A 72,089-nucleotide genomic window follows, 5' to 3' on the forward strand; every position below is an offset into this window, starting at 1 on the left:
TACAAAAGAGCCCAATCATTTCCCAGAAAGGAGGTGGGGCTGAGGTACTGGATATAAAGGCTGTCTGGAAGTCATGTGTGCAAAATCCAAGCTCTGCCTAGCTCCTCAGCCTCAATTGTGTGTATTATGGGTCATCAAGTTGCCTCTGACTTATGGCGACCCTATGAATGAAAGACCTCCAAAACGTCCTATTATTAACAGACTTGCTCAGATCTTGCAAACTTGAGGCATGGCTTCCTTTATGGAGTCAAGCCATCTCGTTTTAGGTCTTCCTCTTTTCCTATTGCCTTCCACTTTTCCTAGCATTATTGACTTTTCCACAAAATCTTGTCTTCTTATGATGTGACCAAAGTGTTGTCATTTTAGCTTCTAGGGAGAATTCAGGCTTGATTTGATCTAGTACCCACTTATTTGTCTTTTTGGCTGTCCATGGTATCCGCAAAACTCTCCTCCAGCACCACATTTCAAATGAATAATTTTTTTTCCTGTCAGTTTTCTTCACCGTCCAACTTTGACATCCATGTATAGTAATGGGAAATACCATAGTTTGGATTATCTCGATCTTGGTTCCCAGAGAGACATCTTTATCTTTAAGGATCTTCTCTAGCTTCCTCACAGCTGCTCTTCTAAGTCTCAATCTTCTTCTGCCTCAGTTAGGGTTGCTCAAACACTCGCCAGTTTGGTTGCTGTTAAATAGTGGGTTCAGACACGAGGTGATTCAATAGCTCTTTATTTAGCAGGAACACAACACACACTGACTGACTGAACAGAAGTCCTCAATATATATACAGCAGCTCCACCCCCAGAATAACTGATAGCCAATGAGAATACATATTTTAGAATACCATCATCTGCATAAACTATATACACTGTTTGAAGTAGACAGGCCACTGATTGGTCTTTATTATAGAGGACCGATTGGCTGCTGTCATGAGAAAGTAACCAGTGATATTGCAGGGATTATGGACCAATGAGAATGCAGGCTTTGGGAGCCTTGACTGAACCTCAAGCTCAACACAGTATAGTGCATTACAATCAATACAGTAACTACTTTAGAGGCCTTGCTCGGCCCAGTACACAACACCCCTCCCCCCTTAGTTTGGAATACCCTGTTGTTCGCAGATAGGCTGGGGAAGATGAGCCAGAATACATTAGAGGCCCTGAGACCAATACATCACACCCCTTCCCCCCTAGTGTGGAACTACTTGATGCCAACAGAGTCCTGGAGTGGGAATGGGGAAAGGTGAGCCTGCCAGAGCCTGCACGGTGCAGTCGCTCCAGAGTTCTTTGGGGCCGACAGCCCCGTGTTCCTTGCTGGCTTTGCTCTGGAGGTGCAGTCTCTTGTGGGAGTTTGCGAGCCACTTGAGGCCGTGGATTGCGGAGAAAAGTCCCGGTTCTGTTTCTGCTCCCATAGCGGCCAAGGCAGTTTAAGCTGATGTAATTGAGTGCAGAGTGGACCTGATGCTCCTTCCGATGGCTTGTCTTCACTGCTGGCGTGGAGACGGGCGGCCCTTTGCGGCGCCCTGATGAAACGTGCCTGGCAGGGAACTTGCTGTGTGCCGCTTTGCTTATGGATGGGCTGCCTTGTTGGACTCCGGTAACGCGGATGCCCAACGCCTTGAACCAATCAAGTCCCACCAAACTCGTGCAGTGCCCCTTAACAACGACAATAGGAAGGGGGCCGTGAAAGTCCTTGTAGCCGACCACAACTCGGCCAGCTCCAACCACTGGAACCCGACGACCCTGGAGATCCATCAGGCGTAGACTGCTGGGCTTGAGCGGCTGGTTCTTGCCCTTGGAGCACAGGCGGTTGTAGGTGTCCCTGGAGACAATTGAGAGCACTGACCCGGAGTCAACCTCCATGACACACAGTGTTCCCTCAATACAAACCGTGGTGTAGATCTTATCTTTGTTGCCTGCTTGTGTGTGCATGATGACAGTTGTGGTGTGGCATTCATTCAGCTGGCACTCTCTTCCTCCTGGCCTTTGGCAGCACGGAGTGAGGCGAGGAGACTGCTGCGGAGAGCCTCCTTTCCTGACAGTTATGCAGGCCCGAGCGATGTGGCCCTTCTTTCCGCATGCCCGGCAGTTGGCATCCCGGAACTGGCATTTCCTTCTTTCGTGGTCTCCCCCACAACTAGAACAAGGGGAACCGTAGTATGGCTGCCTCTCAGAGTGCTGGGCTTGCACTGCATGGAATCTGTGCACACCGTCTTCTTCCTCAGAGCCACTGTCAAAATCTCCATAGTGGACTGGCTCCTCGTTCAGGGGCAGATCTGGACTCCGCCAACGTCGCACCTCCCGGGTGGACTGGTCTGCTGCTTCAGCTGCTAGTGCTTCTTTGAATGCTGTTTGGAAGTCGAGGTTCTTCTGCGTGAAAAGCCGGCGCTGTAGCTTCTCATCACGAAGGCCACACACCAGGCGATCACGTAGTGCCATCTCAAGGTCAGGGAAGTTACATTGTCTGGCTGCCTGTCGGAGGGCTGTGACAAATGCCGCTATCGATTCACCTTGCGCCTGGTCTCGGCTGTAGAACGCATGTCTGCAGGCTATCTCAGATGGCTGTGGTGAGAAGTGCTCCTTGAGTCTGTTTTTTATTGTGTTGAACGCTGTAGTTTGAAGCTGGGCTGGCGCCACTAGTGCCCGTGCTATATCAAACGTGGAACGCCCACACACGCTGAAGAACGTTGCTCTCGCGAGATCTGTGTCTTCAATCTTGTTCGCCTCAAGGTAGAAGTCGAAGCGGGTAATGTAGGATTCCCAGTCCTCAGCTGTTGAGTCAAACGGTTCGAAGTGGCCCTTAGCGGCCATGTCTGCCTTCTGGACGACGCGAGCGTATGTCGGATGGTGGAGGTGACAATTCCTCACGCTTAAGATTTCAGCTTAGGTCTTGGGGCTGCCTACCCAAGCACCTTGTTAGTGATATCGCTCTGGTATTGGGGCTGCATACCCAATCAGAGATCCCATCCTCGTCGCCAGTGTTAAATAGTGGGTTCAGACACGAGGTGATTCAATAGCTCTTTATTTAGCAGGAACACAACACACACTGACTGACTGAACAGAAGTCCTCAATATATATACAGCAGCTCCACCCCCAGAATAACTGATAGCCAATGAGAATACATATTTTAGAATACCATCATCTGCATAAACTATATACACTGTTTGAAGTAGACAGGCCACTGATTGGTCTTTATTATAGAGGACCGATTGGCTGCTGTCATGAGAAAGTAACCAGTGATATTGCAGGGATTATGGACCAATGAGAATGCAGGCTTTGGGAGCCTTGACTGAACCTCAAGCTCAACACAGTATAGTGCATTACAATCAATACAGTAACTACTTTAGAGGCCTTGCTCGGCCCAGTACACAACAGTTGCCAACTGTTCGTCAGTTGTAACCATGGAGCCAGCTAGGATTGCCAACTCTGGCCTAGGAAATTCCTGGAGATTTGAGTGTGGTGCCTGTGAAGGGGAGAATCTGGGGAGGGATTTCAACTAGAATCTATAGTATACCATAGAATTTGTCCTCCGAAGCAGATATTTTCTCCAGGTAACTGATCTCTGTAGTCTGGTGATCTCTGGTAATTCCAAGGCCCCACCTGGAGGCTGGCTACTCTAGAGCCAGCTGTCCAATGAGCAGTTCCCCTCAGAGCCTTTTCGTCAGGTTATTTTTCAGATGAAGGAGTTCAGTGCCTTCTCAGAGCCCAGTGGTGGTCTTATTTTCCCTCTGGTTTTCCGCATGCTGCTCAGCAACAAATTGAGCAAATCAATAAGTCAGCCAGAAATTATAAATAATTTTTTTTTAAAGAATAAAATAGTTTGGTGTTTATTTACGTCTGTATTATTGTTGCGGTTTGCACGTGCATATTTCTGCACAGCCTTATCGGAACTGTAGTTCCCTTCTCACGTTGTTTACTTACTTGGCCTAACCATCCATGACCCTCGGTAGAATCCTTTTCCATCCAAATTCCATTTGGATGGAAAGCCCCCTGCAAGGCAAAGAAATTAAATTCCACCAAAACCACCAAATGAAAACTCCTCCACTGTAGCTACTGCACAGCTGCAAAGTTCCACAATGGCAGCTTTGCTTAACTGGACAGGGCCTTCTGGAGGTGCCACCTTGCATACGGACAAAATCAACAGATGCCCATACAAATATATTCTCTGTGGTGGCCCCACCGTATGGAACGGCCTGCCTTCAGAGGTCAGGAAGCTTCCACGCTCCAGGCTTTCTGCAAATGATGCAAAACTGATTTATTCAAGAGGGATTTTTACTCAAATAGAAGGGCTGTACTGTAGGGAAGTGGTCCCAAAGAGATGCATAAGTAAAAAGATAGGGTCTATAGACTTTACTTCTATGTATTGCCTGTTGCTGTAAATATGATCCTACAATAGTTTCTATGTTGTTTAATATGTCAGTCTTAGAATTGCTTATGCTCTGTTTGGTATTTCTTCAACTCTGTATTAGATTCCTGCTAGTTTTAAAGCTTTGTCGTTCTGTATTTATAGATCCAATTACATTGTATATTGAAATGTCTTTGAAGTTGACTTTACTGATTTACACTGTGTAATCCACTTTGAGTCTTGGTGAGAAAGGCAGATTATGAATAATGTAAACAAAATTAAAATTAAAATTAAAAAATTGCTCATTAGTTGAGCAAGGCAGTTGACCAGCAGGCAAATGGATCATTGTTCGTTTTGCAGGTGATTCAGGCTGTTGGACATGATATTGAACATGTTCACTGTGAAAGTTATCAGTCATGGGCTACCTTTTCCTGCTGAACAGATCTCCACCCTTGCTCACTGCGGGAAACAGTAGGGAAAGCGATCTCCTTCTTCTCTTTGAAATCACCCTTTGTTCTTCAGCTTGTGTGATGCTGCTTTCTCTCCCCTCTCCCTCTCCCTTTTACCACCTCTGAGGATATTTTGCTTTTTGGGTCCTTTTGGAAAAGGCAACATGTCTGTAGCAAGAGGAGCTGAGCAGATGTCAAAGACGAGCCTGACAGAAAACCCTCTGCAAATATTGGCAAACGCCTCTAGTATTGATGTTTCGGCTGTAGAAATGCTGGAAAATATCATCTGTCAACCCCGAAGGTAGAGCCAGAAATAAAGAAAGCCGTCAAAACATTTGTTCTGCGGGTTCATTCTGGAGATCTCATTCTTTAACTGACACTCCTTAAGCCATAAAGTAGTGAAATTAACATACATACATACATATATATATATATATATATATATATATATATATATATATATATATATATATATATATATATATATATATATATATACACACACACACACACACACACACACACACACCCCACAGGGATGTGAATTGAATCGCCCTGAGAAATCTCACCCGTCTTGTTAAAACTCTGTTAGGCGTGCTTCAAAAATGTCTTTGATATGCTTCACTGGGGGAAGAATCTCCAAATTCAGTTCAAATGTTGTGGTAGGTAAAACCTAAAGGAGTACAGAAATTTCACCATTTTTTTCCACAAAAGTGCCATACACACACACAAAGGAAGCTGAAGTGCATGGACAAAGTGGGATAATTCTAAAAATACACTGGAAAACAGGAGTGAAATAGAATAAAACCAATACTGTGATGACTGATTAGATCTCCAATGGCCAGTCAAAAACTGTACTAGGCCACAGCCCCGCCTGGCCCCACTCACTTTCTGAAAACACTTGATGGGCACTAGGTAAGTTGTCAGCAGGCACCAAGGTGCCCATGGGCATCACGCCAGGAACCCCCGACTTGGAGGCTGGCCCACTGTATTTTCCCCACATAGCAGAACTAGGCCGTTTAAAGACTGCACTGCACTGCACTGGCTCCAACCAGCTTTTCTGCTGGTGAAAATACCTGAAGAGAGTCTCCTTTGACCATCCAAAAGGGCTACACTGAGGGCCATGTGCAATGGGGGCTGTAGCAAGAAATAAAATTTGGACAGAGTAAGCAAAAAAAAAAATGTCTGGATCCCAAAAGGTGGCTGAATCCTAAGAAAAATTCCCTGAGACTAAGCCCCATTGAATAAAAGGGGACTTCCTTTGGAGTAGACCTGCTTAGTCTTGCTCCCGTAATTAATTACGGGCAAGCCCTCCCCCACATTCAACTCTATCACTGTCCCAGCTAGCTCAGCTGTTGCAAATTTTCTCAAAGATTTGTCAGATTTCTCAGTGGAAAATCAGGAAGATGTGGGGTTCAAGGCCTCCCTATTGGAATCCTTTCTCCAAACAAACTTCTCCTTGCTTGGTTTGTCTCATCATGAATGCATCTCACTAGACATGATTGGGCAGAATACAAATTTTGTAAATAAAGAAAATATAAGAGCTGATGTCACCAACTGTAACTCAGATACTGGGCCAGACACAAGTATACATGTCCTATGGGAAATGGACCACAGTCTGAGGAGAAGCGGTCCCTGGATCTTTGTCTGGAGAAGGGGTCATTTTGTAGAAAAAGAACTGCAGGAACTCATTAGCATAACTCATTAGCATATGCCACGCCCCTTGACATCGCTGAAAGTGCGTCATTAGCATAACTGATTTGCGTATGCCACACCCCCTAACCTCATATATCCTGGCTGTTTTGGACCCAATCCTGGCCATTCAGGGGCAAAATTGGGCCCAAAATGGCAAAAGGGCTGAAAATGGCTGAAAAGGGTCCCAAAATGGTCAGAATTGGGCTGCTGCTGAGCGGGAGAATGATCCACCACCCATAAGAGGCCTGATCCTGGCCATTTTGGGACCAATCCTGGCTGTTTTAAGCCCAATCCTGGCCATTTTGGGCCCAATCCAGGCCAAAACGGGCCCAAAATGGCCAAAAATCAGGTGGGTGGGACCACCTGATATGTGACCTCTTTGGAGAACTACCAGGACTGCGTTTCTGCATGTTCCCCCTCAAAATGAGCCCTGGTCTGGAGGAAGACCAGACTTAAGTGAGAATTTTTTTAAAAACTTTATTTATACCTCACTTTTGTCACCAATGGGAACTCAAAGTAGTTCATAATATTCTCCCATTTGCCACAGGGTCCTCACAATGACCCTGTGAGGCGGTTTAGGCTAAGGGTCTATGACTGGCCCAAGAAGATCACCCAGCAAGATTCCATGGCCGAACTGAGGACCACATTAATCCCGAGTCATTAACTGACTGGGGTAGGGACAACAAAGCACTATAGGAGCGCCTGTCTGGAGGAGAAAGAGCCGTCTCTTGAAGTCCTGTTTACTTTCCATTGAGGTTTGGGGCTTCAGGTTCTTCAGCACTCATCAGAATAACTCAACCACTGTCTGATACAAAATTATCACCTATTTTCTCAAGAAGATGACAAAGCTACGTCTGATGGACTCCTTCAAATGGTAGGTGGAGATTAACGTTACTGAAAGCTCTTCAATATGAAAACAAATCTTCACATATCGGGGAAAAGAGTAGGATGAACCCCTTCTCCCTGGCATCTATGCTTCTGTCTGCAGGGATTGTTTTTATGACATTTAGTAATGTGAGACACCATCTGCAGTCTGAAGAGGCAAAGTTGGACTACCTCAGTGTGAGAAAAATTTTTGTTTAAGAAGTTTAGACGCCACTCTTCCAAAGCATGTCTTTGATATGCTTCACTGGGGGAAGAATCTCCAAATTCAGTTCAAATGTTGTGGTAGGTAAAACCTAAAGGAGTACAGAAATTTCACCATTTTTTTCCACAAAAGTGCCATACACACACACAAAGGAAGCTGAAGTGCATGGACAAAGTGGGATAATTCTAAAAATACACTGGAAAACAGGAGTGAAATAGAATAAAACCAATACTGTGATGACTGATTAGATCTCCAATGGCCACTCAAAAACTGTACTAGGCCACAGCCCCGCCTGGCCCCACTCACTTTCTGAAAACACTTGATGGGCACTAGGTAAGTTGTCAGCAGGCACCAAGGTGCCCATGGGCATCACGCCAGGAACCCCCGACTTGGAGGCTGGCCCACTGTATTTTCCCCACATAGCAGAACTAGGCCGTTTAAAGAGCAAAAACACTGCACTGGCTCCAACCAGCTTTTCTGCAGGTGAAAATACCTGAAGAGAGTCTCCTTTGACCATCCAAAAGGGCTATACTGAGGGCCATGTGCAATGGGGGCTGTAGCAAGAAATAAAATTTGGACAGAGTAAGCAAAAAAAAAATGTCTGGATCCCAAAAGGTGGCTGAATCCTAAGAAAAATTCCCTGAGACTAAGCCCCATTGAATAAAAGGGGACTTCCTTTGGAGTAGACCTGCTTAGTCTTGCTCCCGTAATTAATTACGGGCAAGCCCTCCCCCACATTCAACTCTATCACTGTCCCAGCTGGCTCAGCTGTTGCAAATTTTCTCAAAGATTTGTCAGATTTCTCAGTGGAAAATCAGGAAGATGTGGGGTTCTAGGCCTCCCTATTGGAATCCTTTCTCCAAACAAACTTCTCCTTGCAGGGTTAGCAGTAGAGTTGCCAGCCTCCAGGTGGTGGCTGGAGATCTCCCAGAATTACAACTGATCTCCAGGCGACAAAGATCAGTCCCCCTGGAGAAAATGGCTGCTTTGAAGGGTGGACTCTAATGGAATTATACCATTCTGAGGCCCCTCCCCTCCCCAAACCCTGCCCTCTCCAGGCTCCGCCCACAAAATCTCCAGGAATTTCCCGCTTAGACCTGGCAACCCTAGTTAGCAGGGAAGTCTGGCAGGCAATAGTGGAACCCCAAATGGTCTTGAACCAGGACACCTGAAAGCTGTTTCCCCCATAGGAGGCTGTTCATTAAATAAAATCATCTGGAGGGGGGGGGCTTTTTAAGGTATCCCCGCCCTGTAAGCTTGCTGTGAATACGTTTGAGACTTTTATTCAGGGTTATGTAGAGTCTATCCCATCCTATCACTCCACTGAGCAAAGTTTAAAGCTTCTTCCAGTGTAAAGAGGAATGGTTTGGAATGGATCCACCCTGTTGTGTTGGAAGCTGCCTTGAACTTCACAGAGGAGGGGGGGGAATGTGTTTGTAATGAACGAATAAATGAGGTGCCCTGTTGTGGTGGAGGCCAAGGTGGGATCCACGGGTGGCTCCAAAGGTCAGCCATGCCTGCAAATATCAGAAAATATCTTGTGGCACAATCAGGGGTATAATATTCAGCCATTCTCAACCCTCCCTCCAACCCCTACAAAGTCAAGACTAGTTACGGTCTTTGAAAGACCACTCCTGCTAAGGTGTCACATTCTCAGATAGACTGCTTCTGCTTAGAAGTTCTTCTGCAGAAAAACCTGCCAGAGTTTGAATACGCTGTACTGTGAGCAACGATAAGCTGAGGAAAAAAGTATTGCTATATCCAAGCATAGAGGGAGGGGGGAATAGCATAGAGGGAGGGGGGAATAGATACTCTTTACTAGAGCCAGCACGCTGTAGCAGTTAGAGTGTCAGACTAGGATCTGGGAGACCCAGGTTTGAATCCTCACTCTGCCATGGAAGGTCAGTGAGTGATCTTGAGCCAGTCACACACACTCAGCCAAGCCTACCTTATAGGGTTGTTGTGAGGATAAAAGGGAGGAGGGGAGAATGATGTACACTGCTTTGTGTCCTCATGGGGGGCGGTCAGGGGATATAAATAAGTTAAATAAATAAAAACTAGGATCCAAGGGTCAGGTGGAGTAGCCCAAGCTGATGTGGTCTGGGAGTTCTGAAAAAAGAGAGAATTCTTCATTTCGGGTGTTCTGAAATCATATTTATGGGGCAGGGCTGAGTGAGCGTTGTGTTGCAGGTTTTTCCCCAGTTACAGAAAACTGATGCTTATGCCTTGCTGCCTTTCCTGATCAATCTTCTGGTTTTTCATTTGCCATCTCATGAAAACAATGTTCAGTTATTCCCTGTGGAAAAGAAAATATAACACTAACTTAAGTATTGCTTTGGGAAATGGTGGCAAACAGTTGCACTCTTTGATGCTAATTTTACACCTCTGCCCAGAATACGACCAGCTGGTCCCAGCTCCCCAACTGTCCTGAGCTAATCTCAGCCTTTAGTAAGTGGTGTTAGGATCTCCTGGGAATGACGACCGAACCGATTGACTGCCAAGCCACATAAAGATCAGGATATTGTAAAAATGAAACTTGGGTAATTTATTGTCATTTGTTCTCGGGTGTAGGATTTATAGCATTCCATAATACCAAATGCAGGCCATTGCTATGGGAGGGGATCGAGCCCCTTGCTACAAAGAGACTCAGTTATGAGAATGTGTCTCAACAATATGATACGTGCGCTCTGGGAGATGTTAAGTGCAGCTATTCTGCAAAAGCTGAAAGACTGTGCCAAAGACAATGAGAAAATCGGATTTCTTTCAGAAAGGAAGGGGAACGGAGAGGAAATGAATTGAATAGGGGGAAGGGGATCCACTGATTTACAACCCATGTCGAGCAGTTCTGTTATTAGCAGCTAGACTTAAGAAAATTCCAAAATCTGACATCCATCAACTTCCTTGACAATGTTAGGGCCGCTTTTAGAAATGTCACCAGGGACAGAGGCATAAATCCAACTGTTATCTCCCTAAAAGGGATATTGAATTACACGGCACAGTGAGGACATAAATACATAACTGCCTTGCTGGATGTGGCAGAGAAGAAAGCCCTGAAGTACCAGTTGCTCAATGGCAAAACATCGCTCCAGAAGCATAGCCGTGGCTCCTGGAAATCAAAGGTCAGGGATGAATCATACTGCAGACTCCTCGAGTTAAACTTGCAGGCGGGTTGTGCCTCCTGGAGAGGAGGGGGTGAGAGAAAGCATGGGAAAGAGGAGCTGGATGGAGTCTGAAGGCACATGGAAGTTAAGAGCGGGGAGCGGGTGGGGGGGAAGGTGGTGGTACTGAGAGCTGCCTGGAGACAGAATAACCAAAGAAAAAACAGGGGTGTGCTCTTCCCACAAGGACCAGAAACAAAAAAGGGGAAGGCAACAATAACAATACTAATCAATTAAGAAAAACATTTTTTATATATATATGCTTGTGAAAAATATATAGTAATAAGATGTAAATACAGAATAAAGAAGATGTGTGTAAAGTAATTCCACAAATTATTGCCACATATACACAATTACAAATTTAGAGACCAAAATGATACAATTACAAATATAGAGACCACAGTGCATACAGCAATATCATTGTGCTGCCGGACCGTTCCCATTGTGGCTGTAATTTTGTGCGTTGGTTTGGTACTGGATTCTAATTAATTTCTCTTTGTGTATGGCACCTGATTATCGCCCTGAGGAAGCAATGAATTGTGAAACGGGGAAATGAAAAAATATGCAGGCATAAGCCCGTTGGCGTTTGCATAGGAGTTGTTGGTGTCTAGCCATCCAGTGTACCACCCACATATGGACATTACATATGAATTGATTTATTTTCCTCTTGTATGTACTGTAGTCTAAACCAACTTATTTTGGAATTTATTGATATTGCTGTATGCACTGTGGTTTAATATCAGTTTACTTTGGAATTCATTCATATTTGGTCCTGGGCCGTTTCCAGATGGCTTACCTGCCTCTGGAACGTCACGCCATGTTGCGGGGAAAACGCGAAATATCGCGTTTTCTCGCGCGAGTTTTGCACGACATCACGCGATGTCGTGCAAAACTCGCGCAAGAAAATGCGATATTTTGCATTTTCCCCGCAACATGGCGCGACGTTCCGGAGGCAGGTAAGCCGTCTGGAAACGGCCCTGGTATCTTGTATATTATAAATTCATATTCATTGTATTCATTGTATCATTTTGGTCTCTATATTTGTAATTGTATCATTTTGGTCTCTAGATTTGTAATTGTGTATATGTGGCAATAATTTGTGGAATTACTTTACACACATCTTATTTATTCTGTATTTACATCTTATTACTATATATTTTTCACAAGCATATATATATAAAAAATGTTTTTCTTAATTGATTAGTATTGTTATTGCTGCCTTCCCTTTTTTTGGTTCTGGAGACAGAATAAAACAGGGCTGAGATCTTTGGAGGACTAGTGGAGCTGGAGTAACCTTTGGTGTCTAAAGAGCCCTGCGTGCTCCCTGCATATAGTTCAGATAACCCACTCAATGGGGCCACCCAGGACTAGGGTACTGATTTCCCCAGAGCCAGTGTGATGTAGTGGCTGGACTGACGTACTAGGATCTGGAAGACCCAGGTTCAAATCCACATTCTGCCATGGAAGTTTCCTAGGTGAATAGGGTTACCAAGTGCCCAGTTTTCGCCTGGACAATTAGGTATTTTTGTGGACTGTCAGGAGGAAATGGTCTCCAAATACCATTTCCTCCTGATTGCCCAGCACAGACACCAAGCCTCCTGAGCATCACTGTCAGCCCAGAGAATTGGCTGGGGAAGTGGCCAACCAGCCTGGGGGTTCAGCAGGAGTGGCCAGCCAGCCAGGAAGTGGGGTCGCCACGATGACATCACTTCCAGTAGTGGTGTCACGTGCTGAGACAATAGCATGTGTGCGCTCTGTGCACACGCAAATATAAAAAAATGTAAGTGCCCCACCCCTCCTCCAGTATTATTCCAGACCCGTATCTAACAACCCTATAAGTGAACCTCGGCCAGTTACTTGCTTTCAGTCTAACCTACCTCACAGGGTGGTTGCAAGAATAAAATGAGAAGAAAAGAATGTGAGCTGCTTTGGAGATATAAAAGGTGAGAGTGATAAAAAAAAAGGAGACGGAGCCTGGCTGTATTTGGCTGACCTGCAAACTTTTGCTTGAAAGACAACCTGTCTCTGCTAAATGCTCTGACTTCAATGAGATGAAAGGCTTCCTTAGTGCAGAATGAAAGGCTATCATAACGTCAGCAGACTTGGAAGCACTGCTTCACAGAACTGGTAGTTGGCTTGTGGAACTCCCTGTCACTAGATATGGCAATGGTTGCTGGCTTAAACAGATTTGGGGAGGGGGTGGAATTTATGAAGGATAGGTCTAACTTTGGCAAGTATAGCAGAATGTGGCCTCCAGAACGCGTCTGATTGTCAAACATTGGGGAGCAGACAGGGAGAGGGCAGATGTCTGCAGGCATTGCTTATATGGGTTTCCCAGGAGCAGTCAACTGGTGACTCCTGGAAACAGGATGCTCGACTGCTGGCCTGATCCAGCAGGGCTACTTTAATTTTAGCCCAGTGTGCCCCCTCTGCCCAGTTTGCATGCTTGCATACTGCAAGTCCCAGCTGCAGATTTCAACCATCAGTGCTTATTATTTAATAAATAAAAAGGATTTTTAAAAAGTGATCCTTTTTTGGGGTCTGGCGAGATGACAAATTCTGGGTCCTATGACAATGTACAGATTGAAATATGGCGGACAGATCGATCTGGGGGTGCAGTCTGCAAAGCCCCATTAAGAGAATGGGAGTAACACAAACCCTTATCTGCTCACAAAGAAGCCCACTGTGTATTGTTGTCCCAGTTTGGAAGGAAAGATTGGGAAGCTGTGGCCTGTGAGTTTTGTGACCTGTTTCATGACTTTGTATCCCTGCCTTCATACAAAGTGGCAAACCAATAATATGGCAATCGTTTTTTTAAAAAAAATACATTGTAAAACAATAAAACTAGCACCAAAATAATGCAGACGCAGCCAACAGAACAGCAAAGATTGCTGGTTAAAATTGGAGAAATCGTTTTGTTTTTTTCTATGTTTCCTGAACTGTCCTGTTCAAACTGAAGTGGAGTGAGTTAGAAGTCACATGCTCAAAAGACTGTCTATGGAAAATAAGCCCCTGCGCATGGAAAGGTGGTATGTCAAGAACCAAAGTTTGAGTCTTGCCTTCTGCCTGACACATTAGTATGGCAATCATGAAAGCACTCTCCTGAGAGTAACCCCCACTGAATAAATTGGGGCTTACTTCTGAGTAGACTTGTTTAGGCTTGCTCTCTACTTATCTAGTGGCAAGAAGTGCTCTGTAAAAAACCATGAGGGCCATTTAAAAACTAGAATCTTTACTTGTCAAGCCTAACAGATCTTTTCCCCAGCGATTTGCATGGAACTTTGAAAAATGAACCCATGAAATGTCAATAACAGAAGTTAGAAACATTCATTGAGGAGAAATAGTTGTCATTTGTTCAGCATAAATAGCCCTTATTAGGGAAAATGGTACCTTGCAGCAGGTAAATTAGTATGGAAGGGATATTAAAATGTTACGCCTTTAATAAGGTTGTTGAGTGATGACACATCATCAGTACTGTAATAATTCCTGAATAAGATAAAAGGAGGGGGGGGAGAAATCCTTTGATGTACTGCTATGACTTAGAATACTTGAAATTGATCAAATTACGCTCCATCAAAGGAAGAAGTAGTAAGAACGCTACTCTGGAGGTGGTGGTGGGGATCTCTACACTTCAAATGAGCACTCAGAATTTTTCATCTTAATAATTCACACATACTTATGCCAACCAAGCAGCAGATTCATTGAAACCTGTGAAGTGCACGAAGGAATTAAATGGACCAAACAATTTCAAACTGCTTCCTGGAAAGCTAAAAAGATGACACGGGTTTTTTGATCGTGAGTTCAAAGGCAAGTGCCCCAAAACGGAGCCTCTGGTGTGCATAGGTAGCCTCGCTTCATTTGCTTTAAAGAGAAGAAACCGCTCTGCACACGAGCAGGCTGCATACACAGAGCATGTGGAAACTCCTGCTGGAGCTCGGAGCTCAAATGGAAGCCCTGCAAAGATGGAAATGGGAGGACGGACCACAGTTGCTCTACAAGGACAGGAAGAGCATTCTGCTCTTTGTAGATGTGCCGAACTTTTGACAGTGTGTTTAGTGAATGCAAGCAGGTTCCAGTCATGAAGATAGACTAGCCAAGAAGCAGGAGATGTGGGAGACTGTCTGCTTTGCATGCAGAAGGTCCCAGGTTCAGTCCTCAGCATTTCCAACTAAAAGGATCCGGTGGGAGGTGATATGAAAGACCTCCACCTGAGACCCTGGAGACCAGTGTCAGTCAAAGTAAATAAAACTGACTTAGATCAAGATGGGTAGCCGTGTTAATCTGTCTATAGCAGTAGAAAAGAGCAAGAGTCCAGTTGCACCTATAAGACTAGCAAAATTTGTGGTAGGGTATGAGCTTTCGTGAACCACAGTTCACCTCTTCAGATACAGCTAGAATGTGAGTCCACCTGTCCTTATATCTTGGAGAGTGAGGTGACTGCAGAAGCCAAATGAAAATAGCCGGTGAATGACAATGGCAAGTGTGATTGAATAGGGTGGAGTATGCAGAGGGCCAGTGGGTGTGAAGAAATTAGCATTGGTAATGAGATGTCTTGATTCAGTCCAGGTGGATGCATTGTCTTGAGCTTCATTATCAGTTGCAATTCAGCAGTCTGACTTAGACTGACTTAGACAGATCAAAGGCTAGATTCAGTATCAGATGGTTTCCTTTAGGAAGGGCCTGTGGCTCAGTGGTGGAGCATCTGCTTTGCATGCAGGTGCAGTCCCTAGCATCTTTTGTGAAAGACATCACCCTTCCACTTCTGAAAAAGTTGAAGAAACTGGGTACTTTTAGTCTAGAGAAGAGGAGATTGAAGGGGACACAATTGTGCTTTTTAATATCTGGAGGACTGTCAGATGGAAGATGGCAAAGACTACATTTTTCTGCTGCTCTAGAAAGAGAGGCTAGATCTAGTTGGCTTAAGTTACAATAGGGTAGATGTGTCTTGATCACTAAGTGCAATTTTCTAATGGGAATCTGGCAGTGTAACCAGTTACCCAGAGAGATGGGGGCTTCTCCTTCACTTAAGGTCATCTGTCAGAGACTGGACAGGGATTCTCCAGCTCCTTCCAACTCTAGGCTCTGCCATATGTATAGATCAGGTCTTGTAAGATGTCTGCCCACCTTGCACAGAGTCCCACCTCTTTTCCAGCAACAGCAAAGAATCACACCCTTGCACATCCTGTGTTTGTTTTTTCTTCCACCTCTACCAGCCATTTCTGCTGCAGCCTCATTCATTAAAACCCGACAACGAAGCTGTCCTAATCGGGCTTGGTCTCAGATTACAATAAATTTCTTTTGACACAACCTTTAATAAATTGAAAACAGAGAGTGCCAAAAAGCACCCCGATCTACATCTCTCTGGTAAACTATATTCATCCACTCTGACATCTGCACATTCTCGTTTGCGTCAAAAGTCAATGTTTTTCAACTCAATGGGAAGCTGTGTAGCAAAGGCTCAGCAAATTCACTTTAGACGTTGCTTTGCAACCACAAGCTGCTAGTTTAAGCAATTAGGAACTTGTACGTCATAGCCAGAAGAAACCCACTTGGGGCACGATTTCCCCCCACCCAGGGCTTAGACAGACTGATACTAATACCAGCATAAGAACTTGCTTTCCCCACCTCTCACCATGAATGATTCTAAAATGAGATTCTAATTGAAATGTCAATCACCTGTCAGTTGGGAGTTGAATAGGAGTGGTCACCAGGGCTGAATCTAAAGGCTGCCCCACTGGGAATTATAAGCAATAGGTAAGGCAGAATACTGTGGGTATTTAGAGGTGAAAGGGGAGGCGGAATAATGACAGAGAAAAGGGAGAGGCAAGGAATAGAGGGGCAAACTTGAAATCTGCATCTCGTTTCCAAAATTCTTTTGCCATTGCAACAGAGAAATCCTGCCTTTGTAAAGCAATGGATAGAACAGCTTCCAGTTCTATCTGTGGCTACTGGAACCCACGGTTTGCGATTTTCAAATGGGTTGCACTAAAGCAAGCCAGATCCACGGACAGCTGAAAAGATCTGCTCACCAGGGGTGTTTGAAAACTCACCACACCCAGTTTGGGACTTGATATTTCAACATTTGGTTTGAATCTTAGTCACTCTCTTCATGGGTGTTCAGCATGTTGAAACATATGGACACACACACAGTTGCCTACATCAGGGTCAGTACTGTGTCCTCAGACTGGCAGCAGCTTTCCAGGGTCTCAGGTGGAGATCTTTCACATCACCTCCAAATTGATCCTTCTAACTGGAGAGGCCAGGATTGAACCTGGGACCTTCAGCATGCAAAGCAGAGGCTCTTCCTCTGAGCTACAGTCTCTGCCCTTCACTGTATTCTTTCTTAACCGTGCACTACAGCACAATAAACTTTTCACACATGCACACTTTGACACAACCCGCTTGAGTTCTGGCTCAGATCAAATACATGAACCTTCGCCCAAAGAAGTTTTTATGGGCAGTGCCATCCCACACTTTTGGTAGCGTCCTTCCCTCTCTTGCTGCCCATCTAGCAGATTTCCAGGACAGAAAATTGCCGGAGAGTCATGGTGCTCAAGACCTAAAGAAAAGAAGGTGGCAGAGCCTTTGATAGTAATACTTTCCTCCTTTCCCTTTTCTTTTGGGCCACAGCTATTTCAACAGTGAGAGGAACTGGAGACAGCCTAAAGAGAGTGCTCAAAAAATCTCCAACTAAATTTAGTCACTTCCTCTTGGCTGGTTAAAAATAAGGTTTCCAACTGCAAGTTGGGAAATTCCTGGAGATTTGGGGGTGGAGCCTAAGGAGGGTAGAGTTTGGGAAGGGGAAAGGCCTCAGCAAGGTATAATGGCATAGAGTCTGTGATATATTTATTGTATATTTATATGTATGTAATGGAACAGTCTACTCCTCCCCCGATATCTGTGTGATTTAGGCTGCTTCCACACACCCTTAAAGGGATAGCCCACTCACCAAACACCGGCAGCTTTTCTTCATGAATCCAGATGTCTGTTTGCAAAACAGTTGTGGGCCATCTGGCTTTCGTTTTTCAGTGTCTTTTTTGGGAATGCACTTTTTGCGGTCCCAGAAAAGGAGCCAAAAAACCAGAAGCCAAACGGCCTGCACCCATCTTGCAAATGGAGATGTCACCAGAGTTCCATTAGTGTGCCATCCTTTTAAGGGCGTGTAGAAAGGGCCTTAGTTTGGTCCTATGGGATGGAGCTCTTGTTTCAGTTTTCCAGTTTTGTGAACAGCCCCGTGGCGCAGAGTGGTAAACTGCAGGACTGTAGCCCAAGCTCTGCTCATGACCTGAGTTCGATCCTGGTGGAAGCCAGGTTCCGGATAGCCTGCTCAAGGTTGACACATCCTTCCATCCTTCCAAGGTCAGTGAAATGAGTACCCAGTTTCCAGGGGGGAGGGGGTAAAGTGTAGATGATTGGGGAAGGCAATGGCAAACCACCCCGTAAAAAGTCTGCCAAGAAAAAGTTGTGATGCGACGTCCCCTATGGGTCAGTAATGACTCAGTGCTTGCACAGGAGACTACCTTTACCTTTATGTTAGCTGATATTGTTAGTTGCTGGAGTGCTCTTTTTGCAAATAAATGGCTGATGTTTTGAACCAGCTTGTCTCTGCTGAATGGACCTGAGGACAAGTGCCTGAGTGAGTACTCTAACCTGGGAACCCACAGCCAAAGGGGCACATTACAGAGGCCATCCTCCAAAGCAGTCATTTTCTCCAAGGGAACTGCTCTCTGTAGTCTGGAGATCTGTTATAACTCTGGGAGGTCTCCAGGGCTCACCTGAAGGTTGGCAACCCTAGTTAGAGATTCAGTCCATGCAGCATTCAGTGCAACCTCTAGCCCGGACCTTTATTCTTTGCACCATCATTGTCAGATTGCAAGAAAAGAAGGCAAACAAAACTTTTCCTTCTGTAGCCAAATATGGGAAGCCTGCCCTAGCATACAAGAATGGATTAGAGCACATATATCGGACTGGGATCTGGGAAACCCTGGTCTGAATCTCTGCTCTGCCGTGGAAGCTCGCTTGGTGACCAGTCACACAATCTCAACCTACAGGGCTTTTCTGAGGATAAATAATAGTGGCTTTGGATCCCCATCAGGGAGAGAGGTGGAGGTATAAGTAATTGAATATATAATCTGAAACTTGGCTTTACTGAAAACTTGGCTAAAGTGATATCATTTTCCACATGGGAAGGCTTTGGTGATCCTAGCTCAAGAGCAAGAAATCTAAACCTCAGAATATTAATTTGTGTTCCATTTCTACCTAGTATCTTTGTCAATTTGAAAACTCCAAATCCCCAATGAAGTGGGGATGAAAGCACCATTTCTAATGGCCCATCTTCTGAACTTATTTGAATTTTTTTTCCTAGGAAAACTGTGCTGGATTTGTTCTGAGAACTTAACCAGAGCTGAAATTCCAGGGCGTGTGTGTGTGATTTCTATGGAAATGATGCCAATATGCCAGGCAAATGTAAACAACAGGTTTCTTTAAAAAAAAAAATACAAAATGTATTACAATTCCAAAGATGTCAGAAAAAAATCAGTTTTACAATAACGAAAAACAATATGACAGTAATAATCGCCTATTGCAATGAACTCTTATTCCAAAAGGAAAACAGCACTCAGAAAGGAAGATACTTCATATATTCTCAACTTCCATCTGTAATTGGATACCATAACACATCCACTTTTTTAACAACTAAAATTTTCTTTAAGGCAATAAAGTCTGATTAGGACAAACATTTCCTTTATTTTATTGTACCAGTGTTGCAATCTTAGGGAAACTTTCCTATTTCCATTGCCTGACATAAATCAGTCTAGCTGCTGTAATCAAGTTCAAAACAATAACTCAGTATCTTTGGGGGCTCATTGGAGCATAATTGAGTTATACAGTCTCTGCTCTAAATGCAAGCTTGCCAGCACTGCCTTGACAAATGCTTGGAGATTTTAGGGGCAGTGTCTCAAAAGGGTGAAGTTTGAGAAGGATGTGTCATCACTAGACATGGGCACGAATGGGGAAACCCCCCCGAACACCCTGTTCATCATTCGGTGCCATCCACGAACAATGAACAACGAACATGGACGAACATGGACTGTTCCCGGACATGTTCGTTGTATGTTGTTCATTGTTTGTGGGGGCCAACCCCCCCAACCCCCCCACTTAGCCCCCCTCCCCTCAAACCCACTTACCTGGCCCTTTAAAGATCCCATTAAACTATCAGCTGGCAGGCGGTAGGCTATCATTTTCTCTTCACAGTGGCAAAAACGGGACTCTCTGCTGGAAGTATTTTGAAGGGTTAAAGCCAGAAGGAAAGCCAGAAGGAGTTCAGACAGAGTTCAGTCCCTCCTTCCCTCCGGTTGCCAAGGGGATTGATTGCAGCAGGCGCCAGACTGTCTGGCTTGCCAAACGGCTGCCAAAGGCAAGGCTTTTAATGACCACCTGTTCATTTAGGATGGGGCCTCCCAAACAGCTTGCTCATGAACAGCAGATTGGGCTGTTCGTGGGTTTTTTCTATCTGTAATGCTGTTCGTGCCCATGTCTAGTCATCACTTCTGGGTGAAACTCTAGGAATTTCCCATAATCTCTAATGACCATAGAGACATGGGGAAATCCCTAGGCTGTTTTTACACGTTGTTAACATCATGCAACACTCACGGAATGCTAGCATCTTTATCGTGCGATTTCTGACATCATCGCGCCACAAAAATGTTATCATGACAGGGTGATGTCAGAAATCACGCCATGAAGATGCCACCATTCCGTAAGCATTGCACGATGTTAACAACGTGTGAAAACGGCCCTAGTGTCACTATGGAGTCCATTTTTTTTTCTCCTGCTCCTCATTTTCTTGAATGTGGAGGACTGGGGCTGATGTTAGCACTGTCTGGTAAGCCAGTCTGGAAGGAAACATCACTACCTGTTTGCATATAGAAAGGTTTTGTGTAGGATGGATTTTTTAGCATAGCTTGCTCCTATAACTTTAGAAATAATTAGGGCACTCAACTGATTCAAGCTTCTTCTTCTTTTGTGGGGGGGAGTGGATTAAGCATTTTTTCTATGGATGCATTGATCTGTTAATTACATTTCAATACATTTGCATACCAAAGCCTTGACCTAGTTGAGATATTGAATGAAACAGAACAATAACTTACAATGTAAGAAGCACCAGTTAATGTTCATTAGGAGGAAAATCCTTCTTTGAAAACATTTTTTCCATTTCCCTGTCTCTTGCATAATAAAGAAAGAGAAAGAAAGAACTTTTTCTCCCTCGTCCAGAATACTAGCACTCTGGATCGCACAATGAAATTCATTGATTAATTAATTCACAAACAATTTGATCTTTTAAATTGTTTTTACAATCTGCTTCTACCTTGAGGACTGTTATGGGGATCCTTAAGTTGCTAAATGGTGAACGCTGCGAGTTTTTATACGCTTCTTTAAAAACTTCATTTATAACCCGCCTTTTTCTCTGAAAATCAAGGTAGATCACACAGTGCAAGGCAATGCAAATTGCATGAGACATCCAACGAACAATGCGCTAGGACTTGGACTGGAACCAAATGGGAAGAAGTGAAAAAGAAAAAGTATCAGATGTGATATGTGATGACAGTGCAAAAAAAATGGAATTATGAAATCAGAGAACAGTGTAGTACAAGCAAGATAATGCATACAGTGGGTGGACTATAGACTACAATCTTGTTCCCTTTATTTAAAAAATGTCAGTTCCATTAAACCAGATCCCTTTACAGAAATGACATTATTTTACAGTGTTTTTTGCTTGAGTTTTTAATGGTGGAGTTTTATGTTTTTTAAAAAATGATTTTCCTCTTTTATTTTCTAAACTGCCTTGAACAGGACTCTGAAGAGGCAGCATATAAATGTTTTAAATAAACAAATAAACCAAGGATGAACAGTAGATTTAGGCATACCAAAAGTGAACCACCTCTTCACACAATGCATAATTATATATTTTTTAAAATAATAATCTTTTTCATTTCAGTTTACAAACATACAAGCATAGAAACATAAAATATAAACTATGATCATACAAACCCCAAATAAAACCTACATACATTTATATGAAACTAACTTAAACTTTTAGAATTTCACTTCTATTTAAATATGATTATTCTACCTTTACCATCTGTCTTCATATCTAATTACCATCTATCTTTATATCTAATTACATTTTTATCAACAAATAACATTTTTGTTATAAACATGTATTGCCTAATTCATGTATTGCCTAATTCTTTCCTTCTATCATTCTCAAAGTTAATTTAATTTTTGTTCTTGATTTTCAGCTGTATAATTAAAAAATATCTTGACATTCTGAAATTGATCTGTTATGTGTAAAAGAAGTTAATTTTGCCATTGTTCCATTCCTGGCCTCACCATGAAGTTATTAACCAAACTATGCCTAGCAAAATAAAGCTGTGGTGTCCAAGCTCCCCCTCCCCAAGCTCAAATAATATGCCTGCCCAGCCGCGGCACCAGGGTTTTCGGCACTCGCAGCTGGCCGGCTGGCCAGCCGGCTGCCCCCGCATGCACGTATGCACACGCACCAGCCTGCGTGATGTCACCGTGTGACATCATCATGGGATGTGTGTGTGCCACCGGCCCGATCACTGCAGTGGGTGGCTGGGACGGTGCACGGGTGGCCTCCGAGCTCTCCCGCTCAGTTGCCCTGCACCACCACAGACGCCTGCCCGTGGCTGCTGCACCCAGCCGGGGGCGTGTGCTGGCGGCGGCGGCGGTGCAGGGCGGGAGGGCTAGGAGGCTGCAGCTCCATGGTGTGTGCTCCCACCCCCCGCGCCTCCTCCTGCACTCCCTCCGGCACCCCATGCCCTGAGGCCACCGCCTACCTGGCCTCAATGGGCGCGCCGGCCCTGTACCTGCCCCAGCCAACTGAGTTCCCATTTGTTATATGGGCATAATTAATCTGGCCTACTTTACAGAGTTATTGTTGGGAACCAAACCAAAATTGCTGTGTGTTGAATGCCCAAAGTGCTGTATGACTGCCAGGTATAACTGTTCTGTAAGTAGGGTTGCCAAGTCCCCAGGAGGCCAAACCAGGGATCAGAGGGCTGCATGCATCAGGAGTACTTGTATCATTCCCAGTGCAACAAGGAAGTCCTCTGGAGTGCCCAAGAGCATGCTATAACAACAATAACAACAACAACATTTAATTTATATTCCGCCCTTCAGGACAACTTAATGCCCACTCAGAGTGGTTTACAAAGTATGTTATTATTATCCCCACATCAAACACCTGTGAGATGGGTGGGGCTGAGAGAGCTCCTAGAAGCTGTGACTCATCCAAGGACATTCAGCTGACTTCAAGTGGAGGAGTGGGGAATCAAATCTGGTTCTCCAAATTAGAGTCCTGTGCTCTTAATCACTACACCAAACTGGCTGTGGGACTCCTGCGGCTATTCCCCAGGCCTTTTCCCTATGCCAGCCAGGTGGCGGGGGGGCGGGAGGCTAGGAGTGGGGCATTCCCATCCCCACCAAGAACCTGGTAACCCTATCTGCAAGTAACAACAAAAATTGCCTCCATGTCTGAGCTAGGGCTGCCAACTTCCAGGTGAGACCTGAGGATCTCCTGGAATTACAATTAGAGATGGTCATGAACCGAAATACGAACCAAAATTAGGCACAAACCAGGCCGGTTTGTGGTTCATGAACCACGGTTTGTCAGATCCCATTTCTGACAAACCGCCACGAACCAGCCTGGTTTGTTTGGTTCGTTTTTTGGTTCGTCACTGCAGACAGCCTGGTGCCAATTGATCAGTTTCCTAGGAAACAGGAGATGGACTTCCTGCAGACCTTCTGCTGACCCGGAAGTGACCTTCTGCTGGCTCAGAAGTGATCTTCTGCTGACCCAGAAGTGATGATTTTCTGACCTGGATGTGAGGTTTTCGCAAACCAAACGAACTGGTTCACGAACCAGAGGCAGGTTTGTGAAAGTTCATGGTTTGTGAAATTTGACGAACCATGAACCATGTGGTTAGTTTTTTTCCGGTTCGTGCCCATCTCTAATTACAACCAGGGTACAGAGATCAGTCCCTCTGGAGAAAATTGCTGCTTTGATGGGTAGTCTCTGTGGCATTCTTCCCTGCTGATGTCTTTTCCCTTCCCAAATTCTGCCCTCTCCAGGGTCCACACCCAAATCTTCAGGTATTTCCCAACCCCAAGTTTGCCAGCCTAGTCTTAGCTCCACCGATTAATATTTGCCTTTGCTGATTAAAATGGATAATATTCTCTCACACAGCTTTGATCAAACTGCAGGTTAAATTTTTGCAATCCTGTGAAGACCTGAAAGAGTAACTACAGCAGAATCAAGAGTTGGGTTTTGCATCCTCACGGCACTCCTAGGGACGTGGAGGGCAAAAGGGAGGCAGCTATCTCCGTGTGTTCTTTGTTGGGGCCAGAAAGAAATGCTAGATGGATGAATGTTTGTCGGCAAAGTACCACCAAACAAGGAAAACCCAAACAAGATTCATCTCTGTTCTCTCTAAAAAAAGAACTGCTGATATGGTATGTATAAAAGCAGTCAAATAAACATGGTCTGAGTCAGCTCATAAATGTTTCAGGGGCAAGGTGCCTCTCTGGCTATTAAACCTGAACAGTGGCATCATTTTTAAAAAAGAATTCAGACAGGGATGAGATGTTGCCAAAAGTCCCCTTGGAATATTTGACATCTGTGAAAGGACTGGAGATGACATCATTTTCTGGAGGGGCAGAGTTCCCCCCCCCCTCTTCTAACCTGCAAATGGTTTTCCTTAAGCTAACAGCCAGGGCTTTTTTTCAGCTGGAATGTGGTAGAACGGTGTTCTGGCACCTCTTCAAAATGTTCACATAGCTGGTGGCCCCGCCCCCTGATCTCCAGACAGAGGGAAGTTTAGATTGCCCTCTGCGCCACTTGGCATGGAGGACAATCTAAACTCTCCTCTGTCTGGAGATCAGGGGGCAGGGCCACCAGCCATGTGATCATTTTCGCCAAGGGCAATTTAAACTTTAAAAGACTCCTCCTTTGTTCCAGCTGACCCAAAGTGACACCATTGTGCAGTCCTGAGTTCCACCACTGAGTTCCACCACCTCTTTTCCCAGAAAAAAAGCCCTGCTCACAGCAGAAAACAATCTTTTTCACATTTGGCTTTTGTGGAAAGTAGTTTTGCCCCCATCCAAAGAGGTCCCTCCTGCGTGGAGGCCAATTTATTTCTTCAGAATATGCCTCATACCCTCAAAAGCAATCTTGAAAACCCAAGAAGAAACCAAGGTCTTCCCAAACAGTAAAATAAAACATCCCAAAGTAAAATGCACCATTCTCATTCATTCCCAAAATGCCCCCCTCCCTGTGCTCGAATCCCCACTCTGGCATGGAAGTTTGCTGGGTGACTTTGAGCCAGTGATACAGTCTCAGGCTAACCAGCCTCACAGGGTTGTTGTAAGAATAAAATGGAGGAGAGGAGAATGATGTAAGCTGCTTTATGTCCCCTTTTGGCAGAAAAGTGGGGTATAAATGAAGTAAATATATTCAGATAGTCATAAAACAGGCAAATGCACTTTCAAGCCTGGCTGATGAATATTCTGGAGATATTTGGCAGGTTGCTTTTGCAGCTGAGTTCCTCTGTGCCTGGCACAAACTTTTAACACACGACCCCCTATCCAAAAACCCAATCTATTCCCTTATAGTCAGGAAAGGAAAAATTTTGTTTTAATCCTAGCACGGGAAGGAGGAATTGGGGAAACTCCTGCTAGTTGGCACCAGCTGAACAATGTCTCACCACATTTATTCTTCTCTTTGCCCACAGGTCCATAAGACCTGGGTCTGTCCAGATGTGCAAGCCAAAGGGCAAGAAGGGCTCTTCTGCCTTTAACTTGATGGTCGTAGTCCGGAGTTGAGCGGAATCACAGAGCTGGTAGGGAGACCAAGGATCATCTAGTCCACCCCCTGCACAATGCAGAAAATTCACAGCTACCCCCCCCCCTCCTCCAGTGACTCCTGCTCTATGCCCAGAGGAAGGCAAAAAATCTCCAGGATCCCTCGCCAATCTGGCCTGGAGGAAAATTCCTTCCTGACCCCCAAAGCGGTAATCGGCTTTACCCTGAGCCCATAAGAATGGGCCACGGGAGCCAAGCACTGGCCCATCCCTTCCTGGTTCCCCTCTCACAACCTGCCCAAGTTCATACTGAGTCATAGAACCAGCATTGCTGCCAGATGGCCATCTAGTCTCTGCTTAAAACACATCCAAAGAAGGAGAGCCTGTTACCTCCTGAGGAAGCCTATTCCACTGAGGAGCTGCTCTTACTATAGTTCTTCCTAATGTTTAGCTGAAAATTCATTTGGTTTAATTTTGACCCATTGGTTCTGGTCCAACTCTCTTGCACCACAGAAAACAACTCTGCTCTGTCCTTTATATGACAGCCCTTCAAATATTTGAAGGCTAAAGAGGGATTGACTAGAAGAGACAGATAAGATCGGCTTGGCACTCAAAAGCTTTCCCCTCTTTTTCTGATGGTCCTTCCCCCCCCCCCCCTTTATTGTTAGCTGCTTTGAGTTCCTAGTTGGATGTCAGTAAAATTAATTGTCATATATAGAACACCTTATAGTTTTAGCCAAGTCTGCTGTGCCCACTGGACTGTAGTTCAGGGTACCTACTCCCCCTCCCATTCTTTGTCCCTAGACCTTTGGTTTGATCAAAAGACATCACCGATAAATGTTGAGGTTATCTGGTTCAAAATACAAATTTGAGATTCTTATACGGTCTGTACTTAGAGTTAAGCCAGCCTCTTTACCTGTCCCAATACAACTCCCTCTTACCGCACTGTTTTTGTTTGTTTGTTTGTACCCTGTTTTTCCTCCCCAGTGGGACCCAAAGAGACTTACAACATCATTCTTCCCTTCTTCCACTTTATCCTCACAACAACAACCCTGTGAGGTAGGATAGGTTGCAAAATGACTGGCCCAAGGTCACCCAGCAAGTTTCCCTAGCAAAGTGGAGATCTGTAGATATGAGATTCTTGTCCAACACTCTAACCACTATGCAACACTGTGTCTCATAGGACTTAGGATGTGGGGCCAGGTAGAACTATTTCAGGAGTCGTGTCCCCTGTCCAGACACAGCTCAGCTTCTTTGCCTCATTCTGACATACAACTAGAAGTCTCTTTTCTTTCCAGCATGAAGATTAAGATAATCATCTTCCCAATTCTTTTCTTGTATGCAATTCCCACTCCTTCCTGGCTCAGAACCAAGAAGGCAGGGCAAAGGATATGACTCGGCACGTGTGTGGGAGAATTATGCTAATGCCTCCTTTGCTGGATGTTCACTGGAAGCAACCTGGCCCTTTAACTCACCAGGAACATTCCTGGAAGGTGACTGGCAGCCAGTAGCAAGCTGTGCAGAGTCCCAGTGGTTACTGGCAGCACTGCAGAGACCAACTGGCTCTAACTCCCTGACCAGCAAGGACGTGTCTCTGCTGGCTGGATGACAGCCAAGTGACCCATGCAGGACTGCCACTCGAGGGCATGCAACTCACCTAACTTGTTCCTGGACCACAGTAACAGGAATGCTCAGCTCATGTAGACTAGAGTGGGCTCCAGTGCTCCTCTCTTCAGTCCAGCAGACAGAGGCAATGTTGCTGTCTCTTCAAATGAAGTTGGAGTAATGGAATAGGGAGGTTGCTACCCCCCCCCCTAACGTGGTCCCAGCTGAAACCAGCACCTCAGGATTGCTAGTTGCTAGTTTAAAACACACACACACACACACACACACACACAGCGCCACTCCATTCACAGATCTCTCTGCATCTCTTTTGGCCTTCAGTCTGAAGTTGGGGACTGCATCTAAGTGAAATCCTGAGTTACAAATCTTCTCTCTCTCTTTTTTTTTAAAAAAATGTGTCAGGTGTTTGTGCACATTTCATAAAGGTGTCTAATTAAATGGAATGAGAACAGCTTCCACAGAGAATCGGTTTCATTTACTCCAAGGATGCTTCTGAAAAAGAAATTAGAAATTTAATGGGACAGAAGAAATGATTCTGTATTACTTAAACCTCCCCGCTCTGTCATCCTAATCGCTCCCAGCTGCCATCTGTACCATTGCTTGGAAGTTTCAGTGCAGAGACAAAAAAACTTATCGTCTTCTCAGCCACATTTATGATGCATTTATTCTGCTAACAATGGAATCGGGAAAGATGGAAACAATAAGGATGGAAAGGCCTCCCTCTCCCCCCTTTCTGCTATGCAAATAATTTCTCTAAATAAAACAAGCTGATGTGAACAGAAAGAAGGCTGAACATGAAGGATAGCCATTAGGCACATTTGAAATACCTTTTGTAATAATGCCCACAAAGAAAGCAACAGGAGATTAGATTAAAGACCACCTTCGTTTATTCATTACCTCTCTCCTAACACTTCATTTTTTTAAAAAAAAAGGTTTTAAATGTATCTTGAAAAACATACCATGTCCCTAACCCTGTTCCCACAACTGCTTAAATACAGGCGTAAATCAATAAAAAATCGTATAAATGCCATAAATAAATGTTGTGTTTTAATAAAATCCTACCCTTCCATGTTTGTTTAGTTCTTAGTGTCTTTGTGCATGCCCAGTTTTGCAAAAACCTGTACAGCGGGGATTCACAGCTGTTTGGCACCTCTGTGATTGGCTGTTATGTGAGTGACACCTTTGAACACAGTGAGTTTGATTGCCAGATGCATTGGGGATGAAATTTGCAGCATTGTACTGAACAGGATGGTTTAGAAAGTGACTTGGATAAATGTTTAGGAACTGTGGCCTGTATTACTGTGTATAGCTCCTACTGTCTGCTGCTGTAAGTGCGATCCTACTCTGTAATTTTTGCATAATGTAATGTATCATGTTCATAATTATGCTATGCTTCAGTTGTTTTTAGATTTCCAGTTGATTCCTAATTTGTATTTTAAAAACACGATTGCATTGTTTATAAGATATCCCATACTATTGATTATATCGACTCGTTCTTTGTAATCTGCCTTTAGTCTGAGTGAGAAAGGCAGCCACCTATAAATAAATAAATAAATAAATAAATAGAAATCCCTAGCCTGGACTAAATATAGGACTTTTTTCTGGGAAAAGAGGTGGTGGAACTCAGTGGGTTGCCAGCACAGGGGGCAACTTTTGGCAGGAGGTGGTAGCCCTGGGACCATATGCGCGCACGCAAAGTGCATGCACGCTCCCAGGACCAATGATATCACTTTGGGTCAGCTGGGAAAAGGGGGGAGTTTTTAAAAGTTTAAATCACCCTTGGTGAAAATGGTCACATGGCTGGTGGCCCCGCCCCCTGATCTCCAGACATAGGGGAGTTTAGATTGCCCTCCACACCGCTGGAGTGGCACAGAGGGCAATCTAAACTCCCCTCTGTCTGGAGATCAGGGGGTGGGGCCACCAGCCATGAGACCATTTTCAAGAGGATCCAGAACTCCGTTCCACCGTGTTCCAGCCAAAAAAAAGCCCTGGCTAAATAGATATGGCATGAAGAAGGTTAGGGTAAGAGACTGAGCCCCTAGAGTATAATTTCACTTGATGGAGTCGTTTGCCATCTAGGCTAGAAAATGTCTGAGCCCCATTTCAAACACCCCTCCCTCAGCATGTTTGATGCTTTATTCTCTGTTTGACGCTTTGTTCTCTTCCTTTTGCTTCCCAATCCCATCCTTTGTGGGGAGAAACAGTAAATTCAGAAAGCATTCTTTCTCCCTTTGCCGAGTTTCTACTTCAGCCAAGAAATTATACTCCAGTTTCAGAATGCAGGGGCAGACAATCTGCAGGCACAGACCATGAAATAGAAGTGCAAGTAAGAACGCATCGGAAATATTCTTTAGATTGGTCCTGTAGCAGAGAAATACAATTGCAGGATAGATATATATATATTCTGATAAGGAAGGAGGAAGCATATTTTTAAAAGATATATGGAAAGGTACCAAGGCAAGAAATGTTAGAGAACAGCACGTTCAAGGGAAAAGGAGAAATGGGAACATTATCACGCACAAAAAAATGCATTGGATGTTATATTTTTCCCTCTAATATAAAATAAAAGACAAGCCATTATCCTGCTTGGATCCAAATCTGGTTTTGAAATTTATCTGGATTCTCTATGTTTCTGCTTTGATTCAGATATGGAGTCATTGAGGCTCAGGGTGTTCTTTTTTTTTTTTTAGCTCATTCTTAGAACAAGGTAATGGGCAATTAATATTACTTATTTAAAGTATTTAATTCAAAGTATTTTATTATTGATAGGTTGCAAGTCTAAAACGAGCCACCACAATACAAGACATTGGCTCTGAAGCACATAAAAAGCATAAAAGCCAAACCGTCTCACGGATATGATCATAAAACCAACAAAACCTTCAGGAAATAAATAGGACCGCACTATAAAGATGCTCATTAGAAGTCCGTAGAATTAGTTATTAAAGGGATCTAGAGAATTAAAATAAAACGATTTCACCTGGAGCCTGAAACCTTGCAAATGTGGTGCTGGCCTGGGTCAGGAGGCTCTGTAGTGAAGGAGTTAGAAAGCCTGGGTACCATTCCCTGTGCTCACATCCTTCTGTCAGTAGGAGCACACACAAAAGAGCCCTCTGGGATCATCTTAATTGACAGGCAAGCTTACACAGGAGGAGATGGTATTTCAGCTGCCCTAGTCCCAAACCACATGAAGCATAACCTTGACAATACAACCCTAATGAAAGTCTCCAACAGTGCTATATCAACCAGAGTTCCACCTTTCTAAGACCACTGAAGTCAGTGGGCTTAGAAGGGCATAACTCTCTTTAGGACAGCACGGCAAATGGCTTAGCAATTGAGCCCCACACTGGCATAATGCAGAGATACACTGGTATAACACTGGGATGTGCCAGTGTAGCGCAGAATAGCTATAAACACTGACATGAGTATAAACTTGAGCAAGTTCGAGTCCAGTAGCACCTTAAAGCCCAACAAGATTTCCAGGTTATAAGCTTTCAAGAGTCAAAGCTCCCTTCGTCAGATACAAATAGGAATGGAGATCCCCGAGCTTTTATATTCCAGCCTGAACGTGGGAAGACTGTTGCAAAGAAGGGTGTCAGAATGCAAAGGTAGAATGCAAAATGCAATCAGCTCAATTAGAGCAGAAGAGGAAATGCAGAAAATTAGCATCTGTAGTTCCCTATGTCCCAGTTCAGCCCTGGCTCCTCAGCTGGTTCAGCTCCACCAGTACATTTCTAGTCACACAACCTCTTTGTAGCGGTTCTGGCTCTTTAATATCCCTCTCCCTCCCACCTGAGTCTCCTTTGCATCAGCAAAGAGGTTATAGCCCACATTTTAATTAATGTTGCTGAATTACTTGGTATGATTTGATAGTTGGTTGAAGCTAATTAAAATTTTGATTTTTGCTTAAAGGCTTCCACACACTGTTAAGATGCTGGGTATTAATCCCTCAAAATTCAGAGACATTGAATGTGTCTTAATTGCACACGATGAGTTATACCCTTTTTTCCACAAAATGAACCGAATGGTCATTCGTCATTCGATGATGAACTGATCAGAGCTCCGTTTGAAAGACACCTCATGTTTCTTAACATTTTGTCAGATCTTCAATCTTCTGTGCTAAAATAAATAACTGACTGCTTCATATGTAGGATTATTTCATTATTTTTTAAAAAGCACTCCTGAAGCTCATCTGAGCCACTGAACGTAGCCTACATGAAGTCCCACCCATATGAATCCCTCTCTCTGGCCTGGTTGCTCCCAGGGGATTGGGATGTACCAGGTGGAATTTGTGACTTTTTACTGAACTCCACTCCTCACCTCTATGTGAGGAATTACAGCTGATCTCTAAATTGCATAGATAGTTCCCCTGGAGAAAAATGGCAGCATTGGAGGGACGACTCTATGGTATTCCATAAAGGCAATGAAAAATGGAATCCTAGAGTGACGTACTATCCCTGCTGAGCTCCCTTCCTTCCCCAAACTCTGCTCTTTCCAGGCATGCAATCTAGTCCCCTAAACTGGCTTTTGAAGCACCTCAGTGGTGCAATGTACTGTCAAGTCATAGCTGACTTAACAACAACAACAACATTCTTTTTATATACCACCCTTCAGGACAGCTTAAAGCCCACTCAGTGTGTCATTATTATCCCCACAACAATCACCCTGTGAGGTTGGTGGGGCTGAGAGAGCTGCGGAGAGCTGTGACTGACCCAAGGTCACCCAGGTGGCTTCAAGCGGAGGAGTGGGGAATCAAACTTGGCTGTCCGGATTAGAGTCCTGCCCCCTTAACCACTACACCAAACTGGCTCCAAACTTACGGCAACCCCTGCTGGGGTTTTCAGGTGAAGAGACTAATGGTGATCGTTTGCCATTGCCTGGAACACCTCTATTTTGCTGCATCATATAGAGATTTGCTCTTTTAAGAAAGCCTTTTGGTCAAGCAGAACTCTTGGCAAGATTAGTTGCTTCACGGCCACTGTGTTTCTGCCCCCTCCTGCAGTCTTTTATCCCACCTCTATTTCGGCATTCAGAATATACTAGAGGTTTAGAGGTTGGGGAGATCAGAAGCCGGCTGCTCAAACACAACTTGCAGGGTCAAAATTAAAGGTCTTGTTTGTTCTCCTTGGCTATTTGCACAAAGTGATCTTTCTATAGAGTTCTCATCCTTGACATCCCCCTTATGTTTTCTGAGCAGCCTGATTTGATAGATACATACCAGTACAACAACTTAGTTTTCTGATTCTGACAGCATTCTTTTCCTCTTTCTCCTCTTTAAGTCCATAATTCTAAACAACACAGTGACTTCTCAGTTATATTCATTGCATTCCTTGACCCTGCTGAGAAAATTGCGACAAGCTTCTTAAGTCAAGACTGTATATGTGAAGTGGTTGTTGCTGTTTTTGTGACTGACACAAATCATCCATGTGACTACTGAAAGTCAGGGGAGAAGGAGACAGATAAGCCTGAGACGTTACAATTTGGACGCTCCAGCCACACATAATGGAAAAGCAAGCTACCCACAATCCTCCTGACGTGTGCTTGCCATTTTGTGTGAATAAGGCCACATTTATTTATTTATTTGTTTTTTTATTGGCCACCTTTCTTCCTACTGGGGGCCCAAAACAAGTACATGCCGCTGGAAATAAATTTTTAAGGGTACACATTCTGCGTACCAAAGCTGGAAAATATGTGCATTGCCTTATTCGCACAAAAACGTGACCCACACGTATTGGGAGGATTGCAGGTACAACACGCTTTCATTACATGTGGTTGGAACACCAGAATCATAATGCCTGAACAGAGTTATGGACCCGGGTCAAAAATGTGACTTTTAGGTGAATGCTAAAGGCTTTTGCGTCCCCTAAGTATTTTTGTCTCATTCTACTCCTCTGCTGACCTGGAATACTGTATGGGTTGAGACACTCAAGTTATCCTAGGAAGTAATGGATTTTTTAGTTCTCCAGCGAAGAAAATATTGTATTTAATGTACTGGCACAGTCCTGAGAGAAGAACAGAACCAGGGGAGGTCACCTCATCTCCTCATCAGCTGGCACAAGCTCATTGTTGCTGTTGTGAACTAATGAAACAACTAGAAATCTTTCTGAAGAGAGAGAGAGATCACAAAACAAAGGAGGACCTCAGAGCAGACTTGCTCTTGGGATTAATCAGGCATTGAAAGAGAAGCACAGCCAGAGAGAAGAGGAGATGCGAAATGGATCGTGCCTTCACCAGAGGAGAAAGGAAGACCCAAATGGAGATTGTCTGTTGTGCCATAATTAGTGTACTGACTGTCACTCACGAGTCACGACTCCCACTTTTACATCCACCCACACACTTTGTGCAAGCAAGAAACCCTTCAGTGATAGCTTTGTGCTAGCTTCCTAATGTTTGTTTATTTCATGCATAGGATGGGAGTGCACCAAGACTGGCAAGGTTTGGGCTGTGGCTTAATGGCAGAATATCTACTGTGTGTGCAGAAGGTCCCAGGTTCAATCCCCACCATCTCCTCTCCAGTTAAAAAAAATCAGGTAGGAGGTGACATGAATGCCTGAGACCCTGAAGAGCAGCTGCCAACCGGACTAGACAAGTCTGATCTTGATATCCCAAGGGTTTGACCTCAGCTAAACCCATGAATGCTCCATCATCTGTAGCTGTCAACATTTCCCCGTTTATGTGTTGGGATGGTGTTCTTTTTTTAAAAAAAAAGAGATGGAGAAAGCTAAAGAGACTGAATAAAACAAAGAATGAAGGGAAAAAAGAGGAGAGTGGGAGAGATTGGAAAACTCAAAAGGAATACAATGGAAAAATCTAGAAGAGAAATGGGTCCTCTGTTTCTAAACTGAGGGTGAAAGTGGGGAGGGTAAAGGCCTAAATTGTGGGGTGACCAAGGCTATATTTGATTGCTGTGTGTGCTTGCAAGTGAGAGAGAGAGACATTCTTATTTAATGCTAACAGAGCTTCAAATTGATTTGATATTCCTCATTAACATTTGCATTGCCAAGACCTTCTTGTGTAATTAGATAATCACATTTATAAACACTTTGCCGAGAGGAATAATTTGAGGGAAAAGTTCAGAAGCTTGTAAAACATTTAATTGGGGTCACCCTGCTAAGTTCTGTCTTGTGAGAGAGACAAGCCCAGCCACTGCTTTAGAAACGGTTGGAACAAGTTCATCCTGGTCTCTCAGGAAGGCGGGGTGGACTTCCAATTTTCTGCCTCCGTGGTTTGGTAGCCATGTGCAAACAGAAAAGTGACAGAGAGAACTGTGTTTGGTAGTGGTTAGAGTGTTGGACCAGGACCCAGGTTCAAATCTCCACGCTGCCAGGAAGCTCATGGGGTAAACTTAAACCAGGCATTCTCCCTCCAGTCTAACTTACCTTGTGGGGTTGTTGTTCTGAGGCTAATATGGGGAAGAAAGAGCCATGCACACCACCTGAAGTCCTTTGAAGATACATGATTGCTCATGAACACATGAAGTTGCCTTCTAATGAGGCCAACCATTGTTCCATCTGTCTATTATGACTGGCAGCAGTGGGGATTCAACAATGGGCCTCCCAGATCCTAGTCCAACACTCCAACCACTACTTTACACCACACTGTGCTGCAGACTCCCAATTTGTACCTGATGCCATTCCTGGGGCTCCCCTGTGACCCAGGAGCAGCAGGTTGGGGCATCAGTGGGAGAGAAGGAGGTGGGAAAGTTCTGTTGCACTGACAGAAGTGTTTTCCATTACTGGAAATCTTAGGGTCAAACTAGTCATGCAAGTTTTTAAAGAGTTGGCTATGAGTTCCCGAGATCCAACATGGGTTCCCTGCAGCTACACAGCAGCTTCATTGAATGGCTGTTAAAAAATAAAAGAGCCCAAACAGCCTCAGAACACCAACATGGGAGGAGGAGGGCCACTGCCTTCCCCCCAAGCCATTCTCCATATCCCCCCCACAGTTCTCCCCCCATATCAAAATAGCACAGGGAGAAGGGAATTTCCTTGTTTTTACTGTTCCACATGCATAGAATATTCTGTGTGGAGCAGCAAAAAAAGATACCCACCTGTTCACTATTTTGGAAAACAGCTTGAGGTGGGAGGAGCCTTTTCTTCCCCCTTGGTGGCATTCTGAGGCTGTTTGGGATCTCCTTTATTTTTTAACAGCTATTCCCCACAGTGACACAGCAGCTGTGGGATCCTGAGTTAAGTCTGGGGAACCCAGACCCAACTCTTTAAGACCTACACATTTAGAGAGACCCTGTGTCTGGATCCAACCCTGTGCTATGTTCACTGAGTACATTGGGATTGGGACCATGTTTTCATAGACCTCAAATGAAGGGAACTGGTCTTGCACATCCATGGTGATGATTCATGCCTACAGCTCTCAAATAATGCAATGCTGTGGAATGCAGTGGCATTTAATATCCAGATACTCAACTAAGTATCAGATAATTAACCACAGTTTCCATTGATTAATTAGTTGGAGGCGTTTTTTTTTTAATCAGGGAGGTCAAATTTTAATTAGTGAAGGTGAGAACAGAGGGCATTGTCATTTATTTCCAAGGCCATAGATTCTCCAGGCTGGGGGTGTAAGAGGAGATGATCAGGAAAAACTTGACATTAGCCATTCTTTGGAACAGATAAGCGGTCATGTTTCTTTATTAAATCATCCTATATGGTTCTCTTTCAACATAAAATGAAAACACGACGAGAGATGAGTGGAAGGTTCCAGTTTCTGAAACGCCAAGGCAGAATTAAAATCCATATATCAAAATGCCAGTTCCCAGAAGTCTATTATACAAAGGAAGGGTGGGGCTACAGGGCTTGAAGGAGTCAGGCAAGGCAGATACGGGATCTTGCCCCAATGGCTTCTTTCCAGTTCTATATGTCAAAGTAAATGGTGTGGGGTACCATTAAAAAGGATAACATTTGGCCGTATTTTACATATAGGTGTCCGTGGAGGGGGAACAGGTTGTAGGGCTGGTGGAGGGAAAATTGCCCATCCTACTGGAGCTCCTGAGAACAGTTTTTTACATCCTATGTTGTTCACTCTTAAAGAGGGAGAAAGACAGTGCATTGGACAATGATTTTAAAATAGGGATAAAGTCAGCTCCCCACCTTTGACATAGGATTCAGCAACAGGCACAAAGTGCAACCTATCTCTACAAGCAGAGAGAGATCATATCCTTACACTGAAGACCCAACAATATATATTTATTTGGACATTTATACCCTGCTTTTCTCTCCAGCAGAGAACCACAGCAGCTCAGAGCATCATTCTCCTCTCCTCCATTTTATCCTTACAACAACCCGAAGAAGTAGGCTAGGTTGAGAGAGAGAGAGACTAGCTCAGATCACCCAGTGAGTTTCCATGGCAGAGTGAGTATTTGAAGCTGGGTCTCCTAGTCTATCTAACCACTACTCCAGGCTGGCTCTTTCATTCCCTCCCAACTTGTTATAATGGTAGGACTGGCACTAGTAAACCAGACCATGTGCAATCTATGCAAATTACATGACAGCAATGTAAATATAAAATATAGTTCTAAAAGGTCTCACCAGTCTCTTGTAGCATTGATTAAGGTGTGCAAGAGGGCAAAAAAATCCCTTGCCAAACTTCATGGTTTCAGCAAGTAAAAACCATAAAGAGGTTGGGGGAGTGGAACCTGAGTGAAGCCAAAAGACCTGCTGCTATTGAATTTCTCTCTTATCCTTGGGTGATTAATCACGGGTCTGTACTCTGGAGGATTTGCAGGAAAAGTACAATCTATTTGCATCCCTACTGAATAATTTAACTCCTCTTCCCATTTCATTGTAGGAATTTAAACCCCATGAGAAATGATGCAGATTTAGCTTGACTCCTGCTGAGGAGTGGGAACCTATAGACTTTCAGTGGCATTTTTTTAAAAAAAACCCTTTAATTGGGGCTATCTCAGCAATTCTTGATAGAGCGAGCATGGCTTTTTATAAAGTCATAAGAATGTGCTGTGTGATGCTGGCTAACCTAATGTTGTCTTGTTCCAACTGGACTTAGAGCCTGCAGGGTGCTGATTGAAGCACTACAGGACCAGGGACAGCTCCCAGGGTTAGCAAGAGTTGCTCTAATTAAGGTTTTTTTTAAAAAAAAACAACAACTGATTTTTTCATTCTCAAGCAGGACCTGATGACTGCCACAGCGCTCCCCCCCCCCCGGCCCAGTGAAGTTACAAGGAATTTAAACGGGTAGCACTCTATCTTACAGTCATACACTGCTCAAGATAGCTAGATTCAGACTCATCTCCTGAGCTGCCACTCCTAAACTTGGAGTCTGGTCATTTCTGGCAACCTCTTCCTCTTCTTCTGAGGATTTGGCAGGAAGTTCCTCTCTGATTCTACGTCAAATAGGTTCAGAGGTCATGAAAACCCTTGAGTAATGATCCAGTTAAGCATACTTGCTAAGATGCCTCCTCCCAACAAGTTCTGTGAATGTTTGCTGACAATTTCTCTCCAAGGACTCAGATCTGTAACACAAAATCTTTAAATCTGGAGGTGCCAAATACTGAACTTTTGGGGACGTGTTGCTCATCTTGATCCCTTGGCCTCAACACTGTGTCTTTCATCATGCACCACTCCTTAGCATCACCATTTCCCATTATCGGACATTCCTCTTTTCTAAATGGGATTTCAGGGGAACTTCCCTCCTCTTGTCAAATGCTCCTTAGACAGGGGAAAAGAGGATGGGAAAGGGGCTTACGGTGGGGAGGGGCCGTGGCTCAGTGGCAGATCCTCTGCTTGACATGCAGAAGGTTCCAGGTTCAGTCCCCAGCATCTCCAGCTAAAAAGATCAGGTAGAGTAAGTGATGTGAAAGACCTTGACCTGAGACCCTGGAGGGCCATTGCCAGCCATGGGTGGGTCAGTGGTCTGATTCAGTATAAGCAAGTTCATGTGCTATAGAGGCAGAAGGCATAACCCGCAGCACTTGAACAAGAGGAAGACCTCCTTTTGAACAATATGTGACATGTGAGAAAAATCTATCGGGAGAGTAAATGTCTCCTCATGAGGCAGGCCATGGAGGAAGCAAGTGGGCATGACTGAGGAGCTCCAAGTGAACAGCAGGAGATGGAGGAATAGGCTCTGTAATTTTCTGGCCCAAGAGAAAACAGAACGGGGTGCAAAGGATTCTTTTCTGGCGGCCCCAGGGGCCCATGGCTTTTCTTGTCTCCTTCCTCACATTGTGTAATAAAGATACCTGTGAGAGTATGCAGGAGGGAAGGTGACATGATATAGTCCGATCTCATCGGATTAAGAGCCACAGGTATGTGCTATCATGGGAGGGATTGGTGGTGGTGGTGAAAAGTGCCATCAGTTCATAGCCAATTTATGCCGACTGCTGCTGAAATTTTCAAGGCAAGATACTAACAGAGGTGGTTCATCCTTGCCTGCCTCCGCCTAGTGACTCTGGTCTTCTTTAGAGGTCTCCCATCCAATTACTAACCAAGGCCGACCCTATTTAGCTTCTGAGATCTGACGACATCATGTTTCCCTGGGTGATTCAGGTCAGGGATAGCACATTACAGGCAGAAAATAGTGAAGACTTGAAATGACTACTGATGAAGGTTAAGGGAGAAAGTGCCAAAGAAGGATTACAGCTGAACATCAAGAAGGCAAAAGTAATGACTCCCAGAGAACTACATACTTTTAAGGCCAACAATGAAGAAACTAGAATTGTTAAGAGATTTTCTGTTCCTTGGCTCAATCATCAACCAAAAGGGAGACTGCAACCAAGAAATCGGAAATAGACTGAGACTTGGAAGGGAAGCCAAGTAGGAACTTAAAAACATCCTTAAGGATAAGATTCCTTCTTTGGGGATCAATATCCAGATAATCCAGATATTCCCCATTACTATGTATGGATATGAAAGTTGGACAATGAAGGAAGTTGACAGGAAGAAAGTTGATTCATTTGAAATGTGGTGCTGAAGGAGAGTTTTATGGATACTATGAACAGCCCAAAAGACAAATAAGTGGGTTCTAGATCAAATAGGCCTGAATTCTCCCTAGAAGCTAAAATGGCAATACTGAAGCTATTGTACTTCGGTCACATGATGAGAAGGCAGGACTTGCTGCAAAAGACAATAATTCTAGGGAAAGTGGAAGGCAGGAGGAAAAGAGAAAAACCCAACATGAGCTGGATTGACTCACTAATAGAAGCCCCAGCCTTCAATTGTAAGACCTGAGCAAGGCTGGCATTGATAAGACGTTCTGGAGGTTGTTAATTCATAGGGTCACCATCAGTCGGAAGCAACTTGATAGTACATAACTCACAAACATGGAAGGCCCAAGAATTGTCTATAGCACTGTAAAAGGTCTCAGTTGTGGGGATACTGGAAATAAACAGCTTGGTGCCACCAGATGGAACTGGGAATAACTAAATGGCCAGCAGCCGTATCAGCAAACAAAGGATGGATGCAGCAGATCTTCAGCTGCGTATGCTTTGGAACATTACGCCTTTATCAACACTCGCAGGATGGCAGATGGGATGGAGGAGGGACAATGGGTTAGCAAAGTGATGGGAAGGAGATGGCAGTGTTTGGAATGCAGGTGCCAAGTCTGTTTCTTAAGGAAAGGAAAGGACGCACCATTGCAGGAGACCTGAGTCAGCTCAGAACCAGGCTTGATGGTAAAATAACAACAACAACTGTGCTTATATACCACTCTTCTAGACAGATTAGTGCCCCACTCAGAGCAGTGAACAAAGTCAGTGTTATTATTATGCCCACAATACAGCTGGGGAGCTGGGGCTGAGAGGAGTGGCTTACCCAAGGCCACCTGCTGAACTCACGGCAGTAGTGGGAGTTGAACCAGCAGAGTGCTGATTCGCATCCCAACCACTTAACCACTATCTTACAGCACTGGGCACATAGGGCAATTGTCCATTTAAGGGGGGTGCTGCACAGTCACAAGCCATAAACCAGTTTTGGCCTGGTTTGTCCCACTCCTAGGAAACAGCCGAGAAAGAACATCAGAGAAGCTTGCTGGAGCACACCAGAGGTGCATCTAGTCCAGCATCCTGTTTCTTATAGCAGCCACCAGCTGTCCTGGAGAGCCAACAAACAGGGCACAGAGCCCAAGCCCAAGGCCTTCCCCTGCTGCTGCCTCCCCGTACTGGGATTCAGAGGTTTGCTGCCTCTGACTATGGAGGCACTCTTTAATCACCATGGCTAGTGGCCATTAATGGACTGATCCTCCAGGAACCTGTCTAACGCCCTTTGCTCATCGCTACCTCCACTGCCAGTGAATTCCACAGTGTAATTACTTGTCTGGCCTGAATCTATTTTCTCTCCACTGAACAGGAGTGAATCCTTGGGTTGCTCTCCATGCAAAGGTGCAGTCCTCATGTCCCCAGAGAAGGCTTCCTGTTGCTCCTCTGTGACGGTCTCTCTGTTCTGGATTTTTCTCTTTCCTATGGGATGCTGAGATCAGCGCCGCAAGCAAAAACAGAGGATGGCACAGGAAGGTAGTTACAAATCCCTTTGCATTTTAAATTACATTTTTCCGGGCATGACCATGAAAAGCATCTTTGACTTTAATGCAGAAAGGGAGTTTGTGTGCCAGATACCAGGGATCCACTGCTCAGATAGTCCACCAACCTTCAGGTGCAACCTGCAGTTCTGGAATTAGTCTCTAGACTACAGAGATCAGCTTCCTTGGAGGAGATGAGAGCTTCAGGGGGTGGAGTGTATGGCATCACGTTCACGCTGAGCTCCCTCCCTCAGTTTCACACTCCCAAGGCACCTCCCTCAAAGCTCCTGGAATTTTTAAAGCTAGAATTGGCAGTCCCATAAATTGAGCATCTGTGGTTAACTCATTGAAAGTGGAGAGGATTTAGTGCTTCATGTGGGCTGGTTTTTGCACTGGGGGCATCTCCCTCTCCCCAAATCGACACAAAACAGTGTAGCAGCCTTGTAGAAGGTGATGGGATCTCATGCCTTTCTTTGCAGACCAGTCTCTTTAAAATGAGTGAATGGCCCTCTCCTTGCACTGTCTCCCATGCTCTTTAAATCAGCAAATCTCCCAGGACTTCAAAGAGTCTAAATGCTTGCAATATTAATTTCGTACTAAAAAGTGCTCTCCTGTTCTCCCTCTCGCTCGCTCTCTGCCTTACCAAGTAGGGTGCTCAATCATTTTAACTTTATGTTGAAATTATCAGCAGCAATTCTGATGCTGCAACTAACTACAAATGGAAGCACGTTGCCTGTGGCAATGTCAGATGGGATTCCATCATGCTGAAGACCCTTTTGTTAATAGGGGCTGACAGCTCCTTCCATTACAGTATATCTCCCCCCCCCCCATAGCCTTTATCCGGCCTACAGGCGTATGGCACAATGCAAGGAGACAGTCCACGGCATTGTGTGTGCAGTGAGTGTTGACTAGTGTAGTCTTAACGTTGCGCTTTCTGTGCATTGCAGCAATAAGGAGGACCCTGATCTCACAGCACTGTAACACCTTGTGATTGGAGGTCCTTTCTGCACCCCAGATGTGAACTGGTTTTAATATTCCATCTGGTGGGGAGACACCACCAAACGACACTTCTCAGCATTCCTCTACGATTCTATGAAATTCTCTTCAGTTTTCATTGCAGAGTCACATGCCTTCAAAAACTTGATTGCCTTCCTCAAACCATGGCTGCAAGATACTATCCAAATGATGGTGTTGGAAAGTGTCGTCAAGTCACAGCCAGTTTATGGCAAACCCTCATGGGGGTTTCAAGGCAAGAGACAAACGGAGGTGCCTTATTGATGTCTGCCTCTGCAAAACTACCTTGGACTTCCTTGATGGTCTCCCATCCAAATACTAACAAGGGGCAACTTTGCTTAGCTTCCAAGATCTAAGAAGATCAGGCTAGCCTGGGCCACCGAACTAGTAAATGGGGTCAAATCCTTTCTCTATCTTCCTAGGTACCTTTGGGCCATAAGAATGTAAGAAGAGCCCTGCTGGATCAGACCAAAGGTCTAGTGCAGCAATTCTGTCTCACACAGCAGCCAATTAGGTGCCTTGGAGGGCTGATAAACAGGGCATAGTTTCTTGCTATCAGACTCACAGATGGTTGTATGACAGTAGAATCCTTTGTTCACTGCTCTGAGTTCCTTGGATCAAAGGAAGGATTTAAGGAGGATACATATGATGAATGGCATCCACCAGAAAGTTGTTCTGCTGGAGCCCTGTTGAAACCACTTGCAACTTGTTAAGTTGGTTTGCGTTTCCCCCACTCCACTTTTCTGCTGACAATTGGCTCCCAAAACGGCTTACGGCAATTAAATGGGTGATTTTTACTGAACTGGCCTTCAGCACACCCCGCACTCCTCTATCACACCGGGAAATGATATGTTCTGGCACGCCCTACCCACAGCTTTGGCCCCAGGGCCCCTGGCAACCCAGTGTGCCATCTTGTTTTTTCCCATACCAGGGAGAAGGGAACAATGCAGACCAGTTTCCATTTAATGAACTGTTTCAGTTGGTTAAAAGGCAGATCGTTAATCAACTGACTGTGCTTTAATTGTTTGGCTGACCTCTTCCTTATCATTCCCATGTCATTGTCATTGTCTTCTTCTTCTACTACTTTGCAAACTGTCTTAAATAGAGATTTGGGATCCTGGGAAGTTACGAGGCTCCCAACAGGAGATAGCCCTTTGGTTTGTGTAGTCCGCTCCTCTTTATTTTTATTGGGAGCGATGCTCTATCATCTCAGCAAGCATCTCTTTTTCCTAGAGTCCATTACCAAGAGGGGGACTTTCTGCAGGCATAACTTGTGCTGTGCCATTGAGCTACTGGCCCCTCTCAAGAGAGCCCTTTGCCTGAGAGAAGGCCCCTGGGTGAGAGTTGTTTTAACACTGTTTGAATTCATTCTCATTGGGTTGCATACTTATCGTGCCTGTGATCTGTGATTAGTGAGAAAAGCTTTGAAATTGCCTGTTGGGAGAGAAAGTCATTTGATCCATTCAAGCTTCAGTCCAAGGGAAAGTCACTCATGCTGAAGACCTACTGAAATCAAGGGCTGCATTTGGACAGGGCCGCTCTCTGGTTTGTCATTACAAGAATGCTCTCCCTTTCCATGAGATATGGACCCCCACACGCTTCCACATCCCTGACAAAAAGCGCAGTTTGTCTTTTTGCCCAATGGCTTTGTTCTCTTGCCTATGCACTGGCTTGGAATCTTGGTTGATAGGCAAGAGAACCCAAGCCCAAATGGATGATGTTGGTTGGGAATATGGACGCTTTCAGGCATATGCTGTGCATGAAGGAAGGAAGGAAGAACCATAGGAAAGGAAATGCTATGCGCATTATTATGAGCCCCTTGGAGAACAGCAGGATAAAAATGAGACCTAGCATAGCATAGTGGTTAGAGTGTTGAAGCAGAACCCGGGAGGTCAAGAGCTGAACTCCTACTCTGTTACGGAGACTCACTGGTTGAACTTGGGTCTCATTCTCTGTCTCTTTCTTTGAGCCTAATCCACCTCACAGGGTGGTTGTTGTGAAGATAAAATGGAGGAGGGGAGATCAGTCGCCTTGGAGAATGTAAATAAAATAAATAAAAATGCACAAAGGTAGGAGGGAAAGGAAGGGAAGATCACAAAATCAAGGTCTTCCAAGGGACTTTTCCATATCAACAAACCACATGTCGTTCTTGTATCTGAAAGTAGCCAGGTAATCATAACTACCTTGTGCCACAAATTAGAATGCAATTTGAGTATGACTTTGCTTCTTTGGATTGGGGCCTTTAAAAATAAACAAACTTTAAACCTAGAAATCATTACATTTTCATTTCCCTGTTATATGCATATAAGTAACAATATGCTTTCCCCCTACTTTCCCATGCATGCCATTGTAAATGTTGATGTGAAAATTTCATTTCATGTTATGCATTTAAAGAAGCGAGGCTTCTGCTGAAGGTACCACTTGATTTCTGTTTTACTGGGGTGCTTTCCATTAAAGAAAATGCCTTTACCTTCAGTTCAAGTGTAACAGAATGAGAAGTGCAGAACTTAGCCTTAAATAATAGCTTCGTTCAGCCTGGGAGGGTGGGGAAGGAATCTCATAATAATCCATATTATTAATTAATTTACTTCTTGCAACACAAGGAATAATTTTGTATCCTGGCTTCTAAAGTTGTTGGCTTCATATTGGTTTGCATGGGCCAGTGAGCAGGGCAATTATAGCACATTTCATAACTGGCTGGAGGTACATTTTTGCATGTGAGTGGCTGTGGCTCAGATCTGGAACATGCATTGGAACAAGCTGCTTTGGGCTTTTAATGGGTTCTAAAAGATTGTAAAGTTACCAGGTGCCTTTTCAAAACCCAAGCTTTTATTCTTTAATTCACATGATGTTCTAAATGCAACTGGAATTTCTGAGAAGTGCAGAAAAATGATGTGTTTAATAAATCCTTGCCAGGGCAGTCCAGGACTCAGGTGATATCCTTGGCTAAAGGGGGTGAGAAGGGATAAGCTCAGCAAGGTTGGAAGTTGTCACATCAGCAGGGGATAAGCAACAAAGCAGGCAAGATTCAGCACAGATATGGGCTGATGGAGGGTAAAGGCACAGTAAAGGAACCCGCAGAGAGTACTAATAAGTTCCAGGTTGCATTAAAAAGACTTAACTATAGATGGTAAACAGAGATAAAGTGAAGCTCCTGGATTGGTCAGGCCTGAACGAAATTGTGAGGTGCTTTGGCTTTGTACCCTTGCCCAGTCCTCACAGCAGGGCCTTCCATCTATGACATTTCAAGGTCTGGCTACAGCTCCTGAATAACCACAAAGAATGTGGGCTGAAGATACACCAGAGTCATGGCTCAGTGGCAGAGAGAGCGTATACTTTGAATCACAGAATCATAGAGCTCCAGGGGGTCTTACAGGCCATCTAATCTGACCCCCTGCCAATTGCAGGAACAGCCTAAAGTATCCGTGACAAGTATTTATCCAGCCACTCCTTGAAGACTGCCAATGAGGGGGAGCCCACCACATCCCTAGCAGCTGATTCCACTGTTTAATTATTCTTAATGTGAAGTTTTTCCTAATGTCCAGCTGGTACTTTCCCTCCTGTAGTTTAAACCCATTGTTTCGAGTCCTATCCTCTGTTGCCAACAGGAACAGCTCCCTTCCCTCCCCTAAGTGACAGCCTTTTAAATACTTAGAGAACAATCATGACTCCCCTCAACCTCCTCTTCTCCAAACTGAACATTCCCAGGCCCCTCAGTCTTTCCTTGTAGGGCTTGGTCTCCAGGCCCCTGATCATCCTGGCTGCTCTCCTCTGCACCTGTTACAATTTGTCCACATCCTTTTTGAAATGACACTTCCAGAACTGCACACAAGTGGTATATAGTAGGACAATGACATCCTGTGATTTGGATGTTATGCCTTAGTTGATACATCCCAAGTAGAGATGGGCATGAACCGGAAAAAAACCCGAACCATGCGGTTCGTGGTTCATCAAATTTCATGAATCATGAACCATGAACTTTCACAAACCTGCCCCAGGTTCGCGAACTGGTTCGTTTGGTTCATGAAAACGTCACATTTGAGTCAGAAAATCATCACTTCCGGGCCAGCAGAAGGTCACTTCTGGGTCAGCAGAAGGTCACTTCCAGGTCAGCAGAAGGTCTGCAGAAAGTCCATCCCCTGTTGCCTAGGAAACTGATTGATTGGCACCAGGCTGTCTGTAGTCACGAACCAAAAAACGAACCAAATGAACCAGCCTAAAGTTTGTGGCGGTTCGTCAGAAATGGAAACTGATGAACCGTGGTTCATGAACCACGAATCGGCCTGGTTTGTGCTTAATTTTGGTTCGTATTTTGGTTTGTGCCCATCTCTAATCCCAAGATTGCATTCATCTTTCTTGCTGCTGCATCATACTAATTGCTCATATTTAGCTTCCCATCTATCCATACCCGAAGGTCTTGTTCACACAAACTGCTACCTAGAAGAGTATCCCCATCCAGTATACATGCTTTACATTTTTGTTTCCCATGTGCAGAACCCAGCACTTAACCTGGGCCGTTCCCACATGGCTTACCTGAACACGGAACGCTGCGCAGCATGCCGAAAAAACCACGGAAGATCGTGTTTTCTCTTGCGAGTTTTGCGCGATGCATGCTGCGCAGTGTTCTGGGTTCAGGTAAGCTGTGTAGGAACGGCCCTTGTTAAATCACATCTTATTCAAATTTGCCCACTTTTCAGGTCTCATTGAATTCTATCTCAGCCTTCAAGGATGTTTGCTACTCCTTCCAGTTTGGTGTCATCTGCAAATTTAATGAGTAGTCCATTCACACCCTTGTCCAGTTCATTTATAAATATATTGAAAAGCACTGGGCCTGGAACCAAGCCCTGTGGCACTCCACTGGACACCTCCCTCCAATCAGATGTGATGCCACTGACAACTACTCTTTGGGTATGGTTATCCGGCCAGTTCCCTATCCATCTAACCATCCTAGAGTCCAGTCCACAGTCCTACAGTTTACCCATCAGAACATCATAAGGAACCTTGCCAAAATCTTTATGGAAATCCAGATAAACTACATTGACAGCATTCCCGCCATCTAGTAAGCCTGTCACTTGGTCATAGAAGGAGATGAGGTTGGTCTGGCAGGACCTGTTGGGGACAAATCCATGATGACTTCCCCATATCGTGTGGGATGTCTCAAGGTGAGAATCTAGAAACCTGCTGTCAGTCAAGGAAGCCTCTAGTGGGCTAGATAGAAAAGCGCTTCCAAATTTAAAATAATTAAAAAGAAAAAAAGGTTGAGATTTTTGAGCAGTGACTTACTACTTAGATGTCTCTGGTATCTACTCATGAACTCAGCTAACCTTATAATAAGTTCTTGTGATCACTTCTCAAATTGACTATGCAGGTGCAAAGAAGCAGGCAATGCAGTCTAGCTGATTTTGGCCATTTACAAGATGCATCCTACTGCACATGTGCAAAGACAGGATAAACTGAAGGTGATTTCATGCTTTCAAATACAAGTTTAATAACCTGACTGCAACCTATGGCAATATGTGCCTCTTCTACATTATCTTGGACTAGTAGGCAAAAGTAGCCATAAGCTGCAACCACCCAGCTGTATAGAGGAAGCAACTTCTATATAGGCACAAAGCAGATGGACACAGTGCTATGGGCGAGAAAAGCTCCACCAAAGAACATCAAGGCGACCTAATATGGAGGAATTTAAGCAAGGTAAATTAACTTGGCGGACATGTTCATGTTAAAGTTTGCGGCATGATTAGTCCCTTCTGAAAATGCCTTTTAATGTACATCCTTGGAGTTTCTAAACATCACTATTACTAATTGGCAAGAAATTACAAGAGGTTTCCTTTTGATTTTTCAATGATGCTAACAAAGTACTAAGAAGAATTTGGGCAGGTAGGAAGCTGAACAAAAATAGAAGAATCGTTTAAAAGCCGTTTCCCTTCTTGGTTTTTAAGAGTTTCCCCCCTGAGGTACTGAGCATTCACAGTGTCTCTTCAGAGAAAGCCACTGCCGAATGAAGAGCGTTAGAGATAAATGCAAGGCACGCTCAAAATCGAGCTTGTAATATTTAAGGTGGCATTTCTGTAACCCTATTCAGCTTTCATGGCCTCTTAGTCCAACAACTGCTCACTCTGTGCCTGAACAAGTTCTTCAAACTAAGGAGCCACTGCTGGAAACAAAAGTTTCACAGGGTCAAGAGAAGCCCTAACTCCCCCTACTTGGCTCCTAGTTCAAGACTCTTTGAGCTTTATACTACGTTGGGGCAGGACAGTTTGATTTCATTTAGTTAAAAGTACATGTGGACAGAATCAAAATGTGTGTCTTGCCTCAACTTGCACCCATTTCAGAGGGGCTTGCCCAAGAGAACTTTCTATTCATTTGTGCCTTGATGCTTTTAACTTTGGCAGGAGTCATTTTTCATCAGTGGAGCTGAGAATTAACGGCCTATTTGACTATTTCTTGAACCAGTTTTGGATCCATAGTATTACTTAATAAAGAAATAAAGGGAAAATGTGGTCCTTCTAATCCTATATCTAATTCCAAGCTCAGACTCAAAGTGCAGATTGAAAGTGCAGATTTCGGCCCTTTGGAAAATGGGCGGGACAGGGTGAAGGAAGGAGCCATGGCGCATGCAGGCATGCTCAAAGTGAAAACTGCCTCCAAAGGGGGCGGTTTTCAGTCAGTGTGCACTGGAATGCCTCTGTGGAGGGGGAGTGTGGGAGCGTGTGCACACATAACACCTACACAGCAGGTAAGTGCCCCCATTGTCCCCTGCCCCCCAGCCCCCTCTCCCCTCCCCAATTGGGCCCCTGAGACACGTGGCAACCCTTATTTCCCGGTGACAGAGATCAGCTCCTCTGGAAGAAATGGCTGCCCCGGAAGGTGGACTCTACAGCATTATATTATACCCAGCTGAGGTCCCTCCCCTCACCAAACCCCACCTTCCCCAAGCTCCACCTCCAAAATCTCCTAGAATTTCCCAATCCAGAGCTGGCAACTTTGCTAACAACTCAGTGTATGAATGGAGTTCAACAAAACACGTTTCCTATGAAGTTCTCTCTGCTCTGTTGTACTGCTGGTAGCCTTTCCCAGTGCCCAACATTTAAGCCTTTGTTTCCATCTCCATTTTTTGTGTTGTTGTGTTGCCATTTTTATCTTGGGTTGCCTGGCAGTCTTAATTCTATCCACCTTTCCACTAGGTGGCAGCACCTAAACACACATATCCTTAAGGTTTGCTTGTTTAAAACTACTGATTGTACATCCTTAATTAGAAACAGCAGGAAAGGAAGATTTCTTTCGCTAATGAACATCTTGCTTGTTTGAGTGATTCTGTTCTACCTTTGTTGTGTTTTCCTTAGTTAGGAAACCAATCATGATACGTAATGGTTGACTTTCTGCCATCGTTAAGCTTGGAACAACTTCAGCCAGCCAGAAGAAGTCTACTGCAAACTATTTTGAGGCATGCGATACACACCAAATATGGAGACTGGAGAGTCTTCCATATTCTATATAGCAGTGGACATTCCACCTCCAGATTGGGAAATTCCTGGAGATTTGGAGGCTAGAGCCTGGAGAGGGCGGGGTTTGGGGAGGGAAGGGGCTTCAGCAAAGTATAATACCATAGTATCCATCTGCCAGAGCAGCCATTTTCTCCAGGGGAATTGATCTATGTGACCTGGAGATCAGTTGTAATTCTGGGAGATCTCCAGCCACCACCTGGAGGCTGGCAACTCTACCTAGCAAGCTTGGGAACCAGTATTGTTTGCTGTACTTCAGACTGTTGTTGTTCTCAGTCACAGACCCCACTTCAGTATGGCAGCCACTTCTTTGGCCAAAGCGGAACCCTCATCCTCTCCCCCAGGGTAGCTTCTACATTCCACTAAGTCCACTGAAGTATATGAGCTTAGAAGAATGTAACCGTGTTTAGGATGGCACTGTGAGAGGAGTCACTTGCAGGCATGCCAGGTGCCCCAGATCCTGCCAGCTGCCACCCCCTGCTGCTGCTTACCTGACCAGTTGGAGGGGAGCTGCTGAGAAATGGAGTGCAGCCAGGCACAAAGTGTGCACCCACCTGCTTCTCTGGAAAATGACCATTTCTGGCATGACATGGAAACGACAACTCATGCTGAGAGAGCCGATTTGCCAAAAATTGCCCCCAAATGCTATGTTTGGAGCTGATTTTTAAAGAATTGCCCTGTCACGACCTATCACTTCCACATTGTGCTGGAAACCACATCATTTTGGGGTGATGTGGGAGTGTGTGTGACCCAGCAACACCCCCTCCACTCCCTCCTATGCTCCCTTGTCCCCTGGCTTGCCCTATGGGGATTTGGCAACCCTGTAACGTGGGGAATGACTTGCGTTCCAGAGTGCTCATCTGCTAAATTCAAGTCTAAGATAGATAGATGGGGAACAAGAAGTAACTTGGTGGAATGGGCGTAAGCTCATACTTCCCATCCTTAGTCAAAATCCTTCTCTCCTATTTCAGCAACATAAATTCCTCCTTCAACATACTGACATGGTCAATTGGGGGGAAAGAAGGTAGTCTGGCTGCTGGGTCCCTCCTGTTGGATAAGCAGGCGGCAACTGTGGCCAGGAGTGCCTTTTTCCAGCCTTGACCGACCGATTAGCCAGCTGCAGCCTTTCCTGGGCAGAAAAGATCTGGGCACTGTGGTGAATGCCCTAGCTCCATCTAGGTTAGATCACTTCAAAGAGCTCTGCATGGGGCTGCCCTTAAGAAGAGTGTGGAAAGTTCAGTTGGTGCCCGTTGCAGCCAGAATGTTGACTGGAGTAGGTCGTAGGAAGGAACCATGTCACTCCTGTCTTGGCCCATCTACACCAGCTGTGCACGCTTGAAAAAAATGAATGGGTGACTGCCTTTGCTGGGGTATCCCTGAGGGCCACGGCTTCAGAGTAACACGTCTTGCTATCCAGGAGGACTGCAATGTGTACATAACACTCCACCACATATTTGATCAGCTTGAAGAAACACTGACATAGCGGGACAGATAATTCTTCCCAGGATCCAAGAGGACCTATTAAGTAAACTTTCTCATCCTCAGTATATTTTTCTCTGTGTTTCTTGAAGCTTGTCCTACCTCTCCTTGTTCTCTTGGTATATTAAGAGTATTTGTTCTTCCCTTTTTATTCCCTTGCATCAGGAAGGATCACCCTCTTTTCTATCTGGTTAGTCTTATAGGTGCTACTGGACTCGTTCCTATTTTGCTACTACAGACTAACACCGCTGACTCCTTTTCTGTCTGATACACTCTTTTGTATTTAGGTTTTCTTTGGAATTTCAGAGGGCTTCAGCATTCCATTTCAGTTGCCCTCTGGTGCTTTTCTCACCGTCACATCCCAGAATGCAGTTCCTTGAACGCTTTCTCTTCTGTCTTCACCTTCATCCAATCGCTCAACATTTCATCAACAGCACAAGGTCCATGGACATACTCTCAGCACGGCTTTGAACTTGACCCTCTATATTTCTTGGCAGTGGTTCTGTTCCAAATGTCAGCTTCAGAAATCTTGATCAGCAAATTCTGACTTACCACATATAAAGAGAATCTGGTAGGCATAATGTTCTTTTAAAAGGGTTTTTTTCCCCTCAATCCTGAAACCAGCTGTCAAATTTCCACATCATGGTAGAGATTAATTTTATTTTCAAATGTACATTGGAGTTTTAAACTGATAAGTGGCTTGAAATAGAAAACATGACGTGAGTACAGCAAAAGAGTCACTGGGAACAAGGTAACTTCCTCTTTCAAATAGCTATTTTTTGAACTTTGAATCAAATCCCTCCTCAGCTTTGAAAGTCACAGAGTAACTTTGGGAAAGTTATTGAGTCTCTAACACATCCACAGGGTTGTTGTGAGGTTGTGATTCCCCCACCACCACCGAAGGCACAGGATAGTGCCCACACTAGATATCTACACCTTGGGCAGACCGACACAATGTAAAGCACATCAAGTGGTCCCCAAAGATGGTTATTTAATGCTGAGAGGCCTCCTTCCCAGCTGGAAACTTCCATATTTTGATATCGTTGTTTTTTGTATTGTCCCACCACTGGCAAAAACTAATGATGGTGAGAGCCTGAATTTCCCATCTGAGATGTATTTGAAATTTCCAAGGGGATGCAGCAACCACAATATCCCCCCCACACACACACACACTTTTATCTTCACAAAAACCCTCTGAGATAGGTTGAAGTGAGAGATGATAATCACAAGGCCACCCAGTTTGGGGATCTGACTGGAGAGCTGAATGCATGTCTCCTGGGCTAAATATTCAACCTGCCTTGAGTCCCAGTAAGAAGGTAAGATGGCAAATGAAAATAATAGTAATAATAACAACCACCACCACTTTGGGGAAGGGGCCATCATTCAGTGATGGGACATCTGCTTGGCACACAGAAGGTCCCAGGTTCAATTCCTCGCATCTCCAGTTAAAAGGAACAAGTACTAGGTGATGTGAAAGACCTCCTCCTGAGACCCTGGAGAGCAGCTGTCAGTCAGAGGTCTCAAGATGGATCTGGACAGACCAAGGATTGGATTTGGTATAAGGCAGATTCAATATTCTGTACTCCAGCCAGTAGCCACTACACCACACAAAGTCTCCACTCTGAGCAATTAGCGCCTGTTTCCTTTCACCACAAATGTTTCATTTAGCTACCACGAGCCCACTAAGCTTCTACGCTTCTTCAACCCTTCAAATCAGTTAAATGAATTATGCTTTGGTTGCGTGATGTCCTTGTAGAAACTGAAGCTGTTTTGGAGAAGTAAAAAACCCAGACAAGGGAGGGAGGGGCCACGACTCAGTAGTAGAGGCTCTGCTTGGCATGCAGAAAGTCCCAAGTTCAATCCCCCGGCATCTCCAGCTAAAAAGATCACGTAGAGCAGGTAACAGGGAAGACTTTAACCCAAGACCCTGGACACTGCCGGCCAGAATAAACAAGACTGACCTCGATAGACTCAGCAGAAGGCAGCTTTGTGTGTTCATGTGAATGTTTTGCAAGACAGAAAAGAACTCAGTTCTTACCATGGATGGTGAAATGGGACGAATTCCAAACACTTGCCTTTTGGTACAATCAAAATCTACTTTTCAGCATTGGAAATTTCCATGTCAAGTGCCCAGGTTTCATAGTCAGGTAGCCCTTTGCCCTTGAGCTTTAAAAGGAAAATGTTAATTTAGGAGTGCACAGTATAAAGTGAAAATGTTTTAATTACGCAGGCAGATCCTGGCGGGCCCGAGTGAGTGTCACAGGAAGGTGGGGTATAAATGTTTAAATAAAGAAATGCAGTCATACCTCCCCCTTGTTTCAAAAGTGTTGTTTTCAAAAAGTAGATCGCATTCAGTCTGGAACAAAACTGCCCGTTGTTAAATGTCTGACAAATTAATTGCTTTTCTTGGATATCTTGCTCACCCCAACTACATAGCTTAAAGCACAGTTACAGTCTTCTGAGTCCATTGATGTCAATGAGCTTTGAAGGGGGTAATGCTGATCAGGATTCTACAGTCACTGCTGTGCCTCATGCACTTAGGGGAAAAATAATTATGCTTTGCATGAAGAATCAAATTCCCACAGTATCTTTTATTAGAACCCACCAAATTGACCCAGAACACTGTGCAGGCTTTTGAGCACACCAGAACTTTTCTTCAGGCTGAACGTAACAATATTTTTAAAAGCATGAAAAGTGATTTCCACTTCTTAATTATTTTAATCCTCTAGCCCTAGTGGAGGTGTTTGACCATGTGAGAAAACACGGGTTGGCAGGAGGAAGAAAGGTTGATGGTCGAAAAACTGTCCAGTTCTTTTGTGCTCTTGTCCATAAGAGCACGAATGGGGAGCATTAACTGGGGAGACTGAGCCAGAGATGAGGGTCAGAGGGACTAATGGTGCTGTGAGAAATTGGGAGAAATTGATTAAAAACACTGCTGAGTTGATGTAAGATAGTGAATATTGGGACAATGGAGCTATTACCAAAATATGGGCTCCAGCAGACCTCTCTTTTGATCCAGTAGGGCTCATTTTATGTTCCTCTGTGACATTCTCTCCCACAAAAATAGTCAGTGCATATTGAAATGTATTGGAAATAAGGATCTCCTGCGAGGTGATGCTTCCGATCTACCGATGACTCGTTCAGTCATTGTCTGTTTGACATTCTCTTATAATGTGGGTTATTTAAGATTTCTTTTCGCGAGTAAGATGACTCACGTAGAAACGCTATATAGGTAGCAGATGTTCTTTCTCCCTTTAAAAAACAACCAGTACAGATTGCCAAGTTCAAAGAATTATCCCAGTCATAGGAAAGATCAAAACTAATTATTTTAAAAGTTAAAGCTTGCTGCTATCTAGGGATCAAGGATCTGAGGATGAGAAATAACTAGCAGTAAAAATAAACAGAGACTTTTGTGGTACCATCAAGTCTAATGAGCTTTTATTCCAGCATTTTGCTAAAAATATTAAGACAAGAATTTCTTTCAGAACATCAAATGCAATAAATCAGCCAGAGAGATGGTGGGCCCTTGGATGACAAAGAGGTGAAAGGATTGCTAAAGGATGACAGGGAGACTGAAAAGAAACTAAATTAATTCAGTTAGAGGCTTTTTTTGCACGGGAGATTTTTGCCACTTTGGGCCCCATACCTCTTCGAGTTTTCTTCCGAATTCCTGATGCTTAACTCCCGCTTCAGATTTCAAGCAAAAGCACGTCCCTTCCCCAAGCCATGACCTCTCCATTCAGCATCCTGTTTTCCAGCAGCAGCCTCAAAGAACTTGTAGAACATGAAAGCCACGTCCCTTGTCCTTTGGACCCAGCCGTTGGTTCTCAAAGGAATACAGTCCTTGATTTTGAAGGCTCAATTGATCCATGGTGGCAAAGAACACCTGCTGGGACCTTTCCTTCTGCATCAATTAGTGTGATCCTTTATTTTTTTTAAAAAAAATCTCAACTAGTGGCCACCCTAACCCATCCTTGCCACAACTTGTGGCTCTAAATTCCATGAAAATGTTGAAATATTGTGTGATGATTTATTGCTGTTCTTTTCTGTTCTAAATCCGCTATTGTTTCCCCAGTGCTACGAGAGGAGAAAAAATCCACGTTTTTTCCACTATCTCAGCACCACCTTGGTATCATCATGAGTGTGTCTGACTAGGACCTAAGGAACTCTCAGAAACACAGTTTCAAATCCCCACTCTCTCATGGAGGCTCACTGAGTGTCCTTGAGCCAGTCACACACTCTCAGCCTTGCCTACCTCACAGGATTGTCATGAGGATAAACTGGAGAAGAGAAGAATGACATAAGCTGCTTTGAGTCTCCACTGAGGAGACAGGTTGGATATAAATGAAATTAATTAATTAATTTACAAATACGCCTCCTCACCACCCTTTCTCTCACACACACACAAAATTCGGATGCTTTAGGTTTTCCTCATAAGCACGTTGCTTCAATCCCCTGAGCATTTTGATTTCATTTCCCAGGCACAAAAGAGATGAGTCTCTACTGGGCCGAAGAGGCATTTCACAATAAAAGGAAGATTTAAAGAACAGTTAAAAATGCACGTTCATCTGGAGAAATATAATTACAGTGAAACTTTCAAAGAGCTGATCAGATAAAAGCCAATCATCCTGAAGAGCGTGTTAACTGAGAGATACCTGGAGCTAAAGGAAAAGAGGAAACTGCAAAGCCAGCCCGTGTCACAACCAGCAGCTTTTCCAGTACAAGTTAATTGCAAATTAGGTCGGTGGGGGATTCCGTTGTTTTCTTTAGCGTGAAGCAGGTGTTTGTTTGTTTGCATTGACCCTGAAATCTAGTAAATTCTGGGAAACAGAAGATAGGTTTGCTGAAGGAAACCCAAACAGAAAATAAGATAAAGCCTCTGGCTGAAGGAACTTATGGCGAAGAGAGAACAGAGAAGAGAGAACAAAGCCAGTGTGGTACAGTGTCTATAGTGACAGACTAGGATCTGGGAGATGTTCAAATCCTGACTCTGTCATGGATGTTTGCTGGGTGACCTTGGGCCAGTCACATACTCTCAACCTAACCTACCTCACAGGGTTGTTGTGAGGAGAAAAATTCAGGACCAGAGGATGGTGTAAGAGGCTTTGGGCCCCCATTGAGGAGAGAGGTGGTGCATAAATGAAGTAAAAATTTAAAAGGCAAATCTTTAAAAGGGATGCTCATGTGCAGTACATTGATTAGCTTTGGATGGAAGGTATGTTTTTTCCCATGCAATGGACAAACCTGAACACCAGTGCATCAGACAATGTCCATACAAACAGCCAGTTAGGTATAGTGGTTAAGAGCGCGGGACTCTAATCTGGAGAACCTGGTTTGATTCCCCACTCCTCCGCTTGAAGCCAGCTGGGTGACCTTGGGTCAGTCAGCTTCTAGAAGCTCTCTCAGCCCCACCCACCTCGCAGGGTAATTGTTGTGGGGATAATAATGACATACTTTGTAAACCGCTCTGAGTGGGTATTAAGTCATCCTGGTGGTATATAAATCGAACGTTGTTGTTATATATCAAACGATTGTCAGCGGTTTACACCTCCTCCCCACTTTTTCTCCAAGGAGCCCAGAATAGTGATGGGAGGGAACCAAATGGCACCACCCACAGGGAATGAGGAGAGAGCAGAAACAACTGGAAAAATTTAACCCACTCACACTTTCTTGGCCTCATCTGCCACACAGGTTTGTTGTGAAGATCCAATGGAGGAGCAGAAAACGATGCAAGCCACTTTGGGTCCCCACTGGGGATAAAGGTGGAGTATAAATGACATAAGTAAATAAATAAATAATAAATATTGCAGAGATCCATAGACTGCTGATATACAAGGGACAGTAATCATCATCTAAGATGAGTATGACATTTGCAGTGCAACCCCCCAAAAATCCATTTTCATTTAATAGATCTGAGTAAAACTGGTTACGGTTGCTCTCTTATAGTTCAGCAGTTCCAACAGAATCGTGGGGAATTTGCATTATTTTTCTCTTCGTTGTTAATGTTCTCCTGTGGCATTGTTATGCATCTTTGGAAATTCTTATAGTACTATTGAAAAAAAAGATTTTGTGAACCAAAACATTTCTTTATGCTGCATTTCGAGGTGCTCCTGAACTGCAGATACATTTACATGTATATCATGTCATGTCATGTATATTATTCAAATCTTTTTTTAAAAAAAAATCTGTGTCTAACACATTATCGCCATATTCCTCAATTAGGACCCAAAGCACCTTACATCATTTCCCTCTCCTCCATTTTCTCCTCACAACAACCCTATGAGGTAGGTTTGGCTGAGAGTATGTGACTGGCCCAAGGTCACCAAGATTTCTACTCTGCGTGTATAATTTTTTTCCCCACTGATCTGAGCAAATATTATGCATTGTTCCAATACGTAAATCAATAGACAATATTAAATTTGCCTTTTCCTTGTAATCCTCCTTATGTCCTAGTGAAAAAGGTGGACTCCACATGAAAATGAATGAATGAATGAATGAATGAATGAATGAATGAATGAATGAATGAATGAATGAATGAATACCAGGGCTGTGGAGAACAACACAGACATGAACACATGAGGCTGCCTTATAGTCATAGTCTAGGGCCACCAAGGTCATTATTGTCTATTCCAAATTTGGAACAATGACTCCCCCAGGGCTGAAGCAGGAGGACATATAATTTTTCTCACATTACAGATACTAATTTTCTGCACTTCACACCCAGGCTCTACCAAGCTAACCACAACATGTATTAGAGCTAGCCTCCTCCTGACACTCTAATTTGCAACACCCCTCCCACCCTCTGCCTGGATTATAAGAACCCCTTCCTTTTTCATTCCTCATACCTGACAAAGGGAGCTCTGACAATCAAAAGCTCTTATCCTGGAAATCTAATTGGTCTTTAAGGTGCTATTGGACCAAAATCTTGCTCTCCCTAAATGAAGTTGCCTTATACCAAGTCAGACCCTTGGCCCATCTAGATCAGTTTTGTCTACTTTGTTGGACAGTAGCTCTCCAGGGACTAAACGGAGGTCTTTCGCATCACCTACCATCAGATCCTTTTAACTGGAGATGCCGGGGATTGAACGCCAGACCTTCTGCTCTCCAACTAGAAGCTCTACCACTGAGCCACATCATTGCGAGAAGAACATACCTCTGTTGCTTCCACATGAGGTGAGTTTCTGATTGGATCCTGTTGATAAAATTTGTCTCAAGCACCATGCTAAACAGCTTTGTGCCTGCACAGTAACCACTTGTGCTGCAGTGTCAAATTGTGCCACAAGTAACATATTTGGGGGACAGCCTGCAGCTGCTTTTGTGCTTGTTTAGTCCATGAACTAAAATCTTGATTACTGGAGAAGAGGCGTGTATCCCCTGGGTCATGGTTGAGTCATTAGCAGTGAAATCCTAAGCAGAGTTATTCCAGTCTAAGCCCAATTAGAGGTGGTGAGGCAGACAGGTGAGTAATGTGAGTGCAAATGGATACATCTGAACATATTCCGGCATATCCAACAGCTTAGAAAACAACTGGCCACCTGATAATGGCCATTTTCACACTGCTTACCGGCCACGAAACATTGCACCAAGCTCTCAAAATGATAGTGTGTTCCTGGCGCGATTTTGCGCGAATTCTCATGCAAAATCGCGCCAGGAACACGCTGTCGTTCCAGGAGATTGGTGCGATGTTCTATACCGGTAAGCAGTGTGAAAACGGCCAATGTTTAAATAATTCACTTCTTTTACAACCAACTGGCTCTTTTCTGAATCAACTGGATCTTTCTGTCCTCTCACCTCAGCAAACCAATACGTATTTCATCTTTCTCTATAATTGGACCAAGCAGCTTATATAAAATGATTGTAGGACTTGCTTTGTTTTTTAAAGCAATACTCATACCACCGCAATTATGCTTGACATTAGAAAAGAAGTAAAAGGATCACACAATGTGAAGAAGGCAACTCATTCTTTTTCAGTGAGCTTTCATGAATATTTCAGAGTCTACAAAGCAAGAAGGAGAGCCATAAAAATCGCTCTGGGCAGGGCTATAGAAACAAAAATCCATGGCATGCTTTTTGTTAGGGGAAACCGAAATCTCAAAAATATTGCGCAAGCAGGGGCAGTGCCAGGGTTTCTGGCACCCGAAGCTGCCCTCATGCACGCACGCACAGAGTGCGCCCCCCCCAGACTGTGTGATGACATCACTGCGTGTGATGTCATCACGCAGCAAGCTGGCCCCATTGGCCGGCGGGCAGCTGGGATGGCATGCGGAGGCTACCTGCACTCCCAGTCAGGCATGGTGGGTGGCTGGGGAGGTTCCGCACGCTGCCCCAGACACCTGCCACACCTGGCCCGCGGTTGCTGTGCCCAGCCGCGGCTGTATGTTGACAGTGGCGGCAGCAGCGGCACAGGGCAGGAGGGCTGGCAGGCTACGCACCCCCACCTCCAGTGCCCCGTCCAGCACCCCAGCGCTCAAGGCGAGGGCCGGACCTGCCTCAATGGGCACACCAGCCCTGTGCACAAGCTTTTGAGTTCATATTATCCCCATACTGTTCAATAAAATTCAGATTGCAGCAAGCACCGTTGTGCTGTAGTGGACTGGGTGTGGAGTACTCTGAGTTCAAGTGATAGTGCAGAGTCCTGAGGCTCTTTGGATCATTCTGTCTCAGCCGAACTTCTTTCAAAGGGTGAATATGAGAAGAAAAAGGGAGAGTCATTGTACTTTCCCAGAGTTCCTGGCACCTTAATGCTGCCTAAACAGTGTCTGCAATCTTGTGTAGAGTTAATCCGATCTAAGAGTGTGGTGCAGTGGTTAGAATCTCAGATTAGGATCTGGGAGAACCAGGTTCGAATCCCCACTCTGCCATGGAAGCTTGCTGGGTGATCTTGGGCCAGTCACATGCTCTCAATCTAACCAGCTTCACAGGGTTGTTGTGATAAAATGGAAAAGGAGGGAATGTTGTACACCATTTTACTGGGGCAAAAATGAGGCAACAAATAAGCCCATTGAAACCAGTAGATGTAGACTCAGGCAACTCTGCTTAGGATTGCACTGAATGACTCTGAACAGGATCCAAAGTGAATGTGCGTGCAAGCAAAATGTTTGTTCCAATACTTCTCTCTTCAAAATTGTGTCTCCTCAGCCTACAGATCAAAACATGGAAATGTTCGGCAACCTCCTCGGTGACAAATAAATCTCCTCTCCTCCCCCAGCCAGGAGAATTCATTTGTCAAGGAATTTGCCAATTGTGGACTGTAACAAGATTATAAGATATACCAGCAATCGCTATCTGCAGATCTATGAGACGTCTTCCCTGGAAAATAGGAAAAAGAGAGGAACATCAAGAAAATATACTAGATTTCCCAAGACAAAAACCAAAATGCCATTTTTAAATGTTTAGAGTATATGGGATTGTGAGAGGCATAAAAAGGGAGGAGGAACGGATGGGCAGAGGTCGTAATAGATACTTCTGTCTTCAAAGTAGTTTTGTTTTTTAATTTCCAGCTACATCAAGCCATTTACATTAGTCCTAATGAGCACTAAGAAAATAAAATCCTTGCGTTTCACATTCTTGGGGAAAGGAGCACGTCACCATCTCCTTATTATAATTCATTATTTATTTTAATTATTTCTAATTGCCTGAAATTAGCATTTTAATAGATATCTGGTTGACTGAGTAGAATACAATTTTTCTTTGTTGGAAAGATTATCATTGTATTTGTGGAGCTTTGTAACTCAGCTTTAGCATCTTTATCAGAGCTACATCCAAAACAGTCCATTGTTTCGTAAGCTAGAGGAGCTGAAAAAAAAAAACTAGGGAAGAGATTAAACTAGTCTCTTTTTTTGTGAAGGCCTCCCGTTTTTTGCCGTTTTCAGCATGCTAAAAATAACTGTTCAGACATCAATTACCACTGCCCATTTGCCCTAAAGCATTTTACTTTTATGATTTATTTAAGACTCCCCCCACATCTTTCCCACCATGTAGATTTAAAAATGGCATTACATCATCCCCTCCAAACTGACTATGTAGTATCATTCATGACATCATTCCTTTTAATGGTCATTGGGTGGGATCGACCATGTGTTGCCCAATTTACTGGGTGACCTTGGACCAGTCAATTTCTCTCAGCTCCACCTACCTCACAGGGCTGTTGTGAGGACAGGCGGGAGGACTGTGTGCGCAGCCCTAAGCTTGGGGAAAGGGAGGGATAAAAAAGGAACTAAAATGTTTTTTAAATCTGTGACATAGAAAAAGGAAGCAACGAGGGAGGAAAATAATATCTGACAGTATAATCTTATCCACTGTTACCCCAGTCTAAATCTGCCTATAAGAAACAAGAATTGAGGTAACAGTTGGACCAAGCAACGTTTCTGGAGAATTCTGAATGTATAGAATGCCGTTACAGATTTAAAGTATTTATATGTATCCCTTATCCTCAGAAGATTTGCCTCCAAGGTATTGTCATGTATTAATCATTCTTTTTTAAAAAAATAAAAAGACTAGATCAGAAAATATCCATGAAACGAGTGATAAAACTGTAAAATAGATCAGCAGTGAATTTGGGCAGGAGTTGAAAAGGACAATTTAAAAACAATTGGAAAATATTTTTAAACTTCGGTGAATGCCTAAAGCTCAGCATACTTTCTAGCTGCAGGGAGCAGGACATTCCAGAGGTGAGGGGCACTTAGGGTTGCTGGAGATCCGAGAGAGAGTGGAGTTTAGGGAAGGAAGATTGCTCAGCAGGGTATAATGCCTTAGAGTCCACCCTCAAAAGATGCCACTTGCTCTATTGGAACTGATGGGAAATCTCCACCTGAAGGTTGGCAGCCTTAGGGCCACAAGAGGCAATGCAGTCATCCACCTAATCGTTGGCAGCCCTCTACCTAAACTCTGAAGATAGGGGTGCAAAGAGCAGACCATCCATAGAACATATTAAGTTCCAGGAGGGATAATATGGATTGGCCAGCTTTCATCCTCCGAATCAAAAGAAGTGGACATTTGCTAGAGATCTGAGTTGTATCCAATCCGCTCGCCCTTCAGCCTAGTGTATTATCACCAACATGCATTGGAGGGTGGAAGTAGGCCAAGCATCTGCCAAGTTGGTTTGACTTCAAATTGTGCCTCATGGCTTCCATTTTCCACTTTTGATCTGACCTCCTGCCTGCCCAGTTTGGTTCACAGGCTCCATTTGTGTTGCGGTATTTGATGGGTCTCCAAGCTATTGGAGATTAATCCATGCAAATGAAAAGAAGTCAGCTGGAAGAAATTACCAACTGGAAGATGGAAAAGTCATAGGTTTCCTGTGGGTGCAGCAGAGAAGTTCTCCTGGAGACACAGTTACTACTTTGAATGACTCAGGACCAAAAAAAAAATTTATAAAACCCAGAGAGAATATCTTCATAGAGTAAACCTTCTGGCATGTAGAAGTCCAGCAGCATTTCTGGCCAGGAGCCAACCTCTTTACAATTCATTGGGTAGCAAAGTCATAGATCGTGAATGGCTAGACTTGGAACCACGCAGGCGAATTCCATCTTGTTGACTGGCCCTGCTAAGCTCTACTTTGCCCTTAATCCTCCCTTATCAAAATTCCACCCCTACGAAACTCAAATCCAGAGTCTTTCCACGCACCGTGTCAAAATGGAACGAGTGAGAATGACATTGAAAAGCTAGACATGTATCACAACCAACAACAACAAAGGGGGTTCCCTGGACTAGCGACACACTATCTGTATACAACCAGGGAAAATAACAGTTTCAGAATATCTATCAGTTTTTATAGATCTTATAAACATGCAAAGTGCAAAGTGCAAAACCAATAAATGTAAATATACACGCAATATAGTCAGTCAATAAATAATAGAGTCACATCCAACAGGAAGAGTCAAAAGTCCATCTAGTGAAAGTCCAACTGGTGGAGAGTCATACAAAAGTCATTATTCCATTTCTCTTTCTTTCATTAACAAATTTTTCTTTCTGTCATTAACAAATTCTTTGACATGGACCGTCACATAATCTAGAAGGATTAGAGCTGGACGTTCCTTCAAACATACAGCCATACTGTATAATGACTTTTGTATGACACTCCATCAGTTGGACTTTCACTAGATGGACTTTTGACTCTACCTGTTGGATGTGACACTATTATTTATTGATTGACTGTATTGTGTGTATATTTACATTTATTGGTTTTGCACTTTGCACTTTGCATGTTTATAAGATTTATAAAACTGATACATATTCTGAAACTGTTATTTTCCCTGGTTGTTTATAGATAGACATGCTTCACAGTCTGGCCACCATCACGGCTACTCACGTGACTGTTGTGATCTTGACATTTCAAGACTGGCCCCTTCAGCCAACTGTGCCATGTACATTGCTGCAAGTCCATCATCATATGAATATAGACACGATGAGCAACTGGGTAACAGAAGCCAGATCTTGGGGAGAAGGTAGGTTTAACTAAATATCCCTAAAAGAGTTGTTTAAAATGAAGTATTTTAGGCCAACAATTTACGATCCATGTTAGTGGGTTGGATCCCAACTAAAATGGCAACTCCTTTTCTTTGGAAACTGTGGGCTGCAGTGGTAGAAGCAGAGGCAGGAAAGTTCTGTTCTACTGACAGAAAAATTAATTTGGCTGTATCCCAGTATCTCTCTCAAAAGGCCCTTCACCACCATGTGTCTTGCAACATTTGAATAGTCAACCCAGAGGACAAGGTTGTCTTTTGGCTTGCCATTCCGAAAGGCCATCAAGAGCATTTTCCCATGAGTACATCTAGGGGCCTGTTGTTTCTCCTTCTCCACCTTGTTACTCCTATTCCATCAGTTGTTCCTGTGCTATTTTTTTCTTCATGTAAGAATAATCAGAACAATATTTGACAAGGGTATAACTACTTATTGCCGATTTCAGTGTGGGGTCCCAGGGAATCAGGGACCACACAGGGGGCATGCTGTGACAACACTATGTAGCCAATTAGTTCTGGCTACTCACAACATTGCAAAGACAATTTGGAGTGAGGTAGAGAACCATTAACATTTTCCCTGTAAAAGTCCAGTTTCATACAGTACAACCCTACCTAATTTCTACTCCAAGAACCCAGGAGAACTCCTATCCCTGATCCTCTGTCTGAAGACACCTTAGCTCCTCACATGCTACTTACTATTGGTGTTTGTCTAGCACTTAGTTTATTTTTCATTTCTATCCCAATTTTCTCCCTAATCGGGACCCAAAGTAGCCATCATTCTGCCAGCAACAGTTGATACAGTATGTGAACTGGAGGCCCCTTGGCCACCCTCGGGGTTGATATTGGATCACTTCAAGCTACTCTCCCAGGATAAGGTAGATAGGTTCCTGTGTGCTGTGAAGCCTACCACATGCCCACTGAACCCATGCCCATCATGACTGGGGAAAGCTGGCAATGCTGGGATCTGGGCCCCAGTTCTTGGGTCTTCCCAGACTCATTGAAGGAGGCAGTGGTGCAGCCCATATTAAAGAAACCATCATTGGATCCTGTTGATTCAGCCAATTACTACTCGGTTTCAAATCTTCCATTCTTGGATAAGATAATTGAGAGGGCAGTAGTGGAACGGATACAGCTATTCGTAGATGATTCCTCTATCCTGGACCCATTCTGGCCTGGGCTTCTGGCCTGACCATGGTACAGAAATGGCTTTGGTTGCCCTAACAGATGATATGCAGCAACACCTGGATTATGGTGGGTCAGCGCTGCTGTTACTTTTGGACCTCACAGCTGTATTCAACACAGTTGCTCATGATCTTCTGAATCACCACCTCACCACTGTGGGGATTCGTGGGACAGTCTTGCAGTGGCTGAGCCCCTTTCTCCACGGTTGGAGTCAGAGGGTGGCACTAGGAGAACAGATGTCCACTTGCCATTCTTTGATGTGCAGCATCTCTCAGGGAGTGATTCCTTCCCCGATGTTATTTAACATCTACATACGCCCCCTTGCCCAAGTAGTTCGTAGCTTGGGCTGGGTTGTCACCAGTATGCTGATGACACCCAGCTCTATCTGTTGATGGACGGCCAGTTAGATACTGTCTTGCACTGCTTGGCCGGATGTCTGGGTGCCGTGGCAGAATGGCTGTGCCAGAGCCACCTGAAGTTGAATCCCCTGAAGACGGAAGTTCTGTACCTGGGTCATGGGATGAAGGATTTGGGAACCGGCTCCCAACCCTCGAAGGAGTGCAGTTACAGCCTTCACCGACAGTGAAGAGCTTGGGTGTGCTTCTGGATGCCATGCTTTCTATGAAGGCCCAGGTTGCGGCCATTGCCAGATCTGCATTTTCATCTTCAGCGGGTCAAGCAATTGGCGCCCTATCATCTCAGAACCTGGTCTCGGTAATCCATGCTACAATCACATCCAGACTGAACTACTGTAAGTCGCTTTATGCTGAGCTGCCTTTGGGCTTGACCCAGAAGTTACAACTGGTCCAGAATGCAGTGGCACGTGTCCTTACTGGGACACAGTTTAGGGCACACATCTACCCTGTGTTGTGCCAGCTGCACTGGATTCCAGTTGAGTTCTGAATCCAGTTCAAGGTACTGCTTCTAGTATTTAAAGCCCTTCACAGACTGGAACCTACATACCTATGAGACATTTATGTCCCCCACAGGGCCTTGCAGCTTCTAGTGGTCCCCAGCCCAGGGGCATTCGGCTGGCTTCAGGTAGGGCCAGGGCCTTTTCTGCTCTGACACTGGCCTGGTGAAATGCTGTCTCAATAGAGATCCGGGCCCTGTGGGACCTTTTAAAGTTCTGCAGGGCCTACAAGATGGAGATGTTCCAGCAGGCCTTTAACTAAAAGCTAGCATTTTGTCTCCTTTTCTGAACTCCATGCCCCCCTCTGCAACTGCTCAGGGCCTATATTATGGCAGTGTCCGTGGTTTTATAGTAGTTTCACAGTAGCCTGGTATTGTTTAGAGGCACCTGAATTTTAGTCCTGAGGTGGTAGGAGTCCCTTCAGCCACTGGGACAAAGACCTTAAAGGTCAGTCTCTGGGAATTACATAGATTTGATTATCTTGATTACTTGCTGCTGGGGTGTGTGAAAGGAAATGCAAAGTTTCTCCTGGAACTGCATCAAAGGGGAAATTTGCTAATGAGTTTACTGGAGTTGATGAATTTAGATATGAGAAAATATAGGTTCTCAGAGATAGAAATTAACTTATGGATGCTGATTGATTGCCCTTGAGCTTGGGATAGGAAATGTAATCACGGGAAGAGGGCATTGGAATGTGCTAATGCGGTGACATAGCACAGCCCGCTATTATCATGGCCTCAAGCCAGTTGCTGAGGAGATAGTAAATCCAATCACCCTAGTCCTTTGCATTCACATGCACATTCCAGGCATACCTGAATCTCTTGGGCTGGGTCCAGCAACATTCTGCCTAGCCAGCTTGGAATTTCCCTGATGCAGATCAAGCTGCATTAATCCAGGGGCCCTGTGACCTTTTATATCACAGGCCTGTATTAAAGGTGTATCAAATATAATGAAGACCAGGGCCAACCGCTTATACCTTTCCGCAACTTCATTCAGTGTCCTTGTCTTTTATTGAATATGTATGTGAACATAGCTGAAAGGGCACTAAGAGGAATCTTTTTGCCGGCGGGGACAGGCGGTGCAGTTGCAGTAGGCCAGTAACAGGAGCTAAAAATGTTCCTGTCCTTGCTCTAAACTGGCTTAGTAACATTGCCATGTAGCCAAATCTGATTGGCTATGAAGTGTTAGGCTTCTAATTTACTCACCCGGGGCAAGGAATTACCTGAAGAATTAAGAAGCAGGAAACCTTTACATAGTGATACCTTAGGAATTTCCTATAGAAATTTCCCTGCAGTAAAGACAATAGAGACCAGGGAAGGTGGCTTACAGCATCACCCAGAAGGGACCCTGCATCATTTATTTATTTACTTCATTTATACCCAGCCTTAGTTCCCAGTGGGGAACCAAAGTGGCTTATGCCATTTTCCTCTCCTCTATTTAATCCTCACAACAAACTTGGAAGGTAGGCTACGCTGAGAATGTGTGACTGACCCAAGGTAACCCAGCCAGCTTCCACGACAAAGTGGGGATTCCATCCTGGATCTGTACAACACCATGTCCCCAAACTCCACCCTCCTTGGGCAAATCTCCAGGCGTTTGTCAAGGCAATGTTGAGAAACCTACAGTTACACTGTTGTGTAATATTGATTCTCTGATCCCTGATTGCCTGTGATCTCACACTGGAAATGGATCCAAAAGAATAGCACAGAGGTAAGAACATGGATGCAAACAACTAAGAACTAAGAAAATTCTGCATTTTGGAGTTTCTGTACCCCCACATACAAGGCCTCCACCTAGGGTTGCAAGGTCCCTATCCCCTCATGGCAGGGGTGGGGGTACCTGGCACTTATCTCATGCCAACAGTGTAGTCTACCTTTGTACGAGCACACTCTGGTGCCTGCATGATGACATCACTTCCAGTAATGACATCATTTCGCTGGCCAGGGGAGCAGTTTTGTGCTCCACATGGGGCTGATTCGGCCCATTTGGGATCAAAATCAGCCCCAAATGAAGTGTGGAAGTGTGGAAGTGACATTGTTGCACCCCCTGGGAGCACATACATGTGTCCCTGGGTTGCCTCTGGGAGCTTTCTACCTCCTGCCAATCACAGGAGGATCAGCAGGCAAGGAGACAAACCCCTGGGAGTTTGCCAACCACCAGCAGGCACTGGGAACCCTACTTGCGCTGTGCCTCATGCAAGGAAAAGCTAAAATAAAACCACAAGTCCAACATGCCACAGAAACAGGCTGAGAGCAACCAGTAGCAGATTCCTGCTCACCCCAACCAGAATTCTCTGGATTCCTCTCATTATGGTCTATCAGTCTTTAAAAAGGCAGCACAAGAGGTGAACCAGGGACGTCACTCATGCAAAATACGAGCCTCCAGGGGCTGAGCTATACCCACCCCCTCGCTCACAGGTCTCTTAGGTTAACAGGATATTTGTTCATTACAATTCAAACGTCATTATTTTCTGCTGGGGGGAAATCAGTTCAGGATATTTCTTTTATTTTAATGACAGGAACATCTGAGGCCGCCCAGAGATGCCATGGCTGAGTGGGGATTTGAATCTCAGCCCAAGGTCAGCAGCACCCTCTTAACCAGCTCTGTTTAATTTTTCCTCTGCTAAAAAGATGACACTTTTGTGCGCAACAATAAACCAGGATTACTATAAACTTTTTTGTGTGTTATTAGTCCAATCACATCTCTTTTACTGTTACCATTCTATGTCAAATAACCTTCAGGCATCCCTTCCTTCTTCCTCAAATGGGCATCACTAAAATCAATCCAAATAAGCACAGCTGTAAACTATAAAGATTTACTGTTCAGTATATTAAAAAAGGCACTTTATATTTTCCAGAGGAGTTAGCCGTGTTAGTCTGTAGTAGCAAAATAATAAAGAGTCCAGTAGCACCTTTAAGACTAACCAATTTTATTGTAGCATAAGCTTTCGAGAATCACGTTCTCTTCGTCAGATGCATGGAGGGCAGAAGGAAACTGGTCAAATATAGAGAAGGAGAGGGGAAGGGATTGTCAGCAACCATCTTTTCAAGGCCTGGGGGCACAGCCAAGATCTTGGTGCAGCCGGCAAGCAATTCCCCTTTCTGATCTCACATTCCACAGCTAGACATTAGGGTTTGCCACCAGGTAGCTGTTCCACATAGAGCTAGAGCCAATCCTGGCTCTTTGGTAAGTGATACCCACCACAATGTGGTGTAGTGGTTAGAGTAGCATCTGAGAATCCTTGGCTTAATCCCCACTCTATTGTTGAAGCTTGCTCTCCGACTAAGCTACCTCACAGGATTGGTGTTGATAAAATGTGAGAGGAGTGATGGGGAGAAAGGTGGAAAAGTAAGTAAGTAAGTAAAAAAAATTTAAAATCATCATAGTATATGGAGAATGGTATGAAGGGATCTGCAAAGTCAAATCCAATGGGATGCTGGAAGATCTATGAATCCATTAATGAAGGTCCATGAAGACTGTTAAGGATAGATAGTTTTGGAGGTCTTTCAGCCCCCACACGGCTAGCTGAGCCTGTCGGATTATAGGGTGGCCATCTGCCTTGATTTTAGAGATCTGCCTTGGTTACAGGATTGCGGTTCCTGGACTCCTAAATTCTGAGGTTCTCATGTAACACAAATATTTTCCGTACATAACAACAACTGCTTTTATATACCGCTCTTCTAGACAGATTAGTGCCCCACTCAGAGCAGTGAACAAGTTAATGTTATTATTATCCCCACCATACAGTTTGGGAGTTGAGGCTGGGAGAAGTGGCTTAGCCAACGCTACCAACTGAGCTCATGGCAGTAGTGGGATTCGAACCAGCGGAGTGCTGATTCGTAGCCCAGCCACTTAACTATTAATGCTACAACAGCTCTCTTGGATCTTGGATATGCAAGTAGTTATGGACTGCAGCATGTGACTCATAATTTTAACAACACATATCCAGAATGTGTATGCGATGAGGAAGGGCTGTGGCTCAGTAGAAGGCCATCTGCTTGGCATGCAGAAGGTCCCAGGTTTAATCCCCGGCATTACCAGTTAAAAATTATCAGCCATAGGTGATGTGAAAGACCTCTGCCAGTCTGTGTTGACCGTGCTGGACCAATGGTCTGATTCAGTATAAGGCAGTTATTGGGGTCAATTAGGCTTGCCAACCTCCAGGTGGGGCCTGGAGAGCTCCTGGAATTACAACTGATCTCCAGATTACAGGCATTAGTTCCCTTGGAGAAACTGGCAGCTTTGGAGGGGGGACTCTATAGAATCATATCCGTGCTGAGTTCCTTCCCTTTCCCAAACTTCACCACCACCACCCCAGGTTCCATCCCCAAACCTCCAGGAATTTGCCACTTAAAACAAATAGTGTATTTCAGCTGATTAGTACGGGTGTTATTCATCCAGGGCTGTTCTTATTCATACTTCTAGATGGTATTGAGTTGACAAAGAAATGTGCTCAAAAGAGCGTAAGTCTGTGAGACCAATCAGGAATTAATATGGAGGTCATAATGGGGTCCAGAGACCATGCTCCCCATAGAAATATGTCCCTCACAGTGCCTTTCTTTTTTCTTTTTAAAAAAGAGGTGCTGGTGTTCATGATGTTCACTACCTTGGCGTGTGGGGGGAGCTCGCCAGCTAAAAGAGGAGCTGGTGCCATGTCAAGAGGTGCTAGTAATTTGTACTGGCACATACCACCAGAAAATAAGCCCAGAGAGCCAGTTTGGTGTAGTGGTTAAGAGCGCGAGACTCTAATCTGGAGAGCTGGGTTTGATTCCCCACTCTTCCACTTGGGCTAGTCACTGCTCTGTGGAGTTCTCTCAGCCCCACCCACCTCACAGGGTGATCATTGTGGGGATAATGATAACATACTTTGTAAACTGCTCTGAGTGGGCATTGTTGTCCTGAAGGGTGGTATATAAATCAAATGTTATTATTATAAAATAAGCCCTAATCTCTTACCTATAAACAGGAGCTGATGGAATGATGGCCCATACAGATTTGGCCTACAAAGCCATTGTTGGGAAACTCCTGCTTTGATTGTGGTGGTAAAAATCCATACAGCGGTGAAGTGCCTGTGGGCACCGTCATGCTCAATTGCTTTTTCACCAAAGCGAAGAGCCAATCCTGGCTTTCATACATGTCAGCAGAGTAGCTGAAGAGCTCCAGAGGCATCAGGTTGGTGACTTCATTTGGAAACAGCAGCCACAATTCATGAAGGACTCCTGGTAGAAGCCACCACCAGAGAACAAGGATCTTCACTGTGTGCCAGAACATAGGCTGTGGCAGCCATTTCATGGCTGGTTCTGCCCCCTGAGGCAGCCATTTTGTGGCAGCCATTTTGTGACTGCTCCCACCATCCTGTGTCAGAATTCCAAAGGTGCCTGCAGGCTGAGAAAAATTTGGTGACCCCTGTCCTAAGTCCTAGATGCAACCTCCTCTTTTCTTCCTCTTCTTCTTCTTACTTATATAACTCTGCATTTCTGTGTGTTTGACATGGAGCAAATGTTACAGCAGCCGCTGCCCTGATTTGCCTGAGATAGCCTGCTGGGATGAAACTGAGGCCGCAAAAATCACAGAATAAAGAAGGCAACGAGCCAAACGAACTCTGCAGACAAAAATGAGCAGCACATCCACAGAACCTTCAGTGTCAGGAAATATATTGGATATTTAAACCCAGTCAACAGCACCCGATGCAGAACAATAGACTTGGGCTGGCAGCAACCCTTTGCGATGTCACCTCCTAGAGCAAAGCGATGTTTGACAAAGCTTTGGCAAACATTGCTGCGCTCTCATGCCAATGCAACCCTAGCAAGAGGATTACAAGAATATGTACGCTTCTGGGAAGCTTACATTTGCAGTTTATGGTTCACAAATTTCTAACAGCAGGCCAAATCATTTCATAGTTTCTGAATTGCAAAATCTGTTTGATGCTGTAAAAGCTCTGTAGCATGGCCAAATGCCTTGGCTCCCCCCCCCTACCCCCCACCCCACCCCCGCTGATTTGAACAATTTTTCAGGTGCCTTTGCTCTAATATCTACATGGGGTGTGCACTGAAAAAAAATCCATTTCAGTGTTAGATCCACAGTTTCCAAAGGAACTATGCAACATTACTTTTTTTTTCCTGGATGGAGTATCGCCGGTTCAGATCTAATCCATTTGGGTTCTTTTTCGTTATCATGAGTTTTGAACCATTCTTTGCAATGAGGTCTTCCAGGCTCTTTGGGGCAGCTGTTTTTGCAGTTAACAGCACCAGAATTGCACAGAACACAGTCCTCCCTCTAAACCATCAACCCACTAAGTTTGAGCACAAACAACAATGGGTGTCAGTGTTTGCAGACCCCAAACAGTGCTTGGGGAAGGCATCAAGGTGAGTGTTGGGCAGCTGCACATGCACACACTGTTCTTATCAATGGGTGAATGAGGAGATGAGGCTCTAGGGCAGCTGTTTTCATGCTTAACCAAAACCCACATCATCCATTAGTTCTTCTATTAGTCTAAACCATTGATCCGCTGAGTTTTTACTCAAGCACAATAACACACAACAAGAATGGACCCCATAGAAGGCAAGCGTTGGCAGGTGCATGCTATAGTTGGAAACTGACTGGCAAAGTGGTAGAGGGGCAGCGGTGGCGAGGTGGCTCCCAAGCTGGAGAGTGCTCCAACTCATGTCGTGCAGCAACAATAAAAACAATCCGGCTTTATATTCATTTTTTTTCTTCTGCAGTGCCAATAAATTATCACCTTTGCATTCTGCTGTTGCCTGTTGCTGCTATGTTTTCTTGTGTATGTAGCTTTATTCCCACAATGAAGGGCAA

Source organism: Eublepharis macularius, chromosome 12 (genome assembly GCF_028583425.1).
Source record: "Eublepharis macularius isolate TG4126 chromosome 12, MPM_Emac_v1.0, whole genome shotgun sequence".
In the NCBI taxonomy this organism is placed as follows: domain Eukaryota; kingdom Metazoa; phylum Chordata; class Lepidosauria; order Squamata; family Eublepharidae; genus Eublepharis; species Eublepharis macularius.